The 72,089-nt window shown below is 41.8% G+C and overlaps 1 protein-coding gene across 1 annotated transcript; it reads right to left on the bottom strand.

Moving 5' to 3' along the window:
- Window positions 1-32,458: 32,458 nt before the first annotated feature.
- Window positions 32,459-64,105, bottom strand: PRSS38 (serine protease 38). The gene is made up of 5 exons (XM_025294086.3): window positions 63,925-64,105; window positions 63,578-63,740; window positions 62,767-63,038; window positions 33,186-33,325; window positions 32,459-32,713 (listed from the first exon to the last, which is right to left on the bottom strand). The coding sequence occupies exons 1-5, from the start codon at window positions 64,103-64,105 to the stop codon at window positions 32,459-32,461; spliced, it is 1,011 nt and encodes a 336-aa protein (XP_025149871.2).
- Window positions 64,106-72,089: the final 7,984 nt, after the last annotated feature.

Raw genomic sequence — 72,089 nt, 5'->3', positions numbered from 1 at the left:
GTCTTCTGATGTCTTCAATAGTATCTTCTGATGAAAAGAAAATTTTAATTACAATGTTCAAAATTTCATATTTTCCCTCATGGTTAATGCTTTGTGTGTGTGCATGTGGGTGTGTGTGCTTAGTCACTCAGATGTGTCTAACTCTTTGTGACCCCATGGACTGTATCCTGCCAGATTCCTCTGTCCATGGGATTTCCTAGCCAAGTATACTGGAGTGGGTTGCCATTCCCTTCTCCAGGGGATCTTCCTGACCCAGGGATTGACCTCGGGTCTCCTGCATTGCAGGCAGATCTTCACTGTCTGAGCCGCCAGAGAAGCAGTAGTAGTATAGGAGGAGGAGAAAGCTAAGCCAGGATATGTTCTGCACTGAAGCCCAGAGAGAAGTCCTTTCATGAGAACTGGTGGCAGAGTTGCGGCAACCTTAAGATGAAGGGCTGGCCACCCTGGTCAGATCCTCCATGGTCCCAGGCTCAGGTCAGCCTTGCAGTGGGGGTGGTGCTAGCTTCCCAGACCAGGCACTCCCACTTGGACAAGGATAACCCTCTTGAGAAGAGCAGCTGTTAAGTGCTCCAGCCAACACTCGCAGCAGCTGGCTGTGGGCACACCAGCTGCTACAGAGGACCTGGGAGAAAACCAAGGGAATCTACCACATCCTCACTGCTCTTATTAAATCCGCTCTATCTGGCTAGCTTCCTTGAGATGTTGTTGGTCACACGTTCTTAGGAAATGTTGAAAAGGACAGTTAGTGGGATATACCATGCTCCTGCTGCTGCAGTAGGTCCTAAGCCTGATGATACTCCTCATCCTCGCCCTCCCCATCCGATGTCCTACTGACGTTTGCTGGCCTTTGTGGTTTGCCTGGGGGCAAGGGATAACCCAGATTCTCATCCTTAAAGAGTATGAGACACTCCTCAGGCTATAGTGACTTCATTTGCCACTTACAATCACAGCTAGGCATTTGAAGAGCAAAGGACACCCCTGGGGATTGCCTGGATCTAAAACATTCTTTCTGACCCTGCCTCCATTATGTAGCCCCAGCCCAACTCCTCAGGATGATCAACGTTCATTAGCCCTGTCAGCAGAGGTACTCAATCTGGTGGAAGCTATCACTTGGAATCTAGTGGGACTCTTACTGCACTCCCTGGTGGAATTCTCTCTTTTCAAGACCTAAGATCTCTGCACCATAGAGCAGACATTGATTTAAAGTACATGCCACATGTAAAAGAGTCGGTGGGAATTTGCTGTATGACTCCAGGAACTCAAACTGGGGCTCTATAACAACCTAGAGATGTGGGATGGGGTGGGAGGTGGGAGGGAGTTTCAGGAAGGAGGGGACATATGTACACCAATGGCTGATTCATGTTGATGGATGGCAGAGACCAACACAATACTGTAAAACAATTATCCTTCAATTAAAAATAAATAAATTTTAAAAAATAAAGTACCACATTCTGAGACATAGTGCCCCGTCCTTGCAGAGTTTTTACATCTAAGCTGGTACCTCACCTGCATCTTTCGGAGGCCAGTCAAAGACAGCTTCTGACTGGTGGGAGAGGTGGTGGGTTCTTTGGTCATGTGGTAAAGGGGACCCTTTAGTAAGAGTTTGTGGGATCCTGTGGAGGTAAATCAGACATTGGTGAGCTGAGATTTGTGTTGGCTGAACCACTGCAAGCTGGAAAGGCAAAGTCAGTCCCGGTCAGAATGAAACCTGTCCAGCTGCAGGCAGTGTGGCCCTGAGTTGGCTGGCTGGTTTCTTTCAGAGGCTGTGCAGGGTCTCAGCTTTGGTCTCCCGTCGGCCTCCATGAGCTCCCTGCCCAGCACTTGATGGTGGTTGACTCTTCTGCAGTGGCTGCGCTCAGGCGGCTTCAGCATGTGACAGAAAAATCTCAGTTTTGTGCCCTCTCCCCAGAACTCCTGCTTCCTACACTCCCAATTTGCTCCTTTACCTAACTTAACCATTTGCTGCTCATATTTAGCTGGATTTCCTGCTGCCTCCATGGGTCCCTTATACTTTTATCTTGAGCCGCAAGATAGATGGTCTTAGGAGGAGGTCCATGCATTAGGAGGTACCCATCACCACTGTTTTCAGGGTTTCCTCTGAGCGCAGCAGCCAACCCATCTTGTTTTTCCCTTCTTTGTCAGCTAGTCTTAAGGGCTCCCAGCAGGCCAGGAGGGCTGAGGAAACGCTTCTGTATGACAGCAGGATGTGGCTTAAAGAACCCAGTTAACTGTTCCTTCAGCTTACTGCCCGCTCTGGACCTGCCTGATGGTGATTAGCAGGGCCCACCTAACCTTGTGACCTGGAGGGCTGGCAGTACTCAGCTTGTCATGGACAGGCCGGGCCACGTGGCCACTCAGATTCCACGGTTGGATGCTTGCTTTCTGACAGCATCTGGTGCATGTCAGGAACTGCAAAAACGGTGGATGAGAAGTGTGCCCTGAACCTCCCAACCGGAGCTGATCAGATGTTCCTCACAGTGTCTTTCTGCACCTCATACCTCTCTGGTGCCATGGGATCTAGTGAGCTCCACGATCCAGTTGGTAAACCTGGTCATACTACAGCTGGGACCTGACATAAAACCATTTCCTGTCTGGGCTTCATGTGGTGCAGTCTCCCCAAGTGCAGAGCGTGCTGCCTCCAACAACCAGAGGGGCACTGTGCTTCCTTCTTGGTGGGAGGAGGTGTGGGCTGCAGTGTTTTGCCCTTCAGTTTGGAAGAGAAACACCAGTAAGTCCCAGTGGGGCCTTATATCCCATTCCAATGGGGAAAGTGTCTGAATCTCTTTAGGATTTACTGCCCGCCCCACCCCTGCAGAGTGTCTTTCCAAGGATCCAATATGCTTGGCTTTAGGGAACTTGAAGAGTGACCACCAGGTGGACATGGAGAAGAACCTGACTTGTTATTGGTCCCTGCACACTCCTTCTCCATAGGGAAGGCTATATGACACTTCGGGTCTCTAGCTGCCAGAGTGAACTTGGACCCTGTGTTCCACATCCTTGAAAGATCTGGGTGTTCTCCTTTTCCCAAGATATAACTACTCTGTAAATGGTCACACATCCTGTTGGGAAAGACTGGAGGAGTCACTACTGTACACGCTTGTCAAAGTATGCAAGGGCCTTCATAGGACACAGGTTCTGGGTCTGAACACTGGCTTAGATCTGGAAGCAAGCGCAGAGATTAAGCTTTCTGCTGGGATAGCTGCCTCATCCTTCTTCTCATTCTGATTTTTTTTTTTTTTTTTTTTGGTGTGTAAGCTATCTATACTGCCTCAGAAACACCAAGTTCTTACCAAGTTCATCTCCATAGACACCTGAGGGTCAGAGCCCCTAGGCTGCCATTCTGACCTTGCTGCCCATGATGGTACTTGTTCATCCTGCTTCTGATAGTCATGCATTGCCCTGACCTCCTTTTCCCAGGGCCCAACATCCCCATGGTTACCAGAGAGCCCAGTTTGGCAACAGAATCTCCTACATTTGGCTATGCCCACAGAGGAGGGGGCTTTCTGGGTGGCTTTAGTGGTAAAGAATCCACCTGCCAATGCAGGAGATGCAAGAGATGTGGGTTCGATCCCTGGGTTAAGATCTCCTGGAGGAGGGTATGGCAACCTACCCCAGTGTTCTTGCCTGGAGAAACCCATGGACAGAGGAGCCTGGTGGGCTACAGTCCATGGGGTCGCAAAGAGCTGGACACGAGTGCAGTAATTTAGCATGCACACACGCATGCCACAGTGGAGAGCTCTCTGGGACACATCCTAGGCCCTTGATACATGCCCTGTTTTTGAAGTCCTCCTGTAGAATGTGGCAGCTAGTGGTTTCTCATTTCATATAACTGACATATTCTAACATGCCCACTTCTGTAAAAAGGACATTGGTGTTTTGATGGGCATTTCATTTAATCTGTAGATCACTTTGGGTAGTTTTGGATTCTCCTGGGAATATTTTCTTAATAAGCTGCCTGTGCAACAATTCTCATCTCAGGGTCTACTCCTAGGGAGACTGGCCTAAGACAAGCTATTTCACTGATTTTATTTATTTTTATTGAGGTAGAATTCACATAACATAAAATTAACCAGTAACCATTTTAAAGTATACAATTAGTGGCATTAATGGCAACCCACTCTAGTCCTCTTGCCTGGAAAATCTCATGGGCAGAGGAGCCTGGTAGGCTGCAGTCCATGGGGTCGCTAAGAGTCAGACACGACTGAGCGACTTCATTTTCACTTTTCACTTCCATGCATTGGAGAAGGAAATGGCAACCCACTCCAGTGTTCTTGCCTGGAGAATCCCAGGGACAGGGGAGCCTGGTGGGCTGCCGTCTATGGGGTCGCACAGAGTCGGACACGACTGAAGTGACTTAGCAGCAGCTTAGCAGCAGTACATGCATACAAACTACATCCTTTATACATTTGTGTGCCCATTACAATAGATTTATAATTCGTTTTATGCACATGTCTTTTCAATCACATAGGAAAATAAGAGGAGTCACAGCCGTAAGCCAGTAATGATGGCCTCTATGTTCACCTGTGCGGTTACGATGGACAGTGCCCTTGTTTCCTGCACAGCCTCAAACGACTGTCCAGCATCCTTCCGTTGTGACTTCAAGTGGAGCATTTCTTATAGGCCAAATCTACTCATAACAGACTTCCACACCTTTGGCTAATCTGGGAATATCTTTTTTCCTTCATTTTGAAGGACAGTTTTGCTTCTATGGACTATTTTGTTGACACTATTGGTATTTAAATTTCAGTGATTATGTATTTTTAATTCCCCAAATTATATTTTCTGCCATCTGTGTTTACTTCAGAATATCCTGTGCTTGCACCCTAGGTTGCTTCTCCATCCTCTTATCTCTCTGAATATATTAAATATACTAATGAGACTCCTTCTAGGAACTGCTCTATTAAAAATTTCTACTGGAGTATAGTTGACTTATGATGTTGCACTAGTTTCAGCTGCACAGAAAATGAATCAGTTACATTTACACATGCATTTACACACATCCACTGTGTTTTAGACTCTTTTCTCATATAGGCCATTATAGGATACTGAGTAGAGTTCCCTGTGCTGTAGAGTAGGTCCTTCAGTTCAGTTCAGTTCAGTTCACTCGCTCAGTCGTGTCCGACTCTTTGTGACCCCGTGAATCGCAGCACGCCAGGCCTCCCTGTCCATCACCAACTCCCAGAGTTCACCCAGACTCACGTCCATCGAGTCAGTGATGCCATTCAGCCATCTCATCCTCTGTCGTCCCCTTTTCCTCCTGCCCCCAATCCCTCCCAGCATCAGAGTCTTTTCCAATGAGTCAACTCTTTGCATGAGGTGGCCAAAGTACTGGAGTTTCAGCTTTAGCATCATTCCTTCCAAAGAACACCCAGAGCTGATCTCCTTTAGAATGGACTGGTTGGATCTCCTTGCAGTCCAAAGGAGTAGGTCCTTACTAGCTATATATTTTATATATAGTAGTATGTATATATATCAATCCCAGTCTCCCAATTTACCCTCTCCCCCCCCCCCACCCCCTGGTAATCATAACTTTGTATTTTACATCTGTAATTCTATTTCTGTTTTATAGGCAAGTTAATTTGTAGTCTTTTAAATATTTTACATATAAGTGATATGATATTTGTCTTTCTATGTCTGAGCTCACTTAGTGTAACAATCTCTAGTGCATGCCATGCGTGTGTGCTAAGTTGTTTCAGTCGTGTCCAACTCTGTGTGACCCTATGGACTGTATGTAGCCTGCCAGGCTCCTCTGTCCATGGGATTCTCCAGGCAAGAATACTGGAGTGGGCTGCCGTGTCCCCCAGTGGGCTCCAGGGGATCTTCCCGACCCAGGGATCGAACCCATATCTCTAATATCTCCTGCGTTTGCAGGTGGGTTCTTGACCACTAGCGCCACCTGGGAAGGCCCTAGGCCCATTCATGTTGCTGCAAATGGTGTTATTTTTAAATTTTTTATTGCTGAGTAATATTCCATTGTATATACATACTGTATCTTCTTTACCCAAGGAATTGGTCTATTATTCCTTTTCTTTGAACCTAAGTTCTGTTAGATTTACCTTCTTTATGCTATTTCCCAACTGATTTTTGTTTGCATACATATCGTTTGTTTTTCTTATTATGTCTGTCTCTGTGTGTTGAATAGTAAAGAGTGGTTTCCACCTATACTCTAGCTACCATCTTGAGGCAGAGGGTTCTCCAAGCTCATTCCTCTGCTCTCCCAGAAAGCCACAGTCTGAGTTGTTTAGCTGCCCGCCCATCTTGGTTTCCTCAGGTCTTTCCATTGTGTTCAGTGGAAGCGTTGAATACAAACAGACCCTAAGTAGCAAGGTATGACCAAGGAGCCCAGACTGGTGAACAAAAAAGGGTGGTGGTCAGGCGTCCCCTGGGAGCTGACCGAAGGTGGGATGGGGCAGACCAGGCTGTGGGAGCAGCTCACTGTCCACTGTGCATTCAGCTGCCTACTAACTCACAAGGGCTCCAGAAGCCAGAGTTGAAATCCTCCTACATGCAGGTGTGTGGTATCCCTGACCCTGGTCTGCAGAACAGGGGGCTCCTCAGAGTGTCGCCCTTGAGGGTCCCCTCCCACAACCCTTGCTGGGACAGGCGTGCACACGCACAGGACCCCTACCCAAAGGGGCCGACAGGGAGTGGTCCTGCACCCAGTCTGAGATCTGCACGTGCTGCCGTTCATGGACGCCAGGTACTCTGCTCACCAGTCCTCGTCCCACAAGCACCCCTGCAGCTGCTCCTGCAGGGCCTGTCTGGGCATGAAGCTGTGCCCTGGAGTCCATAGAGCCAGGCCTTCTAGGCCCCTGTGACCTGTGCACACTTGGACTCCCTCTGAAAGCTTCCCATGCTCAAACAAGTGAAATGTTGGAAACTGCAGGATTCAATGTTTTTGCTACTGGAATTCAGCAACTCCAAGTCAGGTGTTGCTCACTTCGTAACTGCCTGCAGAAGGTCCTTCTCACACAGACAAATTGAGAGGTAGGAGCTTACTCCCAGGCTGACTGTGAAAGGCCCCCTGGGCAGTGGGATTGCTCAGTGGGTTGTGACCAAGAAAGCAGCCTCTTATCTTACACTGTTGGTTCTTGGAGGAACCTGAGCTGGCAGAGGACTGACTGGTGCTGGGCCGATGCCCAGCCTCTGCAGCTAGGCCTCCCTGAGTGCATGGTGTGGTTTAGGTGGATGCACTGTGATGTCTGAATCATGATTTCATGTTAAAGTTTATCAAAGGTGTTCAAAATGCTCCTACGTCTTTTCTTTTTGTTCTTTTGATGTTAATTAATAGTTATGGTTTTTCTACTGTACAACTATCATTGCCTTTGAAGAAGTAATAACAAAATGAACGGCAAACAAAGGAAATAAAGTCCCTTTATTTTCAGAGAATTGATGACCTAACTCAGAAACCTAAGAAGAATCTACAGACAAATATTGCAACAGTTGGAGTTAATCAGATTTCATGGTTTGGAGATCAATATACAGAGTAATTGGGACTTCCCAGGTGGTGCTAGTGGTAAGAAACCCATCTGCCAATGCAGGAGAGCTAAGTGACATGGATTTGATCCCTGGGTCAGGAAGGTCCTCTAGAGGGCATGGCAACCCACTCCAGTATTCTTGCCTGGAGAATCTCATGGACAGAGGAGCCTAGAGGGCTGCAGTCCATAGGGTCGCAAAGAGTCGGACACGACTGAAGAGACTTAGCATGCATGCATACATACAGAATAATTACACTTCTCTCTTAAATAGCAAGCAGCTAGCTGAGATTTTCAAAGGCAGCCACTGAAGGACTTTGTGCTCTTCAGAGGCCTTGTCAGACCAGGGGTCAAAAGTTGATTCAAAGCCCACTGAAGGATGGCCCTACTTGGGTAGGGGGTGTGCCTGGCAACTGCACGCCCAGGAGCTGGTGGCAGTGTGGTGCCATGGCATCACTGTGAGCGCAGGAGGCAGGAGCACAAAAAAGCCACAGCCCATGTGCCTGCCTTCCCCGCACTCTCATTTGTAAGAAAATTGCATGATCAGTACCTAACGTGGCCTATAACAATTAAAAATGGCCTGTCCTGGAACAGACTCACAGGCAAGCTGACATGAGACTACACACCAAGACAGGCACCCAGGGAACAGCAGAAATTTAGGGTAGATGCAGGGAGGAAGCTGCTGGCCCACGCCACCATGGCCCCTGCCCGTTAATGGTGAGAAGCAGCAGAGCTCTGGATGGACGCGTTGGGCCTGAATACCACTGAGACCAAGGAGGTCTCCACAGGAGGGAGTCTCCCTCCCAGGCCTCTCAGGACTGCAGCTGTGCAGGCAGCAGGCTTAGTGGACAGCTGAGATGCTCTGCAAACAGAATAAATGTTTCACAGTCCTTTAGTGTTGGGGAAACAAAGGCCAGTCAGTGGAAGGGGTACTGGAGAGAGCCCTGGTGGGGTGAGTTGAGGACCAGGAAGAACTTTCCAAGGGCCTTTGCCAGTTCTGGGCACCCTATCAGCCAGGCTGTGGCTTGGCTGCAAGTGGCTGGAAAAGAGGGCCCAGCAGAGTCCTGGCAATTTGTTGGGTTGGGTGAGAAGCTAGAAGAGCTGCGAAGACAGTTCCCTGAATAGGAGAAATTCTGAAACTTCAGACAGCAGATTAAGGTCCAAGACAAAAATCTCAAGAGACTAACTAATTTTCCAGCTGTCTTTGATGCAGAGACCTGAGTAGGCCTTTGGGGGAACATAGGACTTCTCTGAAGTTCCTGGAGCTGTGACCAGACTGCACAGAGCCTTGATCCCGGTAGCTCCCCATGGTCGTCAGACCATGCCTGCTGTTGCCCAGCAGAGGGGACCAAGAGACCTGTAGCTTCCAACGTGCTTATGCAGAGGAATCTGGCATTCAAGCAAAACTTACTAGGCAGTGAGAGAGAGGATCAAGTACCCTCACTTCAGAGGGAAAACAGACAGTGGATAGTCTTGCCTTTGCAAAGCATCCCAGAGTGTGAGGAAGAAGCCTGTGTTGCTAGCAGCCTCTCATTTCTCCTGCCCCCGAGGTCTGGGTGTCTCTTTTGCCTGAGTGCTTCCCAGAGCCCTCTAGTGCCAGGGAATGTGTCCATTTATGGGGGGCTGTGCTTAGAGGTCCAGTTGCCAAAGACTGGGAGACTCAGACATCAGCCATCCCCTTGAACACTGGGAGGATGTCCCTGCTTCATTCCTTTTCTCTTTAGGACCTCTGTCCTGTTGGGTGGGCAGGCCCACCTCATCTTGGTTATTTATCTATGCATTTCTTTATGGCCATTTATTGCCTCACCAGTCCCCTTAACCCACTCCACCTGAAGCAATTATTTTCATGTTTTCAAGGTACATTTTTCTTGAAATGTAACAATGTGTAAATTGTTATTCTGTGATGATGGTAAAGTTAGATGTGATTCACATATAAAATGAACCATTAACCATTTAAAAGTGAACAACTCAGGGGCATTAAGTACATTCGCACTATTGTGCAAAACCCATCTAATTGCAGATGTTTTCATCACTCCAAAAGCAAAACCATACCCATCACCAGTGGCACTAGGACGCTGCCTCATCCCCACCCTTAGCAACCACTAATTTGCCTTGTCTATTTGGATTTAGCTCATGTGGCCATTTCACATAAAAGATATCACACAGTATCTGTCCTCTTGCGATTGTCTTCTCTCACTTCACATGATTTTATTTTAAATTTATTTTTAATTGAAGGATTATTGCTTTACAGTATTGTGTTGGTTTCTACCACACATCAACATGAATCAGTCATAGGTATCTATCAGTTCAGTTCAGTTCAGTCGCTCAGTCATGTCTGACACTTTGCGACCCCATGAATTGCAGCACGCCAGGCCTCCCTGTCCATCACCAACTCCCGGAGTACACTCAAACTCATGTCCATCGAGTCAGTGATGCCATCCAGCCATCTCATCCTCTGTCATCCTCTTCTCCTCCTGCCCCCAATCCCTCCCAGCATCAGGGTCTTTTCCAATGAGTCAATTCTTCACATGAGTTGGCCAAAGTATTGGAGTTTCAACTTTAGCATCAGTCCTTCCAAAGAACTCCCAGGACAGATCGCCTTTAGAATGGACTGGTTGGATCTCCTTGCAGTCCAAGGGACTCTCAAGAGTCTTCTCCAACACCACAGTTCAAAAGCATCAATTCTTTGGCGCTCAGCCTTCTTCACAGTCCAGCTCTCACATACATACATGACCACTGGAAAAACTATAGCCTTGACTAGACAGACCTTTGTTGGCAAAGTAATGTCTCTGCTTTTGAATATGCTATCTAGGTTGGTCATAACTTTCCTTCCAAGGAGTAAGCGTCTTTTAATTTCATGGCTGCAATCACCATCTGCAATGATTTTGGAGCCCCCCAAAATAAAGTCTGGCACTGTTTCCACTCTTTCCCCATCTATTTACCACGAAGTGATGGGACCAGATGCCATGATCTTAGTTTTCTGAATGTTGAGCTTTAGGGCAACTTTTTCACTCTCCTCTTTCACCTTCATCAAGAGGGTCTTTAGTTCCTCTTCACTTTCTGCCATAAGGGTGGTGTCATCTGCATATCTGAGGTTATTGATATTTCTCCCGGCAATCTTGATTCCAGCTTGTGCTTCTTCCAGCCCAGCGTTTCTCATGATGTACTCTGCATAGAAGTTAAATAAGCAGGGTGACAATACACAGCCTTGACATACTCCTTTTCCTATTTGGAACCAGTCTATGTTCCATGTCCAGTTCTAACTGTTGCTTCCTGACCTGCATATAGGTTTCTCAAGAGGCAGGTCAGGTGGTCTGGTATTCCCATCTCTTTCAGAATTTTCCACAGTTTATTGTGATCCACACAGTCAAAGGCTTTGGCATAGTCAATAAAGCAGAAATAGATGTTTTTCTGGAACACTCTTTCTTTTTTGATGATCCAGTGGATGTTGGCAATTTGATCTCCAGTTCCTCTGCCTTTTCTAAAACCATCTTGAATCTGGAGTTCACGGTTCATGTATTGCTGAAGCTTGGCTTGGAGAATTTTGAGCATTACTTTACTAGCATGTGAGATGAGTGCAATTGTGCAGTAGTTTGAGCATTCTTTGGCATTGCCTTTCTTTGGGATTGGAATGAAAACTGACCTTTTCCAGTCCTGTGGCCACTGCTGAGTTTTCCAGATTTGCTGGCATACTGAGTGCAGCACTTTCACAGCATCTTTCAGGATTTGAAATAGCTCAACTGGAATTCCATCACCTCGACTAGCTTTGTTCATAGTGATGCTTTCTAAGGCCCACTTGACTTCACATTCCAGGATGTCTGTCTCTAGGTGAGTGATCACACCATGATTATCTGAGTCATGAAGATCTTTTTTGTACAGTTCTTTTGTGTATTCTTGCCACCTCTTCTTAATATCTTCTGCTTCTGTTAGGTCCATACCATTTCTGTCCTTTATCAAGCCCGTCTTTGCATGAAATGTTCCCTTGGTATCTCTAATTTTCTTGAAGAGATCTCTAGTCTTTCCCATTCTGTTGTTTCCCTCTACTTCTTTGCATTGATCACTGAGGAAAGCTTTTTTATCTCTCCTTGCTATTCTTTGGAACTCTGCATTCAGATGCTTATATCTTTCCTTTTCTCCTTTGCTTTTCGCTTCTCTTCTTTTCACAGCTATCTGTAAGGCCTCCTCAGACAGCCATTTTGCTTTTTTGCATTTCTTTTTCTTGGGGATGGTCTTGATCCCTGTCTCCTGTACAATGTCACAAACCTCTGTCTGTAGTTCATCAGGCACTCTATCCATCAGATCTAGTCCCTTAAATCTATATCTCACTTCCACTGTATAATCATAAGGGATTTGATTAAGGTCATACCTGAATGGTCTAGTGGTTTTCCCTACTTTCTTCAATTTAAGTCTAAAGTTGTCAATAAGGAGTTCATGATCTGAGCCACAGTCAGCTCCTGGTCTTGTTTTTGCTGACTATATAGAGCTTCTCCATCTTTGGCTGCAAAGAATATAATCAGTCTGATTTCAGTGTTGACCATCTGGTGATGTCCATGTGTAGAGTCTTCTCTTGTGTTGTTGGAAGAGGGTGTTTGCTATGGCCAGTCCGTTCTCTTGGCAAAACCCTATTAGCCTTTGCCCTGCTTCATTCCATACTCCAAGGCCAAATTTGCCTGCTACTCCAGGTGTTTCTTGACTTCCTACTTTTGCATTCCAGTCCCCTATAATGAAAAGGACATCTTTTTTGGGTGTTAGTTCTAAAATGTCTTGTAGGTCTTCATAGAACCGTTCAACTTCAGCTTCTTCAGTGTTACTGGTTGGGGCATAGACTTGGATTACTGTGATATTGAATGGTTTGCCTTGGAAACGAACAGTTACGATTGCATCCAAGTACTGCATTTCAGACTCTTTTGTTGACCATGATGGCTACTCCATTTCTTCTAAGAGATTCCTGCCTGTAGTAATAGATATAATGGTTATCTGAGTTAAATTCACCCATTCCAGTCCTTTTTAGTTCGCTGATTCCTAGAATGTTGAGTAATCTTGCCATCTCCAGTTTGACTACTTCTAATTTGCCTTGATTCATGGACCTAACATTCCAGGTTCCTATGCAATATTGCTCTTTACAGCAAGCATTTATACCTTGCTTCTATCACCAGTCACATCCACGACTGGGTATTGTTTTTGCTTTGGCTCCATCCCTTGACTCTTTCTGGAGTTATTTCTCCACTGATCTCCAGTAGCACATTGTGCACTTACTGACCTGGGGAGTTCCTCTTTCAGTATCCTTTCATTTTGCCTTTTCATACTGTTCATGGGGTTCTCAAGGCAAGAATACTGAAGTGATTTGCTATTCCCTTCTCCAGTGGACCACATTCTGTCAGACCTCTCCACCATGACCCACTCATCTTGGGTGGCCCCACGGGCATGGCTTAGTTTCATTGAGTTAGACAAGGCTGTGGTCCGTGTGATCAGATTGGCTAGTTTTCTGTGATTATGGTCAGTGTGTCTGCCCTCTGATGCCCTCTAGCAACACCTACTGTCTTACTTGGGTTTCTCTTACCTTGGTCGTGGGGTATCTCTTCATGGCTGTTACAGCAGCGTGCAGCTGCTGCTCCTTACCTTGGACGAGGTGTATCTCCTCACTGCCGCCCCTCCTTTTTTTTTTAATTAATTAATTAATTTATTTTTTGGAGGCTAGTTACTTTATAATATTGTCTTGGTTTTGCCATACATTGACATGAATCCACCACAAGTGTACATGTGTTCCCCATCCTGAACCCTCCTCCCACCTCCCTCCCCATCCCATCTCTCTGGGTCATCCCAGTGCACCAGCCCCAAGTACCCTGTATCATGCATTGAACCTGGACTGGCAATCCGTTTCACATATGATAATATACATGTTTCAATGCCATTCTCCCAAATCATCTCACCCTCGCCCTCTCCCACAGAGTCCAAAAGACTGTTCTATACATCTGTGTCTCTTTTGCTGTCTCTCATACAGGGTTATTGTTACCATCTTTCTAAATTCCATATATATATGTGTTAGTATACTATTGGTGTTTTTCTTTCTGGCTTACTTCACTCTGTATAATAGGCTCCAGTTTCATCCACCTCATTAGAACTGATTCAAATGTATTCTTTTTAATGGCTGAGTAATATTCCACTGTGTGTATGTACCACCGCTTTCTTATCTATTTGTCTGCTGATGGACATCTAGGTTGCTTCCAAGTCCTGGCTATTATGAACAGTGCTGTGATGAACATTGTGGTACACGTGTCTCTTTCAATTCTGGTTTCCCTGGTGTGTATGCCCAGCAGTGGGATTGGTGGGTCATATGACGGCCACCCCTCCTGACCTTGAATGTGGAGTAGCTCCTCTCAGGCCTCCTGCGCCTGTGCAGCTGCCACTCCTTGGATGTGGGGTAGCTCCTCTTGGCCACCACCCCAACCTCGGATGTGGGGTAGGTGGCTCAGACGGTAAAGCGTCTGCCTACAATGCAGGAGACCTGGGTTCGATCCCTGTGTAGGGAAGATCCCCTGGAGAAGGAAATGGCAACCCACTCCAGCATTCTTGCCTCGAAAATCCCGCGGGAAGAGGAGCCTAGTAGGCTACAGTCCACTGGGTCACAAAGAGTTGGACACGACTGAGTGACTTCACTTCACTTTTAAATTCAGACACTTGTTTTTCTCTCTGATGTGCATTCTGGTGTGATATACTCTTTTTTTTTTTCCAGACAAATTCTTTACTATGAAATAGATTTCATTTTCCATGTTTTCCTTAACATGACACAACATAGCATATTTATGGGAAACTGCCTTTGAATCCAAGATATCTGTGCTCTATTTTATTGTTTTATAAGGTGTTTCACTATCCTACAGGCAGGCTCTGTGAGACCAGATATATCTACTTAAAATTTTACCAGATAGTCTCAACTTTAAGATGAGGGGAATTGGCCTCATCCTATATATCATCCAAATTCTTCCTGCTCGGTGAAAATTTTCCTAGTAATGGTATTCAAAACTAACATTTCTGTCCTTTGTTTTTACCAGAGTCTTTATTGTAATTAATACACATTAAAACTTACCTATAATTGGGTTAGTTACATGAACATATATTTTCCTTCAGCAATTTATGAAGTTTGGGCATCTCATACTCCCAATATGTAGCATTAGAGTTATGCAACACATATTTGATAAATCTGTGGAATAAATCATTCATTCTGGGTATGAATGCACTATGTAAAAATAAAATTACAATTAAACATATGTTTAAAGAAGAATTTAACATTCAAATGATTGACAAGTTTTCAAAAATATTTGTTGTTTTGTTGTTTAGTCGCTAAATCTGGAGAAGGTAATGGCACCCCACTCCAGTACTCTTGCCTGGAAAATCCCATGGACAGAGGAGCCTGGTAGGCTGCAGTCCATGGGGTCGCTAAGAGTCGGACACGACTGAGTGACTTCACTTTCACTTTTCACTTTCATGCATTGGAGAAGGAAATGGCAACCCACTCCAGTGTTCTTGACTGGAGAATACCAGGGACGGGGGAGCCTGGTGGGCTGCCATCCATTGGGTTGCACAGAGTCGGACACGACTGAAGTGACTTAGCAGCAGCAGCAGTCGCTAAATCATGTCTGATTCTTTTTCGACTCCATGGCCTATAGCCTGAGAGGTTTCTCTGTCCATAGAATTTCCCAGGCAAGAATACTGCAGTGGGTTGCCATTTCCTTCTCCATGGTGTGATATACTCTTAAGAGCTGCCTTATGCTTTCAATTTTTCACCATTGAGTATAATGTTTGCTGTGGGTTTGTCATATATAGCTTTTATTATGTTGAGGTATGTTCCTTCTATTCCTGCTTTCTGGAGGGTTTTTATAAAATTGAAAGCATTTTGCCTGAAGTCAGGAACAAGAAAAGGGTGCCCATTCTCACCACTACTATTCAACATAGTTTTGGAAGTTTTGGCCACAGCAGTCAGAGCAGAAAAATAAATAAAAGGAATCCAGATTGGAAAAGAAGAAGCAAAACTCTCACTGTTTGCAAATGACATGATCCTCTACATAGAAAGCCCTAAAGACTCCACCAGAAGATTACTAGAGCTAATCAATGAATATGGTAAAGTTGCAGGAAATAAAATTAACACAGAGAAATCCCTTGCATTCCTATACACTAACAATGAGAAGACAGAAAGAGAAATTAAGGAAACAAGCCCATTCATCATTGCAACAAAAAGAATAAAATACTTAGGAATACATCTACCTAAAGAAACTAAAGACCTATATATAGAAAACTATAAAACATAGGTGAAAGAAATCAAATAGGACACAAATAGATGGAGAAATATACCATGTTCATGGATTGGAAGAATCAATATAGTGAAAATGAGTATACTACCCAAAGCAATCTATAGATTCAATGCAATCCCTATCAAGCTACCAACAGTATTTTTCACAGAACTAGAACAAATAATTTCACAATTTGTATGGAAGTACAAAAAACCTCAAATAGCCAAAGCAATCTTGAGAAAGAAGAATGGAACTGGAGGAATCAACCTGCCTGACTTCAGGCTCTACTACAAAGCCACAGTCATCAAGATAGTATGGTACTGGCACAAAGACAGAAATATAGATCAATGGAACAAAATAGAAAGCCCAGAGATAAATACACACACCTATGGACACCTTATCTTTGACAAAGGAGACAAGAATATACAATGGATTAAAGACAATCTCTTTAACAAGTGGTGCTGGGAAAACTGGTCAACCACTGGTAAAAGAATGAAACTAGAACACTTTGTAACACCATACACAAAAATAAACTCAAAATGGATTAAAGATCTAAATGTAAGACCAGAAACTATAAAACTCCTAGAGGAGAACATAGGCAAAATACTCTCCGACATAAATCACAGCAGGATCCTCTATGACCCACCTCCCAGTATATTGGAAATAAAAGCAAAAATAAACAAATAGGACCTAATTAAAATTAAAAGCTTTTGCACAACAAAGGAAACTATAAGCAAGATGAAAATACAGCCTTCAGAATGGGAGAAAATAATAGCAAATTAAGCAATGGACAAAGAATTAATCTAAAAAATATATAAGCAACTCCTGCAGCTCAATTCCAGAAAAATAAACGACACAATCAAAAAATGGGCCAAAGAACTAAGCAGACATTTATCCAAAGAAGACATACAGATGGCTAACAAACACATGAAAAGATGCTCAACATCACTCATTATCAGAGAATGCAAATCAAAACCACAATGAGGTACCATTTCACGCCAGTCAGAATAGCTGTGATCCAAAAGTCTACAAGCAATAAATGCTGGAGAGGGTGTGGAGAAAAAGGAACCCTCTTACACTGTTGGTGGGAATGCAAACTAGTACAGCCACTATGGAGAACAGTGTGAAGATTCCTTAAAAAAACTGGAAATAGAACTGCCGTATGACCCAGCAATCCCACTGCTGGGCATACACACCGAGGAAAACAGAACTGAAAGAGACACAGGTACCCCAGTGTTCATCACAGCACTGTTTATAATAGCCAGGACATGGAAGCAACCTAGATGTTCATCAGCAGACGAATGGATAAGAAAGTGGTGGTACATATACACAATGGAATATTATTCAGCCATTAAAAAGAATACATTTGAATCAGTTCTAAAGAGGTGGATGAAACTAGAGCCTATTATACAGAGTGAAGTAAGCCAGAGAGAAAAACACCAATACAGTATACTAATGCATATATATGGAATTTAGAAAGATGGTGATGATAGGCCTATATGCGAGACAGCAAAAGAGACACAGATGTAAAGAACAGTCTTTTGGACTCTATGGGAGAGGGCGAGGGTGGGATGGTTTGGGAGAATGGCATTGAAACATGTATATTATCATATGTGAAACGAATCACCAGTCCAGGTTTGATGCAGGAGACAGGGTGCTCGGAGCTGGTGCACTGGAATGACCCAGAGGGATGGGATGAGGATGGAGGTGGGAGGGGGGTTCAGGATGGAGAGCACATGTATACCCGTGGTGGATTCATGTCAATGTATGGCAAAACCACTACAATATTGTAAAGTAATTAGCCTCCAATTAAAAGAAATAAATTTATATATATTTTTAAAAAGCTGCTTTATGGACAAAGGTTTTTCCACATTCATAATATTCATAGGGTCTCTCCCCTGTATGAATTCTCAGGTATACTCTAAGAGTTGAATTTTGGGCAAAAGCCTTCCCAGATTGATTACATTCATTGGGTTTCTCTTCTGTGTGAATTCTCTGGTGTGCACTAAAGTGTGATTTCTTGGAGATAGTCTTCCCACACTCACTACATTTGTAGGATTTTACACCTGTGTGAATTCTCTGATGTAATCTGAGAGTTGGATTATGTGCAAAAGTTTTCCTCCATGCTGCTGCTGCTGCTGCTGCATCGCTTCAGTCGTGTCCGACTCTGTGCGACCCCATAGACGGCAGCCCACCAGGTTCCCCCGTCCCTGGGATTCTCCAGGCAAGAACACTGGAGTGGGTTGCCATTTCCTTCTCCAATGCATGAAAGTGAAAAGTGAAAGTGAAGCTGCTCAGTCGTGTCCGACTCTTAGCGACCCCATGGACTACACCCTACCAGGCTCCTCCGTCCATGGGATTTTCCAGGCAAGAGTACTGGAGTGGGGGTGCCACTGCCTTTTCCTCTGTATATTACATTAATAAGATTTCTCCCCATGTGAATTCTCTGATGTGCACTAACATATGACTTCTGGAAAAAGTTTTGCCACATTCATTACATTCATAAGATTTCTCCTCTGTATGATTCCTCAGATGTACTCTGAGGTGGATGTCTTGCAGAAAGTTTTCCAAATATATTACATTCATACAGTTACTGCATTTTGTGAGTTCTCTGATGTGCCCTGAGGGCTTAATTATCTGCAAAGTTTTCTCACATTCCTCACATTTATAAGGTTTCTTTCCTGTGTGAGTTTTCTGATGTGTGCAGAGGTGTATCTTCTGGGACAAAGTCTTCCCACATTCATGACACTCATAAGGTTTTCGACCTTGTGAATTCTCTCATGTCCACTGAGGTATGATTTCTGAGAGAAGGTTTACCCACATTCACAACATTCATAGGGCTTCTCACCTGTGTGAATCCTCTGATGCATACTGAGGTGTGTCTTCTGGGCAAAAGTTTTCTGAAATTCATTACATTTGTAGAGTTTCACCTCAGTGTGAATTTTCTGAAGTGCTCTTATTAGGGGAAGCACACTGACTGAAGGGCTTCCCTGGTGGCTCAGATGGTAAAGAATCTGCCTGCAATGCAGGAGACCCGGGTTTGATCCCTGGGTTGGGAAGATCCCCTGGAGGAGGGTATGGCTACCCACTCTGATATTCTTGAATGGAGAATCCCATGGACAGAGTAGCCTGAAGGGCTACAATCCATAGGGTTGCATAGAGTTGGACAAGACTGAAGTGCCTTAGCACAGCACAGCACTGACTGAAACCACCCACCCTGGCCAGACACCATAGTAACCATTCGTGTGAGTTATTTTATGACAGGAGGTCCTAGTAAGGAACATGGAACTAACAAGCCACCACCAACCAGAAAAATTTGGGAAAGGTCAAAAGGAGATGCCACGTGTCCTACCACCTCCCAGAATCCTTCTCGTTGGCATCCATCTTGGCTGCACAATACATGTGCCACCAGGAAGGACTCTGAGTCAGAGTGATTGGCCAAAGAAAGCCAAGAAACTAATCCCATCACCATAGAACCTGAGACTGTGAGCCATGTGCAGAGCAGTTCTCCTGAGTTCCTTACCCTCCTGCTCTCTGCCTGGCCGCCCCTTTCCAATAAAGTCTCTTGCTTTGTCTGCACGTGTGTCTCCTCGGACAATTCATTTCTGAGTGTTAGGAAAGAGCCCATCCTTGGCCCCTGGAAGGGGGTCTCTCCTCCTGCAACACTCTGAAGTTTGAATTATGGGCAAAAGTTTTCTTGTATTCACTACATTCATATGGTTTCTCACCTGTGTGAATTGTCTGATGTGCTCTGAGGATTGAATTATCAGCAAAAGTTTTTACCACATTCATTACATTTATAGAGATTGACCCCCATATGGGTTCTGGAATAATGAATAGGATATGAATTTGAACAAAAGGATTTCCCACATTTTTGACATTCAGAAGGTTTCACACCTGAGTGGGTCCTCTGATGTTGAATGAGGTGTGCTTTCTGATAAAAGGATTTCCCACATTAGATAAGTTCAAATGACTTCTCTCCTATGGCACATTGCTGATGTACACTGAGGATGAGTTTTGATGGGAGGATTTCTCATATTTATCACATTGGTAGACTTTCTCTTCTTTGTGAGTTCTCCGATGTATTATAGGGTCTAATTTCTGGTAGAAGGCATTTGTAAATCCATTATAAACACAGAATTTATCTTTAGTTTGTGTCTTCTGATGTACTGTATGGGCTGAGCTCTGGCTCAAGTTCTTCACGCTTAGTGCTTTCAAAAGCACCTTGTTGTATAACAGTTCTCTGAGGGTGAGTGAGGGGTAAATTCCTACTGAAGTTATTCCCATTTTCATTACATTCATAGTGTGTCATAGCCATGTGATCTTCATTGTATTCCACAATGGAGGTTTTGTCATAGGATTTACTACATTCGTTAAGATCAAAACATTTCTCCTTTGTGCCAGTTCTCATGCAGTTAAAAAGAGTTGCTGTACCATTCCTCTGTGACAACCTAGAGAGGTGGGAAGGGAAGGTATGTGGGAGGGGGATTAAAAAGGGATGTGACATACATATATACCTAATGCTAATTCATGTTGATGTATGGTAAAAACCATCACAATATTGTAAAGTAATTATCCTCTAATTTTTAAAAGAGTTGCTTTATCACAGTTGCCCCTAAATTCAATTATCCTTACAGGATTCCTCTTCTGTTAGCAGCCTCTTAGCTGTAACACAGACAATCTTATTATGTAAAACTTTTCCATATTCATTACATTCAAAAGATTGCTTCAGGGTTTGAAATTTATGATCATCTTTCACATATCTGAGAGCTTTCACATTTTTATCATATTTGTAAGAGCTCACCCATATGAGTTTTCTCATGCTGAATATCCAGCTGCAAATTTTCACATACATTTATGTTATCAGTCTTCTGTCATGAATAGTTCCTATTACCAATAACTCAGAAACAACTGGAAAATGCATATTACATGTGTCACTTTTTTGTTGTTGTTCAGTTTCTTAGCCATGTCCAGCTGTTTGCAACCCCATGGACTGCAGCACACCAGACTTCCCTGTCCTTCACTATCTCACGGAGTGTGCTCAAACTCAAGTCTTTTGAGTCGATGATGCCATCCAACCATCTCATCCTCTGTTATCTCCTTCTCCTGCACTCAATTGTCACCAGCATCAGTGTTTTCCAAAGAGTCGGCTCTTCACATCAGATGGCCAAAGTATTGGAGCATGTTTTAGCATCAGTCCTTCCAATGAATGTTCAGGGTTGATTTCCTTTAGGATTGACTGCTTTGATCTCTTTGCAGTCCAAGGGACTCTCAAGAGTCTTCTCCAGCACCACAATTCAAAGGCATTCATTCTTCAGCATTCAGCCTTCTTAATTGTCCAACTCTCACGCCCATACATGACTACTGGAAAAACCATAGCTTGGACTATACAGACCTTTGTCAGCAAAATGATGTCTCTGATTCTTAATACACTGTCGAGGTTTGTCATAGCTTTTCTTCCATGGAGCAAGCATATTTTAATTTCATGGCTGCAGTCACTGTCTGTAGTGATTTTGGAGCCTAAGAAAATAAAATCTATCACTGTTTCCATCTTTTCCCATCTATTTGCCATAAAGTGATGAAACTGGATGCCATGATCTTAGCTTTTTGAATGTTGAGTTTTAAGCCAGCTTTTCCACTCTCCTCTTTCATCTTCATCAAGAGGCTCTTTAGTTACTCTTGGATTTCTGCCATTAGGGTAGTATTATCTACCAACCTAGATAGTGTTTTGAAAAGCAGAGATATTACTTTGCCAACGAAGGTCCATCTAGTCAAGGCTATGGTTTTTCCAGTGGTCATGTATGGATGTGAGAGTTGGACTGTGAAGAAAGCTGAGTTTCAAAGAATTGATGCTTTTGAACTGTGGTGTTGGAGAAGACTCTTGAGAGTCCCTTGGACTGCAAGGAGATCCAACCAATCCATACTAAAGGAGATCAGTCCTCGGTGTTCATTGGAAGGACTGATGCTGAAGCTGAAACTCCAATACTTTGGCCACCTCATGCAAAGACCTGGCTCATTGGAAAAGACCCTGATGCTGGGAGGTATTGGGGGCAGGAGGAGAAGGGGACGACAGAGGATGAGATGGCTGGCTGGCATCACCGACTCGATGGACATGAGTTTGAGTGAACTGCAGGAGTTGGTGATGGACAGGGAGGCCTGACATGTTGTGATTCATGGGGTCGCAAGGAGTTGGAGACGACTGAGCAACTGAACTGAACTGAACTGATTTGCTTATTTACATACTTTGGCCACCTGATGCAAAGAGCTGACTCATTAGAAAATACCCTGATGCTGGCAAAGATTGAAGGCAGGAGGAGAAAGAGATGACAGAGGATGAGATGATTGGATGGCATCACTGACTCAATGGATGTGAATTTGAGCAAGCTCTGGGAGATGGTGGAGGACAGGGAAGCCTGACGTGCTGCCATCTATGAGGTTGCAAAGAGTTGGACATGACTGAGCGACTGAACAATAAAACCTTAATACCTGAGGTTACTGATATTTCTCCTGGCAATCTTGATTCCAGCTTGTGTTTCACCCAGCCTGACATTTCACATGATATATATTGCATATATGTTAAATAAGCAGCGTGATAATTATATAGCCTTGATGTACTCCTTTCCAAATTTTGAAGTAGTCCATTGTTCCATGTACGGTTTTGACTATTGCTTTTTTGACCTGCATGCAGGTTTCTCAGGGGGCAGGCAAGGTGGTCTGGTATTCTCATCTCTTTAAAAATTTTCTGACCCAGAGGGATGGTACGGGGAGGGAGGAGGGAGGGCAGTTCGGGATGGGGAACAAGTGTATACCTGTGGCAGATTCATGTTGATGTATGGCAAAACCAATACAATATTGTAAAGTAATTAACCTCCAATTAAAATAAATAAATTTATTAAAAAATTTTTTTTCCACAGTTTGTTTTGATCCACACAGTCAAAGGCTTCAGTGTAGTCAATGAAGCAGAAATATATATATTTTTGGAATTCCTTTGATTTTTTTATGATCCAGTGGATGTTAGTAATTTGATCTTTGGTTCCTCTGCCTTTTCTAAACCCAGCTGTACATCTGGAAGTTCTTGGTTTACATACTGTTGAAGCCTAGCTTGAAGGATTTTGAGCATTACCTTGCTAGTATGGAAATGAGCACAATTGTACGGTAGTTTCAACATTATTTGCCATTGCCCTTCTTTGGACTTGGAATGAAACTGACCTTTCCCAGTCCTCTGGCCACTGCTGAGTTTTCCAAATTTGCTGGCATGTTGAGTGCAGCACTTTCATAGCATCATCTTTTAGGGTTTGAAATAGCTCAGCTGAAATTCCATAACCTTCAAGAATTGTTGGTTGTAATGCTTCCTAAGGCCCACCTGACTTCACACTCCAGGATGTCTGGCTGTAAGTGACTGATCACATCATTGTGGTTATCTGGGTCATTAAGATCTTTTTTGTATAGTTTTTCTGTGTATTCTTGATACCTGTTTTTAATATCTGCTTCTGTTAGATACTGCTTCTTTAATACTGTTTCTGTCCTTTATTGTGCCCACCTTTGCATGAAATGTTCCCTTGGTATCTCTAATTTTCTTGAAGAGATTTCTAGTCTTTCCTATTCTATTGTTTTCCTCTGTTTCTTTCCATTGTACACTTAAGAAGGCATTCTTATCTCTCCTTGCTATTCTTTGGAACTCTGCATTCAAATGGGTATATCTTTTCTTTTCTCCTTCGCCTTTAGCTTCTCTTCTTTTCTCAGCTATTTGTAAGGCTTCATAAGACAACCATTTTGCCTTTTTTTTCCATTGGGGATGGTCTTGATCCCTGCCTCCTGTACAATGTCACAAACCTCTGTCCATAGTTCTTCAGACATTCTGTCTATCAGGTCTAATACCTTGAATCTATTTGTCATTTCCACTGTATAATCGTAAGGGATTTGATTTAGGTCATACCTGAATGGTCTAGTGGTTTTCCCTACTTTCTTCAATTTAAGTCTGAATTTGGCAATAAGGAGCCTATGATCTGAGCCACAGTCAGTGCCAGGTCTTGTTTTTGCTGACTGTATAGAGCTTCTCCATCTTTGGCTGCAAAGAATATAATCAGTCTGATTTTGGTATTGACCATCTGGTGATGCCCGTGTGTAGAATCATCTCCTGTGTTGTTGGAAGATGGTGTTTGGTATGATCAGTGGGTTCATTGGCAAAACTCTGTAGCCTTTGCTCTGCTTCATTTTGTAATCCAAGGCCAGACTTGCCTGTTACGCCAAGTATATCTTGACTTTCTACTTTTGCCTTCCAGTCCCCTATGATGAAAAGGACATCTTTTCTTTTTTCCTTTTGGTGTTGTTTCTAGAAGGTCTTGTAGGTCTTCATAGAACCATTCAACTTCATCTTCTTCAGCATTAGAGATTGGGGCATAGACTTGGATTACTGTGATATTGAATGGTTTGCCTTGGAAACAAACCGAGATCATTCTGTTGTTTTTGAGATTGCACCCAAGTACTGCATTTTGGACTCTTATTGACTATGAGGGCTATTCTGTTTCTTTAAGGGATTCTTGCCCACAGTAATAGATACAATTATCTACTAATATCTATATAATTATCTACTACTGTGGGCAAGAATCCCTTAAAGAAATGGTCATCTGAATTAAATTCACCCACTCCTCTCTAATTTTAGTTCACTGATTCCTAAAGTGTCGATGTTCACTCTTGCCATCCCCTGTTTGACGACTTTCAATTTACCTTGATTCATGGACCTACCATTTCAGGTTCCTACGCAATATTCTTCTTTACAGCATTGGACTTTACTTTCACCACTAGACACATCTGGGCATCATTTCTGCTTTGGCTCAGCCTCTTCATTCCTTCTGGAGCTATTTCTCTGCTCTTCTCCAGTAGCATAACCTACTGACCTGGGGAGGTTCATATTTCAATGTCATATCTTTTTGCCTTTTCATACAGTTCATGGCATTCTCAAGGCAAGAATGCTAAAGTGGTTTTCCATTCCCTTCTCCAGTGAACCACATTTTGTTAGAACTCTTCACCATGACCCATCTGTCTTGGGTGGCCCTACATGGCATGGCTCATAGCCTTACACAAGGCTGTGATCCATGTGATCATTTGGGTTAGTTTTCTATAAATGTGGTTTTCATTCTGTCTGCCCTCTGATTGATGAGGATAAGAGGCTTGTGCAAGCTTCCAGATGGGAGGGACTGGCTGTGGGAAAACTGGGTCTTACTCTGGAGGGCAGAACCATGCTCAGTAAATCTTTAATCCAATTAAAGCTTTTAGCAGCTAGTTGCAATTTTAGTGTTCTTGCAGGAGAAGATGAGCGCATATCCTTCTACGCCACCATCTTGCTGGTAGTATGGAGCTCCCTAAAGCCATTTTTAAACATGGGTTGAAACTTCTAGATGTATGTTCTGTTTGATTCTCTGTAAATATTATTGAGATCATGTCTGAAAAACAAATTCTCTCACATTAACTGTGTTGATGAACTTGTACTCACAGTGTAAGAACGTGGGGCTTACCCAAGGTCAACAAACTCATCAAAGCAGCCTGCTGCGCCCACCCTGCCGGCCCTTTCACTACGTGTCGTCACTTTCACTTCCGCTTCTTCAGTTGGTTATTAGAGTGTCCTGGCTCTCATAAACTGCTTCATCTTTTCTGTTGTTATTTGCATTCTTTTTCAATTGGTTCTCATAACTGTTACCCTTATTTCCTTCATGATTTTGACATGAGTTTTGTTTTCATTTGGATATAGTAAGACAAGTTTTGTCTCCAAGAACTTTTTTGTGTGTGTGATTTGCAGTTTTGGCTTCTTTGTTTCTTGGTTATTGTTTGACTGGGTTACTCCCTGCTGTCATTATTTGAATTTTAGTTTGATCAATAATACTGAGAAATGTACAAATTAATCTGATATTAAGGCCCCCATAAGAGCAATTCAAAATGCAGCGTAAGGTGCCACTTTGTTCTCCTGAGTGCTGGTCTCTGCTGCACTGATATATGTGTGCGGGAGTCGTGTCATTGGAGCACTTACTTTTCCAGGCAGTGTGGTTGCATCTGCAGCCATCATGTGTGTTGTTTCACCAGGAACCAGAAAACTTTGCTAAGGCAGATTAGGAAGAGGAACTGAGGCATGAAGGTCAGCTGGGATGCATGAAGCACTCAGCTTCCATTGGTCACTTTACCATGTAAGCTTTCTGCCTGATTGACACAGAGACTTGGGTAAGTTGTATTTCATCAATTTCCATTCCAACAGAAGATGTTTGGTATGTTTACTTCTGCACATGCTGCGTTATTAACTCTATTCCTGACAGGACAGAGCTTCCATCTTGACCTGTGTAGTGAAAACGTAACTCTCACTTGCAGACTAGCTTGTGTCATACATACAGGGCCTGAGTATTCCTGGCAGCGTTGCTGTACCCAGGTGGCTAGCAATTACTTACCTCTTTACAGAAGGATGTATACAATGTAAATAAGAATACATCCTTAGCTGAATCCCCAGTGGCCCCGGATGAGAATGAAGGAGACCCAGGGAAAGATATCAAATAAAGTTAAGAGTTTATCTTAACCTATTGCTGTTAAAATACTCGTGTTACAGATCATAATGATGGGAATGCATCACTCTGGCCCTGAGCGCAGCTTTGTCTCAGCTTTATGCCAAAACACAAGGCCAATGACAGTAGAGACTAATTGCTCTGGTGCCTCTTGTCACTCCAAGGCCCTGACAGTGCTTGGTTCACAGCAGTGCCCAACAAATACTTTGTGACTGCTACCTGGAATGAATACGGGTATGTTTTGTACTAAAGAATTCTGGTGTTCAGCTGTGTGAAGAGAGCAAACTGGTCAAGATGGAGTGTTCAGGCTCTCTTGCCCCACGTTTTGTAAATAATGACTATGTAACAGCTGAGATCATTTGTAGCACTGCACATCCATGTCAGGAGGTGCTCACTAGATCACGAGCTACTTTGTGTTGTAGGGATATATGAGCTTCACTTAGAAAGTGGCGGCACCTTATTGCTGCCTCACGGCTGTGTCTGCTGGATTAGCCGCAAGAGGAGAGAATATAGCACGTATACTGTTATGGCTGCTGCATCAGCCAGGAGAGAATAAACACGTCTGCAGTTCCTATGGCTCCTCGACTCTTCTTCCTGCCTCTTAGCTAGCGCCTTGCCTACCCTAGCTTCAGTGAACAGTGCAAACTGGATGATCAGCAATGTAATTGGTGTAGTGGGCAGGATACCCAGCAGGTAGGGGAGCCTGAGGCTCCACTCGATGGAGGAAGCCAGTGGCCACCATATAGCATGTGGTACCATGTGGCTGCGATTCTCTCAGCCTGGGCTCTGGTGGAAGACTGGGAGGTGGTGGACGGTTCACTGGACAGCATTGAAAAGGCATTACAGGCGGTGAGTTCCCATTTGCCAAACAAGGCTGCACAGACTGCCTGGCACTGTGGGGTGGATTTTCCTGACCGCCCTGAAGGCGAATATGGACAGTGCTCTCAGTGATGCTGTGCTGGTGCGTGATGTGCAGAGATGCTTGGCAGGACTAGAGCAACGTATATTGGTGTTAGAGCAAGAACCCCGTGGCTCTGATGAATCCAGCATCTCTGACAGCGAGGCGGTAAGTGACGCTGATGATGAAAGTTAATGAGACTGTGGGTTCCCACTTGGCAGTGAGACCCATTCATGTACAGCAGAAAGTGAAGCATGAGCACCTCATGTGGCCTGGGGGAGGCATCCTCAAGGGACCCCCAGGGTGACTGAGTTCACGACAGTTCAACCATATACTCAGGCGGAGTTGGTCGACTTGGATAAGCAGTTTTGACAAGAGCCAGGGGAACTTTGGCAGCTTGGCTTTTGTGACTCTGGGACAGAGGGGTGGGCCCGGCACCTGTGGGGGTTTTGCGGGTCCTTACTGAGAGAAGTAGAGGGATGGCATGCAAGATGCCATTTTGAAAATGTAAAGACCCTGAAGGGGTCCTGAGCTGGCAGGGGTCCCATATGGGTTATGCAGATGCAAATATGGGCTGATTTGCGCGAAGGCATAGTGTAAAGGCTGTGTCCTGTGATGTAGGTTTAGTAGAACAGTGTACTCTAAAGGCTGTGTCCTGGGATGTAGGTTTAGAACAGTGTACTGTAACAGCTGTGTCCTGGGATGTAGATTTAGTAGAACAGTACACTGTAAAGGCTGTGTTCTAAGATGTGGTCCTAATTCTGATTCTCTTGCAGATTTAGAACAGTGTGAAAACATTTGGAATCATGTGGGTGGGCTGTGATTGCCACAAAGATCCCCTCCTTGCAGGGGTGGGCCCAGTGCCTGTGGGCGATTTTGCGGGTCCTTAATATAAAAGCTCCACAGAGGCAGAGTTGTCCCTGTGGAGGCTTTCCTGAAGTCTCACGTAGACAGACAGTGGACTGGACTTGGCCGTGGAAGATAAAGGCACTGCACATGTGGTGGGTGGCTCTTCTAGCCCCGTGAGGGCAAGAGCTGCAGCACGAGTCCCAGGTGATACCTGGCGTTGGGTTTGCTATGTCTTGGGGATGCAACTGATTGTTGTTGTAGCTACTGCTGTTGCCAGATATAAATCCAAGGGTCAGTGTTACCCTGCAAGGGAGTGTCACAGAAGATGGGCTGCGCACTGAATGTGAAGCAAGAGAGCCTGAGGGGGTTGAGTGTGGGGAGACAGCAAATTGGCGTGTTCAGGCTCTCTCACCCCATGTTTTGTAACTAATGACTATGTAACAGCTGAGATGATTTTTAGCGCCGCGCATGCGCGTCAGGAGGTGCTAACTTGGTCATGAGCCACTTTGTGTTGTAGGGATATATGGGCTTCACTTAGAAAGTGGCGGCACTTTACTGCTGTCTCACGGCTGTCTGCTGGGTCAGCCACGACAGGAGAGAATATAGTGTGTATACTGTTATGACTGCTGCATCAGCCAGGAGAGAATACATGTGTCTACAGTTCTGTGGCTCCTTGAGTCCTCTTCCTGCCTCTTAGCTTGTGCCTTACCTACCCTGGGTTCAATGAACAGTGTGTACACTGAGATACAGTGAGACAACTGGCATCACCAGCAGAATCAGCAATACATCAGCCCTTCCAAAATTGCTGGGAAAAAAGTCTACTTGGTCAGGCTGTATACTGTTTCTAAGACCAACTTTATATGACCATGTCAAATCGCACTTTTGAAAATTTAAACATCTTCAGTGATTTAAAGTGACACATTTCCCATACACTGATTTTCCAACATGTTATTGTTGTTTAGTCACTAAGTCGTGTCCAGCTCTTTGCGACCCCATGGATGGCAGCAGCATATATTTGGGCTCAATTCTGAGTGTTTTATCCACTGTGTGTACGCACAGACACAAATTGTCAAGTGTATGGAATGTTATTATTGTAGCATCTTTTCAGTTCAGTTCAGTTGCTCAGTCGTGTCTGACTCTTTGTGACCCCATGAATTGCAGCACGCCAGGCCTCCCTGTCCATCACCAACTCCTGCAGTTCACTCAAACTCACGTCCATTGAGTCGGTGATGCCATCTAGCCATCTCATCCTCTGTCATCCCCTTCTCCTCCTGCCCCCAATCCCTCCCAGCATCAGGGTCTTTTCTAATGAGTCAACTCTTCACATGAGGTGGCCAAAGTACTGGAGTTTCAGCTTTAGCATCAGTCCTTCCAAAGAACACCCAGGGCTGATCTCCTTCAGAATGGACTGGTTGGATCTCCTTGCAGTCCAAGGGACTCTCAAGAGTCTTCTCCAACACCACAGTTCAAAAGCATCAATTCTTCAGCGCTCAGCTTTCTTCACAGTCCAACTCTCACATCCATACATGACTACTGGAAAAACCATAGCCTTGACTAGATGGACCTTTGTTGGCAAAGTAATGTCTCTGCTTTTGAATATGCTATCTAGGTTGGTCATAACTTTTCTTCCAAGGAGTAAGCATCTTTTAATTTCATGGCTGCAGTCACCATCTGCAGTGATTTTGGAGCCCAAAAAAATAAAGTCTGACTGTTTCCACTGTTTCCCCATCTATTTCCCATGAAGTGATGGGACCAGATGCCATGATCTTAGTTTTCCAAATGTTGAGCTTTAAGCCAACTTTTTCACTCTCCTCTTCCACTTTCATCAACAGGCTTTTTAGTTCCTCTTCATTTTCTGCCATAAGGGTGGTGTCATCTGCATATCTGAGCATCTTTGGGGGATAGTTCAATTTCTGCTGGCTTAGTCCCCACCATGACTTGAATTTAGTTTTATTCCTGGGTTTTCTCACCTATCTATGTTTTGCTATAAACTTTGAAATCAATTTATCTAACTCCAGAAAAGAAAAACACATTTTGAGTTGTCTGTTCAAGAATCTAGGATATCTTATCATTCATCCAAATCTACTTTTTATTTTTGTGTATGATATTTTGGTTTTTATTCCCCCCCCCAGGAATATTTTAAGGATTTCCTCATATGAATTTTCACGTTTTTTGTTAAGGTCATAGTTATCTTATCTCTTTCATTGTTATTATAATTGGTGTTTTGTCTTTCATCATGTATCTTAAAATGGGAATATAGACTGATTTTGTCATGTTTTATCTAATGACCTTACTGAACTTTCTATTTGTGGTAGTTTCATAGTTTTCTCTTGGGTGTTCCAGATATCCTCTAAGTCTTCTTTTTAAAGAAATTCAGTTTTATATCATTTTTAATTTTTATTTATTTTTTAAAAATGTATTTATTTTTGCTGCACGGCATGTGGAATCTTTGTTCCCAACCAAAGACTGAACTCCCGCCCCCTGCATTGAAAGCACAGAGTCTTAACCACTGGACCACCAGGGAAGTCCTTCTAAGTTTTAAAATAGGAGATAGATTAAAAGGCCCTTTTCCATTTCCCTGGATGATTCTCTAGTGTGGCTGCAGTGGCCAGTCTTCCAATATGGTATTAAGGAGCAAGGGATAAAGGAACAACCTTTCTGTGACCCTAATTTCAGCATAAAAAGGCACTCATTCCCTCACTAAGGAAAGTGCTAGCTTTTAGGCTGACGTGTATATATACAAATATATATATATGTGTGTGTGTGTGTATATCTTACTGATGGAGAAGGCTATGGCACCCCACTCCAGTACTCTTGCCTGGAAACTTCACTTCCCTGGTGGCTCAGACACTAAACAATCTGCTTGTAATGCAGGAGACCTGTGTTCAATCCCTGGGTCAGGATGATCCCCTGGAGTAGGAAATGGCGACCTACTCCAGTATTCCTGCCTGGAAAATTCCATGGACATAGAAGCTTGTTGGGCTACAGTCCATGGGGGTGCAAAGAGTTAGACACGACTGAGCGACTAATACACTATATATCTTATTATCCATTGGTTCCTTTTTTAAAAGTTGGAAATGGATTTTGAATGTGTTAAACATTTTTTCATTAATTTTATTCTCCTTAGAAAAGCAATAATATTGTGAATTACATCTATGGGTTTTCTAATAATTATCTTTGCATTACTGGAATAATTCCTACATGATTATAGTGAATTACGTAAAAAATAATGTTGACTTCTGTTAATATTTCATCAGGATTTTTGTTAATTGATAGGTTGGACTGTCTTAGTTTTTTGTGTGTGATTAGTTTTTGTCTTCACAACACTCTCCTCTTTTGTCTGTGTCTGGAACAGAATGGACGGCACTGGGACAATCCTGTGGTTAAAGGCCTGATGTGATTCCCAAGGGGCCATCTCAGCGAAGGCCTTTCACTAGGATAGAGTTGGTTTTTTTTCTTAAATTTCCCCATTTCTTCTTTGGAATTTGATCTCTAGCCTTCTGTCTCTACTGGGATCAGTTTCAGTAAATTAGTTATTTCCTAAAACATGATACCTTTCATTTGACTTTATTTACATAGAGTTGTATAATATCTCTTAGGATTTCTTAAATTCTTTATGTTCAGTGGATATAGCCCCCTTGTCATTTCTTGTTTTGTGTATTTTTAGTCTCACATCATATCTTGATTAAATTCATGATGTCCTTTCCTACTTTTTGATTTTTTGTTAAAATTGGTATTTCTAAAATGTTAGTTTTAGTGTTTTCTGTTGTTTGGCTTTTTCTGTTGTTTGGCTTTTGATTTCTGCTTTTACCTTTTTAAGTTTCCTTTGCGTGCCTACTCTCAGCTCATGTTTTCCATTTTCCAAATTAGATGTTTAAGTATTTAATACTCTGATATTGATGGGTCTGTTTTCAAGATGATGATTTTCCCTCTGCCCCAGCTTTGGTCACACCCTGGATTCTATATCCAGACACCAGTGTTTACATGGTTGTCCTTTCTAGACATGCTGTAGTTTGGTTTATCCTTCTCTCATCCTTCTGCCCATCATTCTGACAGGGCAGGGTGATGAACATACTCTGCATGTGAAAGGGAGGCTGTACTCTGTGTAGAAAGATAAATATAGGATTTCTGGGACACTTGCTTTGTAAACATTTAATATCTTCTCAAGTCTTAGGTGCCCAGAGCACTCAACAAATGTACTCTGCCCTCCCATGAACCGCCACCCTTCTTTGATGAGACCAGCCTCTGCCTTCCTGGGCGTGGCCCTCGTCGGTCTCCTCGCGGACCTTGCATGTGAGCTTGGCTGATGGCCCTCAGTTCGCTCAGGTGGGTGAGGGCTTGAGGGGCTGGAGCTGGGCAGGGATGGAGGCATGCAGCCGTGAGGAAGCTGGGTGAGGGTTTTGGTTCTTACAGCATTGACAGGGCAGCCAATGAGGTCATAAGGACACTGAGGATGGCCCCCAGAGCAGAGGAGAGGGCAGGGAGTGGCTGAAGAGGTAGGGGTATGTTTTCTATGTGATGATGAATCCATTTTGAGAAAAAGGAGACTCGGGCAAAAACTGTCGGATACATAGGGTATGCGCAACCCTGCCCCCAGCTCACTACTCCAATTTGCACCCAGGTGCGGTTGAATTCACAGACAAGTGGGCCCCCAGAATCACCCTGGAAAAAAGAGGAGTTTCTTGTGAACTGGGAGTTTGGGGCCTCCTGCATGAAGGTGGCCCAGTGCCAACACTGTGGGATGGACCCAGGCTCCCACCACTCACGCAGCCCCACCTCATCAGTGGGAAGGCCCTGCTGCAGGCAAGCAGTGTTCTCTACACTGCCCTGCAAGTAGAGGGTAGGTGCTGTGGGATGACAGTCAGCGTGGCCCCTGGGAAAACGTGGAGCCCTGGGCTGCTCTGGCCAGCACTGGGGTTCACAGGGCCTGACTGCGGCCTGCGTTGCATTTGCACATAAGCCACCTTGTGGTCTCCCGCTCAACCCATGGCTGGATGGAGATGTACTTCTGAGCCCCATAGGAACAAGGCTGTTGGGGACCATTGACCCACCCGGTAGAAGTGCTCCTGGCTTAAAGCATGTATAACATCTGAAATCCCTGGGCTTAGCCTCCCATTCCCACAGTGGGTCGCACCTCACATGCAGTCTTCATGTCCTTGAAGTTTCCGGCACACAGCATGTCCGGCAGAATGTCTGTTTGTCCATAGAGCAGTCGGCACAGGTGGAATGGGACCAGAGGCAGCTGCACCTCCTGCAGCTTGTTTGAAGTGTCTCCTGTCAAAAGCAGTGCAGGCCCAGTGAACGGTCTTCTCACTCCTTTTCCCCAGGGCACACACTGGAGCTCCCCCAAGGCTTAGTGGGCTCACACCAGAGCTCCTTCTCTTGCTCCCACCCTCCATGTGGCTCCCTTCTCTGCAATGGAGACCCAGGCTTTTGTCAGTAGAGTTTAAATATGTGCCACGTGACACTTCCTGGGAGAGATGTAAGAGCCAAGACTTGGTTCATCCCATTACATCCCCATTGTCGCAGCTCAAGTGCAAACAGCTCCATCGGCTGAGAGTGAATGGATGACAGAATGTGTGCAAGAAGTGAAGTGAAGTCACTCAGTCGTGCCCGACTCTTTGCGACCCCATGGATAGTAGCCTGCCCCAGGCTCCTCCATCCATGGGATTTTCAAGGCAAGAGTACTGGAATGGGTTGCTATTTCCTTCTCCAGGGAATCTTCCCAACCCAGGGATCGAACCCAGGTCTCTCACATTGTAGACAGACGCTTTACCATCTGAGTCACCAGGGAAGTAAGTTTTGTGGGTTGTTATTCCATGTGTCCTTGTCTATGCCAATGCATATGGTAATTGGTCCTAGGAAACCTGTACTTGCCTGACCAATGCATAAGTGATCCAGTTCTGCCTAGAAAGGGGTCATTCTCACAGGTTAAAGACAGGTCTGAGTGGGTATTGGCGGGGGGAGGGGCATCTATTTGGGGATAGTGTAGTCTGTGCCAGAGGGGAATTAGTTTTAGAGTAAACAAATGTGTACCTCAAAGGAAGATGATGGGAAGCAGAATGTCAGCAGTGTTTGTGGTTTCTATTGAGTGCACTGGCAAGGCAGTATCAGGAGAGAAGCCATGGAAGAATTAGATGGTTAATAGAAGGAATAAAAAAACTCAAGGTTGGTGATCCTGGAGAAGCAATGTAGTAAAATACAGTTGGAAAATACTTTTAACTACTGAGCCAGCTAAAAATCTGAGGCCTTTTGCTGTGCCCACATTGGGGTAACTGGGAGTGAACTTGCCTCTACCATCAGCTAGCAGTAAACATATTTACCTAGGAGGCAACTATTTCCCATTCAACATGAGGCAGGGCACAGCTGTGGCCCCTGAGAAAAGAGAACAGATGAGGTAAGGTCTGTAAGGGCCTCATCGTCCTTCTTGGAGCACATTCCAGGCTGTGAAGAGGTGCACAGGCAGCTGGAGTCTGCAAAGGTGGATGCCAGAATCAGGGTACGCCAGAGTGAAAGACCCCTGAGGGAGCACAGGAGGCCTTAGTGCCTGCAGTCTGCCATTGGACCCTGAGCCATGGGTACACAGTATACAATTCCACAGGAAGGGCAGAGTAGCCAGATGAGACTTCATAGTTCCCAGAGCTCACACAGGTCTAGAAGGCTGAGTTGTAACCAGTTAAGAGTGAAAAGCCTTGTGGAGCACCTGAGACATTGAATAAAGACAGTGTAGAGGTAGAAGAAAATATCCCAGCCATGTTTACACAGACGGCAAGGCCCACGTGGAACCAGGTGGACAGAGATCCAGAATGATGAGCTCTGAAAATGGTACAGAGGAAGAGGTGCAACACAAAGTGGAAGGGAGAAGTCAGCTAGCTATAATTTCAATGAGCTATTCAACTGTGGGCCAGGATGCCAGTTCAGAACAATGAGAAATCAGACAAGAGGAGGATTGCACTCACTGGTGGGTCTTTCTCCTAGGCCTTCACTAGCAGCTCATGCAATATACTTGGGGCAGAGCAAGGGACGACAGAGAGAACATCTCAGTGTAGGTGTTTAGAAGATTACCACCTACCACTGGGGACCTGAAAGAACACATTTTGCTTACCTCTCACATATGGAGCAAAAGCCTCCTACCAGTAGTGTGTGGCGGGAGGCACCACATACCCCTGTCCTCAGGGCCTGGTACAGGTGCACTATTGTGGAGGAAGAGCAGAACAGTCCCACATCCCTGGAAAATCCCAGATGCCAAGACCAACAGCAAAAGCCACAACCCAGTTCAAGTTCTCACTGGCCTGAATCAGACCTTCCCCATCTTAATGGTTTAGCAGAAGAAGAGGAATGCCTGTTTTGGGGTACAGAGACTTTAGTCTTAAGTGTTCTTCTTTAATATCTGGCATTCAACCAAAAATGAAAGGATACACACACACACACACACGTATGGGGGGAGGGGAAATAAAACACTGGACCCACTGTCAAGAGATGTAACATTGAACAAAATCAGACCCAGAGATGACTGAAACATTGAAAGTATCTGAAAGGAACTTTAAAGTAGCTATGATTAATATGTTAAAGAAATTAAGAAGTACTCAAGCATGAAAAAAATGAAGAATTTTAAAGCAGAGATATGGAAACTATTAAAAAACAATCAGTTGGGAATGCCAGAAATACACACTATCAGAAATTTTAAAATTTCTTCAACAGGTGTTTCAGCAGAGTGGACACAAATGAGGAAAGAATCAGCAAATGTGAAGATAGGTCAATAGCTATTAACCATGCTAAAATACAAAAGAAAAAGTGGGGAATAAAGCAAAACCTTAAGAGATGTAGGAAAATAGCAGTGTAACATATGTGGAATTAGTCCCAGAAGAAGAGAGTGTAGGGCATAAGAAATACGTGGAGATATAAAGGACAAGAATTTTCCAAGATTAAAGACTATAATAATCACAGATTCAAGAATTTCAGAGAACCCCACACCAGAATTAAACAAGCAAACATCATAGTCAGTGGCATTCCCTGAAGGTCCAGTGGTTGAGACACTTCCACTGCAGGGGGCATGGGTTCATCCTTGGTTAGAAAACTAGGATCCCGCTGGCCACATAGTGCAGCAAAAGAAAAGGCAGGAAGGAGGAAAGATCACAGTCAAATGGCTGCAAAATGAAGTCAAGGAAAATCCTAAGGCAGTGAGAGTGGGAAATATTTAACACAGAGGATCAAGGATAAGAGTTACAAGTTTTTCATTAAAAACTATGCAAGTCAGCGACCCAGAGGGATGGTGTGGGGAGGGAGGAGGGAGGAGGGTTCAGGATGGGGAGCCCATGTATACCTGTGGCGGATTCATTTTGATGTTTGGCGAAACTAATACAGTGTTTCAGGTTTAAAAATAAAATAAAATAAAAGAAGACAATGAATCAGACTATTGCAAAACAAAATTAAACTAGAAAACTGTCTACCCAGAAGTCTATATCTAGGGAAATTATCTGTAAAAATGAAGGTAAAATAAAGACTTGTAGTCCAACAAACAGACCTGTAGCTCATAGTCGTGCTGAAGACAGTGTAAAATTGTACACACACTTTGGAAAATCCTTTGCAGTTTCTCAAAACTACATGAATAAGTAATCTCATTGTCATGTAAGCACCCAAGAGCAATGAGAGCACATGTGCAGAGAGACAGTTGTAAAAGAATGTTCATAAGAGTTTTATTCACAGGACCCCAAAACTGAAACAACACAAATGTCAGTCAACAGAAGAATAGACAAATAAACTTTGGTATTTATGTGATGAAAAGGCAAAAAGATATGACACTGAAAATGAACTCCCCAGGTCGATAAGGTGCCCAATATGCTACTGGAGAACAGTGGACAAATAGCTCCAGAAAGAATGAAGAGGCTGAGCCAAAGTGAAAACAGTGCCCAGCTGTAGATATGACTGGTGAGGGAAGTAAAGTCTGATGCTGTAAAGAACAATATTGCATAGGAACCCGGAATGTTAGGTCCATGAATCAAGGTAAGTTGGAAGTGGTAAAACAGGAGATGGCAAGAGTGAACATCGACATTTTTAGGAATCAGTGAAATAAAATCGACTGGAATGAGTGAATTTAATTCAGATGACCATTATATCTATTACTGTGGGTAAGAATCCCTTAGAAGAAATAGAGTAGCCCTCATAGTCAACAAAAGAGTTCAAAATGCAGTTCTTGGGTGCAATCTCAAAAACAAAAGAATGGCCTCTGTTTGTCTCCAAGGCAACCCATTCAATATCACAGTAATCGAAGTCTATGCCCCAGCCACTAATGCCAATGAAGGTGAAGTTGAACGGTTCTATGATGACCTACAAGACCTCCTAGAACTAACAACAAAAGGGGTGAGATGGGGAGGGAGATAGGAGGGAGGTTCAAAAGGGAGAGGATATATGTATACCTATGGCTGATTCATGTTGAGGTTTGACAGAAAACAGCAGAATTTTGTAAAGCAATTAATCTTCAATAAAATAATAAATTTTATTTTTTATTTTATTTTATTTTTAAACTTTACATAACTGTATTAGTTTTGCCAAATATCAAAATGAATCTGCCACAGGTAATTTTAAAAAAGATTTCCTTTTCATCATAGGGAACTGGAATGCAAAAGTACAAAGTCAAGGTAAATTTGGAGTAACAGCCAAACCTTGGAGAACAAAATGAAGCAGAGCAAAGGCTAACAGAGTATTGCCAAGAGAACATGCTGGTCACAGCAAAAACCCTCTTCCAACAACACAAGAGATGACTCTACACATGGATATCACCAGATGGTCAATACCAAAATCAGATGGATTACATCCTTTGCAGCCAAAGATAGAGAAGCTCTATACAGACAGCAAAAACAAGACCAGGAGCTGACTGTGGCTCAGATCATGAACTCCTTATTGCAAATTTCAGGCAAAATTGAAGAAAGTAGGGAAAACCACTAAGCCATTCAGGTATGAACTAAATCAAATGCTTTACAATTATACAGGGGAAATGACAAATAGATTCAAGGGATTAGATCTGATAGACAGAGTGCCTGAAGAACTATGGACAGGGGTTTGTAAATTTATACAGGAGGTGATGATCAAACGATCCTGAGGAAAAGAAATGCAAAAAAGCCAAAATGGTTGGCTGAGGAGACCATACAAATAGTTGAGAAAAGAAGAAAAGCTAAAGGCAAAGGAGAAAAAGAAATATATACCCATTTGAATACAGAATTCCAAAGAATAGCAAGGAGAGATAAAGCCTTCTCAGTGATCAATGCAAAGAAATAGAGAAAAACAATAGAATGGGAAGACGAGAGCTCTCTTCAAGAAAATTAGAGATACCAAGGGAATATTTCACGCAAAGATGGGCACAATAAAGGACAGAAATGGTATAGACCTAAGAATCAGAAGATATTAAGAAGAGGTGGCAAGAATACACAGAAGAACTGTACAAAAAAGATCTTCATGACCCAGATAACCATGATGGTGTGATCACTCACCTAGAGCCAGACATCCTGGAATGTGAAGTCAAGTGGGCCTTAGGAAGCATCACTATGAACAAAGCTAGTGGAGGTGATGGAATTCCAGTTGAGCTATTTCAAATCCTAAAAGATGATACTGTGAAGGTGCTGCACTCATTATGCCAGCAAATTTGGAAAACTCAGCAGTGGCCACAGGACTGGAAAAGGTCAGTTTTCATTCCAATCCCAAAGAAAGGCAATGCCAAAGAATGCTCAAACTACCGCACAATTGCACTCATCTCACACACTAGTGAAGTAATGCTCAAATTCTTGAAGCTAGGCTTCAACAGTATGTGAACTTCCAGATGTTCAAGCTGGTTTTAGAAAAGGCAGAAGAACCAGAGATCAAATTGCCAAGATTCATTGGATCATTGAAAAAGCAAGAGAATTCCAGAAAAACATCTGCTTCATTGACTAGCAAAAGCCTTTGACTGTGAATCACAACAAACTGGAAAATTCTTAAAGAGATGGGAATACCAGACCACCTTACCTGCCTCCTGAGAAATTTGTATGCAAGTCAAGAAGCAATAGTTAGAACTGGACATGGAACAATGGACTGGTTCCAAATTGGAAAGGAGTATGTCAAGGCTATATATTGTCACTCTGCTTATTTAACTTATATGCATAGTACATCATGCAAAATGCTGGGCTGTTATGATCCAGCAACCCCACTGCTAGGCGTAACACTGAGGAAACCAGAATTGAAAGAGACACGTGTACCCCAATGTTCATCGCAGCACTGTTTATAATAGCCAGGACATGGAAGCAACCTAGGTGTCCATCAGCAGATGAATGGATAAGAAAGCTATGGTACATATACACAATGGAGTATTACTCAGCCATTAAAAAGAATACATGTGAATCAGTTCTAATGAGGTGGATGAAACTGGAGCCTATTATACAGAGTGAAGTAAGCCAAAAAGAAAAACACCAATACAGTATACTAACGCATATATATGGAATTTAGAAAGATGGTAACAATAACCCTGTATACGAGACAGCGAAAGAGACACTGATGTATTGAACAGTCCTTTGGACTCTGTGGGAGAGGGAGAGGGTGGGATGATTTGGGAGAATGGCATTGAAACATGTATAATATCATATATGAAATGAGTCACCAGTCCAGGTTCGATGCACGATACTGGGTGCTTGGGGCTGGTGCATTGGGACGACCCAGAGGGATAGTATGGGGAGGGAGGAGGGAGGAGGGTTCAGGATGGGGAACACATGTATACCTGTGGCGGATTCATGTTGATATATGGCAAAACCAATACAATATTGTAAAGTTAAAAAATAAAAAAATGCCAGGCTGGATGAAACACAAGCTGGAATCAAGATTTCCGGGAGAGATATAATTAACTTTAGATATTCAGATGACACCACCCTCATGGCAGAAAGCAAAAAGGAGATAAAGAGCCTCTTCATGAAAGTGAAAGAAGAGAGTGAAAAAGTTGGCTTAAAACTAAACATTCAAAAAACTATGATCATGGCATCCAGTCCCATCACTTCATGGCAAATAGATGAGGAAACAATGGAAATAATGACTTAATTTATTTTCTTGGGCTCCAAAATCACTTCAGATGGTGACTGCAGCCATGAAATTAAAAGATGCTTGCTCCTTGGAAGAAAAACTATGACAAACACACTATATTAAAAACAGGAACATTACTTTGCTGAGAAAGGTCTGTCTAGTCAAAGCTATGGTTTTTCCAGTAGTCATGCATGGATGTGAGAGTTGGACTATAAAGAAAGCTAAGCACTGAAGAATTGATGCTTTTGAACTGTGGTGTTGGACAAGACTCTTGAGAATCCCTTGGACTGCAAGGAGATCAAACCAGTCAATCCTAAAGGAAATCAATCCTGAATATTCATTGGAAGGACTGATGCTGAAGTTGAAGTTCCAATACTTTGGCCACCTGATGGGAAGAACTGACTCACTGGAAAAGACCCTGATGCTGGGAAAGATTGAAGGCAGGAGGAGAAGGGGATGACAGAGGACAAGATGGTTGGTTGGTATCTCTGACTAAATGGACACAAGTTTGAGCAAGCTCTGGGAGATGGTGAAGGACACGGAAGCCTGGCATGCTGCAGTCCACGGGGTTGCAAATAGTTGGACATGACTAAGTGACTGAACTGAACTGAATATTCTTCAAAATAAAAAGGAACTGAAGATACAAGCAAAACATGAATAATTCTTACAGACTATATTAAGTAAAAGAGTATTCCATTTATATATAAAGTCCAAAAACATAAAACTAATGGGTAAATCCCTAGAAGAAAGAGCTTGGCTGCAAAACAGTAAGAGAGCTTTTTGAGGTGATAAAAATGTTAAATGTATTGATTTGAGTGTTTCAAGAATGTTTTATATAGAAACAGAAATAATTTTAAAAGTTAGAAAAATGATCAGAGAAGCTCTCAGAAGAATATTCAGTGATGAGCTGAGTAAGTGGAAACAGTGTGGTCTTATGAGCTGAGTGTCAGAGACATCTTTCTTGGGTAATGTTCAGGAATTTGCTGGTGTGGAAGAGAAGAGGGAAATAACTAAGAAATATGCTCAAACTACCGCACAATTACACTCATCTCACATGCTAGTAAAGTAATACTCAAAATTATCCAAGCCAGGCTTTAGTAATACATGAACTGTGAACTTCCAGATGTTCAAGCTGGTTTTAGAAAAGGCAGAGGAACCAGAAACCAAATTGCCAACATCCTCTGGATCATCAAAAAAGCAAGAGAGTTCCAGAAAAACATCTATTTCTGCTTTATTGACTATGCCAAAGCCTTTGACTGTGTGGATCACAATAAACTGTGGAAAATTCTGAAAGAGATGGGAATACCTGACTACCTGACTTGCCTCTTGAGAAACCTATATGCAGGTCAGGAAGCAACAGTTAGAACTGGACATGGAACAACAGACTGATTCCAAATAGGAAAAGGAGTATGTCAAGGCTGTATATTGCACCCTGCTTATTTAACTTCTATGCAGAGTACATCATGAGAAACACTGGGCTGGAAGAAGCACAAGCTGGAATCAAGATTGCCGGGAGAAATATCAATAACCTCAGATATGCATATGACACTACCCTTATGGCAGAAAGTGAAGAGGAACTAAAGAGCCTCTTGATGAAAGTGAAAGAGGAGAATGAAAAAGTTGGCTTAAAGCTCACCATTCAGAAAACTAAGATCATGGCATCTGGTCCCATCACTTCATGGGAAATAGATGGGGAAACAGTGTCAGACTTTATTTTTGGGGGCTCCAAAATCACTGCAGATGGTGATTGCAGCCATGAAATTAAAAGACGCTTAGTCCTTGGAAGGAAAGTTATGACCAACCTAGATAGCATATTCAAAAGCAGAGACATTACTTTGCCAACAAAGGTCTGTCTCGTCAAGGCTATGGTTTTTCCAGTAGTCATGTATGGATGTGAGAGTTGGACTGTGAAGAAGGCTGAGCACTGAAGAATTGACGCTTTTGAACTGTGGTGTTGGAGAAGACTCTTGAGAGTCCCTTGTACTGCAAGGAGATCCAATTAGTCCATTCTAAATGAGATCAGTCCTGAGTGTTCTTTGGAAGGACTGATGCTAAAGCTGAAACTCCAATACTTTGGCCACCTCATGCGAAGAGTTGACTCATTAGAAAAGACTCTGATGCTGGGAGGGTTTGGGGGCAGGAGGAAAAGGGAACGACAGAGGATGAGATGGCTGCATGGCATCACCGTCTCTATGGGCGTGAGTCTGGGTGAACTCCGGGAGTTGGTGATGGACAGGGAGGCCTGGCGTGCTGCGATTCATGGGGTCACAAAGAGTCGGACAGAACTGAGTGACTGAACTGAACTGATCTGAATGGAGTTGTACTATGTTAAGTGTTTATCTGCTTAACAATAAAGTATAAATTGAAGGGAAATGAATTGAATTAATGAATTCAATTTTCCATATCTCCCTCATATACATCCTTTGCTCTGTGTCTTTGCAGTTACTCCCATCAAGAGGTGTAATGTATATTCTCAGTCCTTGGATCTGAATTTTGCCACATGACATGCTTTGTCAATGGGATTCGAGCAGACTTGCTGCAAGCAGAGACTTCAAAATATGTGTTTCTCCACCACTGCCTGTGAATGCTTCCTGGTCAACCTGCTGGACAGTGAAAGATGCATGAATCAGAGTTCAGCACTCCAGCTCAATCTGTCACAGGTCAGCCCACAGAGACAGTTATCAGATACACAGGCATGCTCAGCAACAACCAGCAGGACCACACAGCTCAAGACTTGTACTTGTGAAAGTGTTGCCAGTCTGGACTAAAAGGTAGCATGATGTTCAAAATGTCAAAGACTCTGGGCCCCAGAAGAGACTGGTAAATTTGCTCAATGTGGCATTTTTCAAGGCCCTTTTAAGAAGTAGCCAAGGTGGAGTAGGATGTCTCAGAGAACAGTTTCAAAGAATAGTGCCATGGAAATTCAAAATCTTAGCAGTTTTATTGTAGAAGTTTAGCAGAATTTAGAAGTTGTAGCAGTTTTATTGTAGAAGTCAGGGAGCTAATTCTAAAATTCATATGAAAGTGCAAAGGACTCAGCATTCCCATGATAATTTTGAAGAAGAGAAACACTGTGGAGGATGTGTAAGACAAGACTCATCATAAAGCTCTGGTAAGTAAGGCTGTTGTACTGGAGAGATCCAACTGGCAGAAGAGTAAGTCTGGAAGTAGGCCCCACACATGGTCACAAGATGTTTGACAAAGGTGCCAATATGGGTCAGTGGGGAAAGGAGATGATTCTTTACAAATTGTGCTAGAGCAAGATGCAGAAGCAGAAGATATTAAGAAGAGGTGGCAAGAATACACAGAAGGACTATACAAAAAAGATCTTAGTGACCCAAATAACCACGATGCTGTGATCATTGACCTAGAGCCAGACATCCTGGAGTGCAAAGTCAAGTGGGCCTTAGGAAGCATCACTAAGAACAAAGCTAGTAGAGATAAAGGAATTCCAGCTGAGCTATTTCAAATCCTAAAAGATGATGCTGTGAAAGTGCTGCACTCAATATGCCAGCAAATTTGGAAAACTCAGCAGTGACCAGGCCACAGGACTGGAAGAGATCAGTTTTCATTCCAATCCCAAAGAAAGGCAATGCCAAAGAATTTTGAAACTACCATGCAACTGCACTCATTTCACATGCTAGCAAAGTAACGCTCAAAATTCTCCAAGCTAGGCTTCAGCAGTCCATAAATTGAGAACTTTCAGATGTATAAGCTGGATATAGAAAAGGAAGAGGATCCAGAGATCAAATTACCAACATCTGTTGGATCATCAACAAAGCATGAGAGTCCAGAAAAACATCTACTTCTGCTTTATTGACTATGCCAAAGCCTTTGACTGTGTGGATCACAACAAACTGGAAAATTCTTCAAGAGATGGGAATACCAGACCACCTGACCTGCCTCCTGAGAAATCTGTATACAGGTCAAGAACCAACAGTTAGAACTGGACATGGTACAACAGACTGGTTCCAAATTGGGAAAGGAGTATGTCGAGGCTGTACATTGTCATCCTGCTTATTTAACTTATATGCAGAGTACATCATGAGAAATGCTGGGCTGGATGAAACACAAGCTGGAACCAAGTTGCTGGGAGAAATATCAGTAACTTCAGATATGCAGATGACACCACCCTTATGGCAGAAAGTGAAGAGGAACTGAAGAGCCTCTTGAAAGTGAAAGAAGAGTGAAAATGCTGGCTTAAAACTCAGCATTCAAAAAACTAAGATCATGGCATCTGGTCCCATCACTTCATGGCAAATAGATGGGGAAACGATGGAAACAGTGACAGACTTTATTTTCTTGGGTTCCAAAATCACTGCAGATGATGACTGCAGTCATGAAATTAAAAAACGCATGCTCTGTGGAAAAAAGCTGTGACCAACCTAGACAACATATTAAAAAGCAGAGATATTACTTTGTTGACAAAGGTCTGTCTAGTCAAAGCTATAGTTTTTCCAGTAGTCATGTATGGATGTGAGAATAGGACTATAAAGAAAGCTGAGCACCAAAGAATTGATACTTTTGAACTGTGGTGTTTTAGAAGACTTTTGAGAGACCCTTGGATTACAAGGAAATCAAACTAGTCAGTCCTAAAGGAAATCAGTCATGAATATTCATTGGAAGGACTGATGCTGAAGCTGAAGCTCCAATACTTTGACCACCTGATGGGAAGAACTAATTCATTGGAAGATACACTGGGAAATATTTTTGGCAGGAGGAGAAGGGGACGACAGAGGATGAGATGGTTGGATGGCATCACCGACTCAATGGACATGAGTTTGAGCAAGCTTCGGGAGTTGGTGATAGACAGGGAAGCCTGGCATGCTGCAATCCATAGGGTCTCAAAGAGTCTGACACCACTGAGCAACTGAACTGAACTGAATCCTAGATGACTTCACTAATGAATTATATCAAACATTTAAAGAAGAAACAATAGGAATACTACAAAACCCAATATTACCCCAATACCACAGGCAGACAAAAATCACAGTACAGCCAATATCTTTCATAAATATACATGTAAAAATCTTAAACAAATTATTGGCAAGTTGATTCTGCTGCTGCTAAGTCACTTCAGTCGTGTCCGACTGTGTGTGACCCCACAGATGGCAGCCCACCAGGCTCCCCCGTCCCTGGGATTCTCTAGGCAAGAACACCAGAGTGGGTTGCCATTTCCTTCTCCAGTGCATGAAAGTGAAAAGTGAAAGTGAAGTCGCTTAGTCGTGTCTGACTTTTAGCGACCCCATGGACTGCAGCCTACCAGGCTCCTCCATCCATGGGATTTTCCAGGCAAGAGTACCGGAGTGGGGTGCCATTGCCTTCTCCAAGTTGATTCTAATGACCTATAAAAATGATTATACACAATGACCAAAAGGAATTAATCATAGGAATGCAAAGTTCATTTAACATCCCCAAATTAATACATACAGTTACGTTATTAATAAAAGGCAAAAGCCACATGAGCATAGATAATAAAAGGCATTTAAAAAAATCTGACATCTGTTCATGATAAACTCTCAACAAACCAGAATAAAAGGAACTTTACTCATTGGTAAAGAGCATCTACAAAAATTCCACATCTAATACCATTCTTAATGATAAAAGACTAAATAAATATTTTCCCCCTTAAGATCAGAAACAAGGCAAAGATGGTCACTTTCACTACATGTTTAACATTGTACTGCAGGTTGTAGCCAGTGCGATGAGTAAAAAATTCTTACTTTCTTCTGGAAAGTTAGAATTAAAACATCTTTGTTGAAGACAAAATAACAATTGTATGAAGGAACTAATAATGTCTAAAAACTATTAAAACTAGTTTTCAGAATACAAGATAAATATACAAATGTCAAGTATATTTCAATATATTAATAATAGCAATGAACAATTTAAAACAAAATTACTAAAACAGTTCCATTCACAATAGTTTCAAAAAGAATGAAAATTTTAAGAATAAATTTATCAAAGAATGGGTAACATCTATACAACCAAACACTGTAAAATAGTACAAAGCTTAAGACAATCTAAATCAATAGTGATCCACTCAATGTTCATGGATTAGAGGACTCAATATTATTAAAATGGAATTAGTTCCCAAATTTATTTATAGATTTAATGTCATCCCTGTCAAATTCTCAGGAGGTGAGAAACATTGAAAAACAAGCAGAAAGAGTCAGAACCAACTTTATCAGAAATATGGGAAAACAAAAGTTCACAGCAATCAAGCAAACACTGATGCAAGAGAAAGACAACTTCAGACTGATTGGAAAGTTTTGTGGCATTTTTACTTGTCCTTTTCCTACCCCCTTCCCAGTACAGTGGCACCTTTTTACAAAAATTCATTTTATCTTTTTAAAACATTTTTAGAGCATATTATTGTCTTGGTTTCTTCTGTACAATAATGTGAATAAGCTACAAAACTATATATATGTCTATAGTTTATAGTATAGTTTATATGTATAGTTCTACATATAGTTATAAGCTATACGTATAGCTTATAACTATAAGCTATATGTATAGCTTATAACTATATGTATAAACTATATATATATAAACTATGTATATATAAACTCCCAGAGTTTGCTCAAATTCATATCATTGAGTCAGTGTTGCTATCTAATCATTCATCCTCTGCCACCCCTTCTCCTTTTGCCTTCAATCTGCCCCAGCATTAGGTCTTTTCCAATGAGTTGGTGCCTCACATCAGGTGGCCAAAATATTGGAGCTTCATGTATACTATAAAATGAAAAAGAACCCCAAAAAACAAATAAAAGAAGACACAGAACAACAGAAAGCCAAAGTAGAAGAAGCAATACATAAAAGAAATTAAAAATATGATTTGAAAATCCCCAAAGCCTAAACAGAAATAATAACAAAAACAGTAACCACAACAACAGGGAAAAAAGAAGAAAGCAAACAAAATAGAACAAAAACCCCCAGAACCAACAATGAATTAATCAAAACATAAAAATAATAAATGTTTTCTTAGGGTCTCGGCTGTCACTGTCTTTGGCCACATTGTGATTCACAATCCACCTCAGCATCCCTAGGAGGCACTGCAGTACTGAGGAAGGCTGGTCTCAGTGTCTTTGTCCTGGAATTGCTCTCCAATCCCCACACTCCAGCTCCCAGCCCTCGTGCACACCAGTGGACATGCGTCCCAGCCTGGGGTACAGGGTACAGGGCCATGGCATGGATTATCTATGTGTTTCTCAGTCTGTTCAGACTGTCATAGATCAGCTGGTTCACCCTATGATAGCCTCAAATGCTTCCCTTCTGTCCCAACCAATTTCTCTGGATGCGGGAGTCTCTTCTTTGCTTCAGCTCCCCCACCCCTGGGTGCTGGTCCTGTCCTGCTTGCCCTCCTCCTCCTTCTCCCTTCTTCCTTTCATCCCTACCAAATCATGCATGGATCCACATAATCCTTTCTGGTTGTCAAGGACTCCTTCTGGTATTCAGTCAGCGTTCTGTGACAGTTGTTCTATCTGTAGATGTATTCCTGATGCATCTGTGGAGAGAGATGCATTCCATGTTCACCTACTTCTCCACCATCTTGGTTCCTCCACAGTGGCACCTTTGAGTAGGGAAACCCACATTCCAAGTACAGGACCCTGGTACTTGATTCCAGAAGGAGCAAAGCAGATCTTTCTTACAAATTATTGTCTGTCTGTCTGAATCTGTCTGAGGGCTACCTGAAGAACTGACATAGACACTCATCCCTGTTTCACCTAGTTCAGAATGCAGGCTGTAAAAGTGGTGGGCACTGCTCAAATACTCTGTAAGCCAAGCAAAACAGTCTATGGAGGTCCAGGGGGAAAGATTATTGTCAAAATATCCAATAAACTGACTAAAATTTGGGAGTAACAGCTCAGGAGAATTTCTTAGAGAAATTAAGACATTCAAAAGCATCCCTGAAGACAAATATATTTATTATTGGAGGCTTGTGGCAAGTTCAAACAGAATGACCTCAATAGAAAGAAAAACTATAGATTTATGAGGTAATATGCCATGAAAAGCTATAGATGTGAGTTTGTATGTGAAGAAGCAAAGGAGAGACTGAATTTGCAGCAGATGACAATGAGCAAATCATTCATGATGTGAGCACCTGAGAGACCAACTGTCCACAAAGATTCAGGGCTCTTCTTTAGACAGCTGAGGGCAAACTCAAAGAGATTTCCAGAGGAAACAGGGCAGCGTGCTCTATAAGACACGAACTATGAGAAAACACGTAAACTTATATGGTAGATTTTTAAGTGATAACTTCTGGTATAAGAAAAAAAATACGTATAGTACCCATCTTGGACTGACTAAACAATGCTCTGGACTTGGGCCCTGCCAGCCAGACTCAGCTTGCCCAAAGTGTGGGGTTTGGAATGGCCTCACCCTGATTCCCCTGTGTCTTCACACAGTTTGCCAATTAGGAAAACACCATTCTTTTCCTTTGAGCCTATATACCTGTTTACAAATATACTATTATATAAAATAATTTTAGAGGGCAAATATTACATCCTTTTTAAAAAATTGCTGTGATGTTGCTGTTCTTTATTTTCTTCTTTTTGCCATCCTTATCAAGATATAATTGACAAATCATATATATCTTTTTTTCATGATGAGACGTCAACAGAAAGTCTTTTTTTTTAATTTATTTATTTTAATTGGAGGCTAATTACTTTACAATATTTTAGTGGTTTGGCCATACATTGACATGAATCAGCCATGGGTGTACATATATATCTTAAAGTGTAAAATGTGATAAAATAAAAACATCCCTGTATTTGATGGAATTTACAAGGCCACACACACACCCAGGGTAAGGCATATGCTAAGAAAAGACATGAGACAGGCCCTTGGGTTTCACAATGAGCTGATCTCTATGTTCAGTGCAAGCCCGTCTAAGTGTTGAAAAAGTACCATAGTAGAGAGCAAAAACAAGAAGAAGAGATTTGTCTGCTTTATTGGTTTGTTTTAATTACTGGCATTGAGTAAAACATCTGTCACAGAAGTAGCTGCACAGATTCTAAGGAATGGATACCTTAGTGAAGATACATGACAAGGAATACAGCCTTAGCAAAAATTTGGGAAAATCATTAAACAAGCTACTACAGCCTTTGACAGTTAAAAGAAGAAAGAAAGGAAAAGGAAAGCCTTGAGGACAGAGAGAATTTTATCTTCAGAGTTACATTAAAATACTCAATACCCAACCACATATAATATTTATTATATACTCAAAAGTATAAAACTCAATATTCCAGTTTTCAGCAACAACAAAAATCATACAAAGAAACAGAAATGTATAGCTTATTCAAGGAAACAAAACAAATGGAGAAACTGTCCCTGAGGGCTTAAAACTTTGTTAAAAATTCTCAAAGAACTAATGGAAAACATACAAAAAGAATTAAAGTAAATCAGGAAAATGACCAATAAACAAAATGAAACTATCAAAACCATACATTATTGAAAGGTGCCAAACAGAAAAGTTGGCACTGAAAAGTCTAACAATTTAAATAAAACTTCACTAGAAGTAGAAAACAGCAAATCTTAGCAAGCAGAAGAGAAAATTAGTTAACCTAAATATAGGACAATTGAAATTATTAAAAAATTTGAGGAACAGAAGAAAAAAAACTGAATAGATGCTAAAGGACCTGTGGAACAGTATAAAATCCATCACTACATGTTATTATTGGATACACAGAAGGAGAAGACAGAGAGAAAAAGGCAGAAAGGTAATAGCCTGAAACTTCCCAACTTGGTAGAAGATTTGAATCTACTAATCCAAGAAGTTTAACAAACTCCAAGTAGAATAAAATCAAAGAGGGCCCTTCTGTAGACATACTATAATTAAACTTCCAAAAACTAAGAGAAACAGAATTTTGAAAGGAGCAAAACAGAAGCAACTTGTCCTCAATAAGAACAGTAGATGCTTCTCATTAAAAACAAGAACTACTAAGACTAACTCAGAGGACAATGGGATAACACAAAGTGCTAAAATAAAAAACTGTCCACTGAGACTTCTATCTATGGCAGCAATGTCCTTAAAAAATGAGAACTTAGATATTCTCAGATAATTAAGAGATAACAGTTTGATACTATTAAGTCTTCCCTAAGAGAAATGCTATAAGGAGTTCTGGTGAAAATGAAAGTACAAAGACAGTAACTCAAAACCACATGAAGAAATTTTTAAAAATCCTTGTAAAGGCAAATATTTGGGCAAGTATAAAAATCCTACTGTCATCTTTTTGGTTTGTAATTCCACTTTTTATTTTCTACAGAATTTTAAAGACAAATTCATAAAGTAATTTAAAATACATGTTTGAGGCACACAGTTTACAAAGTTGTGACTTGTACAGTTTCTGTATGCTATTGGGGTTAAACTGGTATCAGTTCAAACTAGCTTGTTATAAATGTGGAATATTAAATGTAATCTCCATGGTAAAAACAAACAAAAATGTCTGAAAATATACACATTAAATGTGAAGGGTTTAAAACAGCTCACTATAAAAAATTAATTAAGCACAAAAGAAATCAGTATTGGAGGAAATAAGGGACAAAAAGATTTAAAACTGAAAAGAAATAGCAAATGATGGAAGTAAGTTCTTACTATAAGTAATTAGTTTAAATGTAAATGAGTTAAGCTCTCCGAAGGACAGAGAGTGGCAGACTTAGTTTTGAAAAATCCAGCTATATGCTGTCTATGAGACTCATTTTAGAGTCAAGGATACAAAAGGATGGAAAATGAAAGGATTAAAAAAAGGATATTTTACACAAATACTAATACCAAAGAAAGTGGGAAGGCTATACTACTTTCAGACAAAATAGACTTCAAGTCAAAACTGTTATAAGAAACAAATAAAGGCATTATATATTGATAAAAGAATCATTTCATTAAGTTTTCTTTATAATTAATATAGTCATCAAACAAAATATGAAGCAAACATTGGCAGAATTGAAGTGGGGGAACAGACAGTTCCATAGTAGTAATTGTAGATCCAATTCCACACTTTCAATAACATTTGGAACAAGAACATTATAAGGAAATAGAGGACTTGAACAACATTATAAACCAATTAGACCTGACAGACATTTATATAATGCTTCACCCAACAACAGTGGAATATACATTCTTCTCAAGTAGCCATGGGACAAAGTCCAGAGCAGAATATATGTTAGTCATGAAACAAGTCAATACATTTTAAAATATTAAAATCATGTAAACTGTGTTATCTGAACACAATGGAATGAAGCTAGAAATCAATAACAGAAAGATAACTTTTTAAAAATTGATATTAAACAATACATTCTGGAAAAACCAATAAGTCAAAGAAATCACAAGAGTAAACGCTTAGAGAAGAATGAATGAAAACACAGCATATGAAACTTACAAGATTCAACAAACACAGTGCTCAGAGAGGAATTTAAAAATATAACTCTTCTATTACAAAAGAAGAAACATCTTCTATCAATAACCTAACCTTGCCCCCTTGTGAAGCCGAGAGAAAGAAAGGCATGATGAACTCAAAGCTAGCAGAGGAAAGAAGTAAAAAATAGAAAGAAAAAAAGTACAATCAATCAAACTGAAGTTTCACTGAAAATATAAACAAAACTGGCAAGCCTTTAGCTAGAGTGATAAAGAAAAGAAGAGAAGATACAAATCACCTAAATCAGAAGTCTAAGTGGAGGAATTTACTATTGGTCTCAGAAAAATAAAAATGAATTATAAGAGAATACTATGAGGAATTATACTCCAACAAATAAGATAACTTCAATGAAAGACAATTCCTAGAACCATGCAAATAGTCTTATCTGACAGAAGAAAAAATAGGAAATTTCAGCAGATTCTTAACAGAAAGATTAGTTCAGTAAAAATGTTTAACAATGAAAATCTAGTACCATATGGATTCATTGGTGAATTCTATCTAACATTTAAAGAATTAACACCCTTCTTCTCAAACTTCACAAAAAGTGCAAGATAAGGGAACACTTTTTAACTCATCCTATAAAGCTGGCATTACCCTGATACCAAATCCAAAGACATTATAAGAAAGAAAAAAAAAGATCATATACTTGAAAGTACAGATTCCTGGGCACTGACTCCAGCTCCTCTTACTCTAGTGCTGCTTTCCGCTAATATAGTGCTGTGACTGTCAAAGAAATGCACACACAAGGAATGGAGCCATCTTGGACCCAACCTCCAGGCTCTGCTCCAGCACCTTGGGCCCTGCCCCTGGGTTAATGACTGCCACTGAGGTCAGGAGAATTCCAGGCTCACACCTGGCTCTGGTTTGAGCCCCTCCGTCTCCAGCCATACTCCCAGCAAGGTGGTAGCCACCAGCACACCCTGCGTGACTCATGCTTAATTCAGATCCAGATCTCCTACCAAAGACACTGGACACGTGCAAACTGAATAGGGATGATCTTATAAGAGGATCCCCTTTAAGACTAGAACAGATAACTGTTTTCACCTAATTTCATAGAAACAAAAAAGTTAAAATGAGAAACACAGGAATAGGTTTCAAATGAAAAACCGAGGACTAAGACCCTAGAAAAATGCTAATGAGACAGAGATAAATAATTCATTAAATGAGCTCAAAGTAACAGTAATAAGCTAAGTGAACTTGGGAAAAAATAAACAGAGTGAGAATTTTAACAAGGAACTAGAAAATTTAAAAAGGACCAGTTAGAGCTGAAGAAAACAATAACTAAAATGCAAAATATATGAGAAGGGAATAACATCAGACTAGGTAATACAGTGGAGAAGGCAATGGCACCCCACTCCAGTACTCTTGCCTGGAAAATCCCATGGATGGAGGAGCCTGGTAGGCTGCAGTCCATGGTGTTGCTAAGAGTTGGACATGACTGAGTGACTTCACTTTCACTTTTCACTTTCATGCATTGGAGAAGGAAATGGCAATCCACTCCAGTGTTCTTGCCTGGAGAATCCCAGGGACAGGGGAGCCTGATGGCTGCCGTCTATGGGGTCACACAGAGTCAGACACGACTGAAGTGACTTAGCAGCAGCAGCAGGTAATACAGAAGAATGTAAGATAGAACTAATGAAATCATCCAATCAGAACAGAAAAAGGTTTTAATGCCATTCTCCCAAATCATCCCACCCTATCCCTCTCATAAATTTTAGTGAGGATACTTTAAAGGACCTCTAAAATAATGTCAAGTACACTAATATTTGCATTTAGGGGTTCCAAAACAAGAAGAGAGAGAAAAGGGTAGAAAGTGAAGTTGATGAAATTAGAGCTGAAAAATTCCTGAGGCTGAAGAAGGAAACATTTTTCAGGTATAGGAAGCACAGAGTCCCCTATAAGATGAACCCAAAGAGATTCACACTAAGACATACCATAACTAAACTGGCAAAAGTTAAAGATAATGAGAGAATCTTAAAGGCAGCAAAAGAAATACAAATACTCACATATAAAGGAATTCCCTATAAGGCTAAATGCGGTTGTCTCACACAAATTTTGCAAACCAGAAGGGAGTGGCATGATATATTTAAAGTACTGAAAGTAAGACTTCCCTGGTGGTCCAGTGGCTAAGATTCCACACTCTGAATGCAGGGGGCTCAGGTTCAGTCCCTGGTCAGGGAACTAGATCCCACGTGCTGCAACCAAGACTTCACATGCTACAACTAAGAGTTAGCATACCACAACTAAAAGATTCCACATGCCACAACCGAAGATCCCACATGCCGCAACTAAGACCTGGCACAGTCAAGTGAAAAAGTAAATTAAAATAAATATTCAAAAAAGTACTGAAAGGGAAAAACTTACAACCTAGGATACTCTACCCATCAAGGTTATCCCTCAGAACTAAAGAAGAGCTGAAGACTTTTTCAGACAAGCAAAAAGTAGAAGAGTTCATCGATACTAAACTGATCTTACAAGAAATGCTAAAGGGTATTTAAATGGAAAAGACTACAAGAAGTAAGAATTTATATGAAAGGGGAAAATATCCCACTAGTAAAGGCAAATATATATTAATAGCAAAGGCTGTGATCAACCACTTAAGCTAATAGGAAGGTTTAGAAATGAAATTTTTTAAATCAACTATAACGACAGAGCATGAGATGGTTGGATGGCATCACTGACTCGATGGGCATGAGTTTGAGCAAGCTCCTGGAGTTGGTGATGGACAAGGAAGCCTGGCACGCCTCAGTCCATGCAGTCACAAAGAGTTGGACACAACTGAGTGACTGAACTGAACTGATAACTATAATAAACAAGGAATAGACATGAAGATGTGAAAAACACAAAACACAGGTGAAAGTAGTAAAAAAAAAAAAAAAAGTAGATCTTTTAGAATGTGCTTGAACTGAATTGACTATGAGTTTGAACCAGCAAATATAGTCATAGGTCAAAATAAACAGTAACCACAAATCAAAAACCTACAATAGACACACAAAAACTAAAGAGAAAAGAATACTAAAGAAAACCGTCAAACCACAAGGGAAGAGACAAAAAAATAATAACAGAGAAGAACTAAAAAACAAGAAAACAAGTAAGAAAATGACAGAAAGTACATACCTATCAATAATCACTTTAAATATCAATACACTAATGTTCCCATCAAAAGACAGAAAGGGGCTAATTGGATGAAAAACAAGACTCATCTATATTTAGCCTACAAGAAACTCACTTCAGAGCTAAAGACGTGCAGAGACTGAAAGTGAGGGGATGCAAAAAGTTTTTCCACACAAACGGAACCAAAAAGAATCTGGGGTGGCAGTACTGACAACAGAAAAAGAAGACTAAATAAAAGTCTATGAAAAAGACCAAGAAGTCTTTGACAGGAAGGCCATTATACAATAAAGGGATCAATACAAGAAGAGGATATACTGTTTGTTAACATTCATGCACCTAATATGTGTGCATATCAGTTGCTCAATTGTGTCTAACTCTGTGACCCCATAGACTGTAGCCCCTCAGGCTCTTCTGTCCACGGAATTCTCCAGGCAAGAAAATTGGAGTGGGTAACCATTCTCTTCTCCAGGGGATCTTCCCAACCCAGGAATTGAACCTGGGTCTCCGGCATCACAGGTGGACTCTACTGTCTGAGCCACCAGGAAAGCCCATGCACCCAATATAGTACTGTGCTGTTTCTGGATGGAATGTTCTATAGATAGCCATTATGTCCATCTGGTCTAATGTGTCATTTAAAGGCCATTGTTTCTTTATTGATATCTGTCTGATTGTAACTGGGGTGTTATAGTCCCCTACTATTATTTTATCATTGCCAATTTCTCCCTTTCAGTCTGTTAGTATTTGTTTTATAGATTTAGTTTAACAAATTTAAGAGGATATAAATTATATCAAACCTCTTTTCTGACCATAAAGGTATGAAACTAGAAATCAATTACAGGAATAAAAATAGTAAACACATGAATGCATGGAGACTAAACAACATGCAATTAAAAAGCAATGGGTAAATGAAGAAAGCAAAGATGAAATCAGAAAATACTTCAAAACAACTAAAAATAAAAACAGTTTTTCAAGATCTATGGTATGCAGCAGAAGTAAATATAAGAGGAAAATTTATACCTGTAGAAACAAGAAAAATCTCAAACTACATATCATCTAAAGGAATTAGAAAAAGAAGAAAAACAAAACCCAAAGTCATCAGAAGAAAGGAAATAATAAAGGCCAGAATAGAAAATAATAAAATATAGACAAAAATAGAAAAGATCAATGAAACCAAGAGCTATTTCTTTGAAATGATAAAGAAAATTAGTAAGTGTTTAACCAGGTTCAACAGGGAAAAAAAGAAAGAGGACCCAAATAAACAAAATGAAAGAGGAAAAATTACAAATGCTATCACAGAGATACAAAAAAATTAAAACAGAACACTATGAAAGTTATATGCCAACAAATTGGACACCCTAGGAAAAAATGGACAATTTGCAAAACACATGCAACCTTCCAAGACTGAATAAGGAAGAAATAGAAAATCTGAAGAGACTGATCACTAGTAGTGAAACTGAATCAGTAATGCAAAACTCCCAGGAGACAAAAGTCAAAGACTGAACAGTTTCACAGCTGAAAAGTTAATACCTATTGTTCTCCAACTATTCAAAAAAATTGAAGAGGAGGAAATACTACTGAATTCATTCTACAAGGCCACCATTTTCCTTATATCAAAACCAAAGACATTATAAAAATGAAAATTACTGGACAATATCCTGATGAATATAGATACAAAAATCCTCAGTGTGTTAGCCAACTGAATTTAATAGTATATAAAACATGTCAAACCATGATCAAAAGAAATTAATTACAGGGATGCAAGGATGGTTCAATATCTGCAGACGGTTCAATATCAATGTGATATACCACATTAACAAGTGCTAAGTCACTTTAGTCATGTCCGACTGTTTGCAACCCCATGGACTGTAGCCTGCCAGGTTCCTCTGTCCATGGGAATTCTCCAGGCAAGAATACTGGAGTAGGTTGCCATGCCCTCCTACCACATTAACAAAAGGAAGGATAAAAATCACAAGATCATCTCAATAGACACAGAAAAAGCATTTTACAAAATTCAAATTTCATTTATGATAAAAACTCCCTTCAAAGTTAGTATATAGAGGACATATCTCAATAAAATAAAGGCTAGTTGTGAGAAACCAACAGCTAATGCCATGCTCAATGCTGAAAAGCTGAAAGTTTTACCTCTAAAATCAGGAATAGTCTTATGGATGCCCAATCTTTCCTCTTTTGTTTGACATAGTATAGGAAGTCCTATGGGAAAGATTTAAGGCAGGAGGAGAAGGGGATGACAGAGGATGAGATGGTTGGATGGCATCACCAACTCGATGGACATGAGTTTGAGCAAGCTCGGGGAGTTGGTGATGGACAGGGAAGCCTGGCATGCTGCAGTCCACGGGGTCGCAAAGAGTCTGATGCGACTGAACTGACTGACTGGAAGTCCTAGTCACAGAGGCCAACAAGAAAAAGAAATAAAAAGTATCCAAACTGGAAGGGAAGAAGGGAAATCACTATTTCAGATGACATGATATATACAAAACCAAACTGGAAGGGAAGAAGGGAAATCACTATTTCAGATGACATGATATATACAAAACCCTAATGTCTCTGGGGAAACAGTGTCAGACTTTATTTTGGGGGGCTCCAAAATCACTGTAGATGGTGATTGCAGCCATGAAATTAAAAGACCCTTACTCCTTGGAAGGAAAGTTATGACCAACCTAGATAGCATATTCAAAAGCAGAGACACTACTTTGCCAACAAAGGTCTGTCTAGTCAAGGCTATGCTTTTGCCAGTGGTCATGTATGGATGTGAGAGTTGGACTGTGAAGAAAGCTGAGTGCCGAAGAATTGATGCTTTTGAACTGTGGTGTTGAAGAAGACTCTTGAGAGTCCCTTGGACTGCAAGGAGATCCAACCAGTCCATTCTAAAGGAGATAAGTCCTGGGTGTTCATTGGAAGTACTGATGTTGAAGCTGAATCTCCAATCCTCTGGCCACCTCATGCGAACGGTTGACTCATTGGAAAAGACCCTGATGCTGGGAAAGATTGAAGGCAGGAGGAGAAGGGGATGACAGAGAATGAGATGGTTGTATGGCATCACCAACACAATGGACATGGGTTTGGGTGAAAACCAGGAGTTGGTGATGGACAGGGAGGCCTGGCATGCTGCAATTCATGGGGTTGCAAAGAGTTGGACATGACTGAGAGACTGAATTGAACTGAAGTGAACTGAATGTAAGTTTCCATGTTACTCTCTCCATACATCTCACCCTCTCCTCCCCTCTAAAAGAATTCAGAATAATGATAGTAACGATGATCAAAAACCTTGAAAATAGAATGGAGAAAATGTAAGAATCAATTAACAAAGACCTAGTGGACAGAGGAGCCTGGAAGGCTGCAGTCCATGGGGTCGCTGAGGGTCAGACACGACTGAGCAACTTCACTTTCACTTTTCACTGTCATGCATTGGAGAAGAAAGTGGCAACTCACTCCAGTGTTCTTGCCTGGAGAATCCTAGGGACAGGGGAACCTGGTGGGCTGCCGTCCATTGGGTCGCACAGAGTCGGACATTACTGAAGCGACTTAGCAGCAGCAGCAGAAGAATTAAAGAATAAACATACAAACAACACAATTACTGAAATTAAAAACACTCTAGAAGGAATCAACAGCAGAATATCTGAAGCAGAAGAATGGATCAGTGAGCTGGAAGATAAAATGGTGGAAATAATGCTGAAGAGCATAATAAAGTAAAAAGAATGAAAAGAACTGAGGATAGCCTCAGAGATCCCTGGGACAAGATTAAACGCACCAGCATGACAGGGAACCCACAATGAGAAGAGATAGAAAAGGGGGCAGAGAACATATCTGAAGATACAATCACTGAAAAATTTCCTAACCTGGGAAAGGAAACAGACATCAAGTCCAGGGGGCACAGAGAGTTGGCCCACACAGGATCAACCAAAAAGGACCACACCAAGACACACTGTGATTAAAATGGCAAAAAATAAAGATAAAGAGAGAATATTGAAAGCATCAAGGGAAAAGCAACAAGGTACATACAGGGAACTCCCATAAGGTTATCAGTTGACTTTTCAGCAGAAACTCTGCAGGCCAGAAGGGAATGGCATGATTAACTTAAAGGGATGCAAGGGAAAAACCTACAACCAAGAATAATCTACCTAGCAAGGTTTTCATTCAGATTTGATGGAGAGATTGAAAGTTTTACAGATGAGAAAAAAAAAAAAAATTCAGCACCACCAAACCAGCTTTACAAGAAATATTAAAGGGACTTCTCTAAGTGAAAAAAAGCCACAACTAGAACATGAGAATTATGAAAGGAAGAAGCTCATTGGTAAAAGCAAATACATAGTGAAGATAGTAAATCAAACACATACAAAGCCAATAAGAAGGTTAAAAGACAAAATGCCAAAACTATATCCACAATAAGTAGTTAAGAAATACACGATCAAAAAGAAGTAAAATATATAAAAACAATAATCTTGAAGAAAGGGGAGTAAATATGCAGTGTTGTTAAAATACATTTGAAAATAAAAGATCAGCAATGTAAAATAATCATGGGTATTATAGAAGAATTATATAAACCTCATGGTAACCACAAAGAAAATCTATAATAGATAGATATACACACAGAAAAAGAAAGGAATCCAAGCATAATGCTACATATAGTCATCAAATCATGAGGAAATAGAACAAAGGAAGAAGAAAGGAACAAAAAAGAGCTATAAAAGCAATCCCAAACCAATGAACAAAACAGCAGTAGTTAATACCTACTTTAGATATAAATGAACTTAATTATCCAATCAAATGACATAAAATGGATGCAAATATAAGACCCATATATATGTTGCTTACAAGAGACTCACTTCAGATCTAAACTAACCTAAATGCCCATTAATACATGAGTGATTGAAGATGTAAGATGCATATATAATGGAATATTAACCAGCCGCAAAAAAGAATGGAATCTTACCATTTGCAACAACATGGATGGATCTAGAGGATATTGTGCTAAATGAAATAAGTCAGACAGAAAGAGACAAATATTGTGTGTGTGTGTGTGTGTTAGTCGCTTAGTCATGTCTGACTCTTTGCAACTCCATGGACTGTATCCCGCCAGGCTCCTCTGTCCATGGAATTCTCCAGGCAAGAATACTGGAGTGGGGTGCCATTTCCTTCTCCAGGGAATCTTCCCAACCCAGTGACTGAACCCAGGTCTCCCGCATTGCAGGCAGATTCTTTACCATCTGAGCCACCAAGGAAGCCCAAATATTGTATGATTTCACTTATGTGTGGAATCTAAAGAAAACAAATGAATAGAACAGAGTTATAGATACAGAGAAAAAACAGGTGGTTGCCAGAGGTGAGGGGTTTGGGTAAGGAAAGTAAGGAAAGAAATGGGTGAGGAAGATTAAGAGGTACAAACTTCCAGTTGTAAAATAAATGAGTCACAGGTATGAAATGTACAGTGTGTGGAATAAAATAAAAAATTATGTAATATATTTGTATGGTGACATGTTGTAATTAGACTTATTATGGTGATAATTTTGAGGTGTAGAGAAATACCAAATCACTATGTCATGTAACCAGAACTAACATATCAATTAGACTTCAAAGACAAACTCATAGAAAAAGAAATTAGTTTTGTGATTACCAGTGGCAGGGGAGTGTTGAGGGAGGATGGAATTGGTTGAAGGTGGTCAAAAGTTATAAACTTCCAGCAGTTACAAGATAAATAAGTACTAGGGATGTAATGTGGGCTTCCCAGGTGGGTCAGTGGTGAACTGAGTCATGTCCGACTCTTTGCAATCCCACAGACCGTCAGGCTCCTCTGTCCATGGAATTCTCCAGGCAAGAATACTGGAGTGGTAATCATTCCCTTCCCCAGGGGATCTTCCTGACCTAGGGATTGAACCTGGGTCTCCTACATTGCAGGCAAATCCTTTACACTGCAAATCCTTCACTTTACACTGAAGTGAAGATCCATCACTTCAGTCATGTCCAACTCTGTGCAACCCCATAGACGGCAGCCCACCAGGCTCCCCCGTCCCTAGGATTCTCCAGGCAAGAACACTGGAGTGGGTTGCAATTTCCTTCTCCAATGCATGAAAGTGAAAAGTGAAAGTGAAGTCTCTCAGTTGTGTCCAACTCTTAGCGATCCCATGGACTGCAGCCTACCAGGCTCCTCCATCCATGGGATTCTCCAGGCAAGAGTACTGGAGTGGGGTGCCATTGCCTTCTCTGTCCTTTACACTAGGGAAGCCCAATAAACTAGATAGAGGATTTTAAAATAGTGCTTGTCAACACCAGTGTCCATGTGATAGAATGAGCTCCCTTAAATGGTCGTGTCTGACTCTTTGCAACCCCATGGACTGTAGCCTACCAGGCTCCTCCGTCCATGGGATTTTTCAGGCAAGAGTACTGGAGTGGGTTGCCATTTCCTTCTCCAGGGATCTTCCCAAACCAGGGATCAAATCCAGGTCTCCCACATTGTAGGCAGACACTTTACCATCTGAAGCACCAGGGAAGTCCTCTCTAAATGGTGCCACCAGTGTCTAGGTCTGTGGGGTGAGCTCCAGTTGCTTCCTACCTCTCAGGGAGACTCTCCAAGATAAGTAAGTGGATCTGACCCAGGCTCCTTTTAAATTACTACTCTGCTCTAGATCCTGGAGTATGTGAGATTTTATATGGGCCTTTTAAGGGTGGAGTCTTTATTTCTCACATCTTTCTGGGTGTCCCAAAAGTAAGGCCTGTTGGCCTCCAAAACCAAATATTCCTGGTATAGGACCCCAGGACAGGGGAGCCCAATGTGAGGTTCAGACCCTTTATTCCTTGGGGAGAAGCTCCATATTTGTAATTATCCTCCTATTTGTGGGTCATCCACCCAAGTGTATAGGTCTTAACTATACTATGATTTTGCCCTTCCTACCCATCTCTTTATGGTTCCCATCTTTAGTTGTAGAAAATCTTCCCTGGTGGATTCCAGTCTTTCTCATCAGTATTTGTTTTATCAATGACTGTAATTTATATGTTCCAGTGAGAGGAGGTGTACTCCACCATCTTGACTTTATCTCCTTAATTCCAGTCTCTGTCTTTTGATTTGAAAGTTCAACCATTTACATTCAAAGTAATTATTGGTAAGGAGCAACTTGCTTCTGTCATTTTACTACTTACTTTCTACATGCCTTATAGCTTCCTCCTTGCCTCATTTTCTTGCATTCCTGTCTTCTTTGCATTTAGTTGATTTTTTGCAGTGAAATATTTAAATTCCCTTTTAATTTCCTTTCATGTTTACCATGGGGATTACATTTAACATTCTAAAGTTTTAACATTCTAATTTGAATTTATATCAGTTTAACTTCAATAAGAGTTTTTTTAATTAAGTAAAGCAGATGTTAAACTTTCTTAAACTGATAAGATATCAACTTGAAATCTCCAAATCAAGTCACAGATGCAATAGTAAGCTATTAGAAGCATTTCAATTAAAATAAAAAACAAGAAAAAGAGACCTAGCAACATTTCTACTAGAGGTTCTAGTCATTGCAATAAGACAAGAAAAATTAATTAAGGATAAGATATAGAAAAGGAAGTGATTAAACAAGCTTTATCTGAAGAAAATATATTAAAAAATCTAGAACAATTAAATAATCAACTGACAAACTATTAAAAATTAGTCCTATATGGTGGGTGGAAATATTATCAATACACAGAAATCAACAGCTGTGCCTGATTAGCAAATGCAATTAAAAATAATCTTTTATATAACTGTAGAAATCCTGAAATACAAAGATTTGAACTGAGAAAGAAAGTACAAGGCCTTTATAGATAACTAGAATAACTACTATGTTTTTTCATAGGTTAAAAAAGATTATAAATTGAATTTAAAATTTTAAGAACAACTATGCTGGAAATTTGTGCTCTTGGTATACAAAATATAAGTTTCACACTCAAAGTAGATGTAACTACTTCTCTGTATACAACAAAGCCAGCCAGGAATAAAGCACAACTCCACATTGACAGAAACATATAGTGATTGATGTATAAAGATTCCAGTCCTCAGATACTTGCAACCCCTTAATTGACAGAACATTCTCTCCGGTAATGTTATAAAGCCATCATCCCTTCCACAAGCCCCAATAAAGGGATCCACCCTGCACTTTGTTTTCTTACCTCTTCGGGAGATGGATCCCCATCCTGTAGCCCAGCAAGAAAGGTTCCAAAGAGTCAAGTCTGGGGGTGCAATACAGATGGGAAGCACAGAGTCGGAAAAAACAATGCGGGTTTTCAGCTGCACCAGAGCGATGTCGCCTCCAACAGGGTGATACAATTCATATGTGGGGTGTATGATCACCCTATTCACCTCAAACCACTGTGTGTGATTGCCTGCAACATTGAGGTCCACAAGACCCACATACATATCAAATGCCTCAGTGTTCCTATTCCTGTAGAGACAGAGAACAAAGGTACAGTGGTTCAAGCACCTGACCCATGGGAAGAGGAGCTTCCATGAGCTCACAGGCCCATGCAGTCCTGGAACATGGGGGCCTGGGTATCCAAGCTCTCAGCCAGGATGTGGGAAGTGAGCCGTTCCAGCACAGTAGGGACCTGACTGGCAGAATTGCTCCCAAAGAAGTCCTGGCCTGAGTACATGGAGGATTCAAGGACTCACCAGTATCTGCTGGATGGTGAATTTGTCAGATGTACAGTGAGCTGCCAATGAGGATAAGTCTTTCATCACTTCTCACCTTATCATCCTAAGATATGACTCCTCACCTCACCTCTCATCTATTATTTTGTTCCACACCTATCTGGAAGAGCTGATGGCCCTAAAGGAGTCCTCAGTCCTGTGCAAGAAGCTGTAGTGAATGGAGCTGTGTGCTGGGTCCAACTCTCTCCCTAACTCCAAGAAGTCCCAGTCCTATGTGGTTCATCTTGCAGCCCTAGGCCTCCATGGGAAGGGTATCCATCACCGCCCACTCACCTGTCAAAGCAGTGGGCAGCCGACAGGATCCAGTACTCATCAATGATGGACCCACCGCAGATGTGGAAACCTACAAAGTGCACACTGGCCTGCCATGGCCACTTTCCCTCAAGGGCATCCACGCCTCCCAGTATCTTCCCTTGCACATGACGCTGGCCACAGGCTGAAGGAAGAATGGCAAAGGGTGTGAGTAGCAGCAGCACCAGGGTGGGCCTGGCCACGTGCAAAGTGAAGGCAGGGAGAGTGGGAGGCCTGGAAAAAGCAAAGGAACGAGGAAAGCTGGGTCTCCACCCTTGGGAGTCGGAAGCCCGGGATTCACCGGATTCACCGCCAGGACCACCACCAACCTGGGCTTGGAGAGGTCCTACCCACATCACGGCTAAACGCGACCTCCTCACTGGCAGGGTGCCTGTGGGCTGTGGCTTCAACCTGGGTGGGAGGCAGGAGAAACAGGAGCAGGAGGAGGCTCGGGGTCGTGGGCCAGGACTCTCCAGGCCCAGTGCGAGGGCCAGTCAGTGCGGCGGCCATGTGGGCGTGTCTCAAGGACGTCAGGGCTGGCGCGCACAAGCTGTGACGCCATAAACACGCGACAGTGCCCAGGCACAGGATAGTACGAAGCCGCTGCAGCACGAACACCAGCTGTCTAGCTCCTCAGCCGGGAGCCAGCTCTCAGTGGTCCCCCCTCCACACCCCACCTCCCCCATCCCCACCATGGCTGGCTCTCTGTGGTTTCACTCCCTGGAGGGTGCTCAGTTAGACTCTGGGTGGTCTTGCTCCCTGGATGGTGGTGGTCTCTCTCCCTACTTAGCTGCCTGGCTGTTGGTTGATGCAATGGGAATAGTTCCATCCTGAGTCTCCCAACATCCAGCCAGCAAGCTTAGATTTGGTCATGTCTCAGTTGCAGCATTTCAGAAATGTACAAGCACTTTTCACACCTCTACTTGATCGTATTTGCTAATGTACCATTGAATAAAGCAAGTTATACAGATGTTGGGGGAAAAAAGGGTTGGAAAAATGCACTATAGTACTTAAGCCCCCTCTCTGGAAACTTCAGAACTCTGTTGTTGTGACAGTACATACACAAATGAACAGGACTATATTCCAACAAACTGTATTTACAGACACTGAAATTGCAATTTTATTTAATTTTTGCATCTCATAAAATATTTTCTTGTTTTAACCCCAAGCAATAAAAGTGTATAAACTGTTCTTAGTTAAGAATGTACAAATGTACATTAGTTCAGATGTGCAGAAGTAGGTAGTTTGCCAACCTCTGCTCTGTTTCTTATATTTCTTTTTTCATTTTTTATAGCAGTTTTAGGTTCACAGCCAAAGTAGACAGAAGGTACAGAGGTTGTTAATGGGGAGTCAATGCATGTATCAGCATATGAGGTATTGGGAAATCTCTGTACACTCTATTTCTTGATATTAATCCCTTGTCTTTATATGTATTGCCAGAAATTTCTATTTTTTCAATGTTTCTTGTTCTTTAATATGTTTCGAGTGTGTTCATAATTGTTCAATGGAGAACTTTTATAATGTCTTCCTTAAAATCCTTGCCCAGTAATTCAATAGCTATGTGAGCTTGATGTTGGTGCTCATTAATAGTCTTTTCTTTTTTTAATTTATTTATTTTAATTGGACACTAATTACTTTACAATATTGTAATGGTTTTTTGCCATACATTGACATGAATCAGCCATGGGTGTACACATGTTCCGCATCCTGACCCCTCCTCCCACATCCCTCCCCATCCCATCTCCCTGGGTCATCCCAGTGCACCAGCCCTGAGTACCCTGTCTCATGCATTGAACCTGGACTGGCGATCTGTTTCACATATGATAATATACATGTTTCAATGCTATTCTCTCAAATCATCCCACCCTTGCCTTCTCCCACAGAGTCCAAAAGACAGTTCTTTACATCTGTGTCTCTTTTGCTGTCTGGCCTATAGGGCTATCATTACCATCTTTCTAAATTCCATATATATCCATTAATATACTGTATTGGTGGTTTTCTTTCTGGCTTACTTCACTCTGTATAATAGGCTCCAGTTTCATCCACCTCATTAAAACTGATTCAAACGCATTCTTTTTAATGGCTGAGTAATATTCCATTGTCTATATGTACCACAGCTTTCTTATCCATTCATCTGCCGATGGACGTCAAGGTTGCTTCCATGTCCTGGCTATTATAAACAGTGCTGCAATGAACATTGGGGTACACGTGTCTCTTTCAATTCTGGTTTCCTTGGTGTGTATGCCCAGCAGTGGGATTGCTGGGTCATATGGCAGTTCTATTTCCAGTTTTTTTAAGGAATCTCCACACTGTTCTCCATAGTGGCTATACTAGTTTGCATTCCCACCAACAGTGTAAGAGGGTTCCCTTTTCTCCACACCCTCTCCAGCATTTATTGTTTGTAGACTTTGGATAGTAGCCATTCTGACTGGCTAATAGTCTTTTCTTATTGGAATTGAGAGTTTACTAGTTATTAGTGTGACAAGGGCTTCCCTGGTGGCACAGATGGTAAAGTGTCTGCCTGCAATGCGGGAGACCTGGGTTCAATCCCTGGGTCAGGAAGATCCCCTGGAGAAGGAAATGGCAACCCACTCCAGTACTCTTTCCTGGAAAATCCAATGGAGAGAGGAGCCCTGTAGGCTACAGTCCATGGGGTTGCAGAGAGTCGGACACAACTGAGTGACTTCAATAGTGTGACAAGTAATTTTGGACTGTGTCCTATGCATTTTGAGTATTACTCATGAGATGCTGGTTTCCACTTAAATCTTCTATTTTAGCAGGTTGAAAATCTGTTTAGGTCCAGAATGCACATCCTGGCTCACTCTGGTGAACTGTGGTTCCAACAGCAGTATATCAAGTTTCTGCAGGGCTATTCTTGTTTGTCCACTTGCATGCTTCCAAGATGATGGGATCCCACCTCATAGTCTTCTCAGTGCTGGCTTGAGATGGGGAAGGGTGTTACCTCCTACTGCAGGTGAGGAGTGAAGACAGGCTCTACAATGTGTCTGACTTGCATGTCCTATCCTTCCTGCAAGGGGTTGTGAAGTCAGAGATCATTAATTCTCAATCAGAGGTGATATTCCAAGAGCACATTTGGTAATATCTGGATATATTTTTGATTATAGGAATTGGGGGAGTGTGCTATTGGCGTCTGGTGAGTTATACAGGGATACTGCTGTACATCCTATAGTGCATAGTATATCCTTCCAGAGAAAAGGCTTTCCAGCCCCAACTGTCAATAATGCTGGGTATGAGATATCTTGGCTCACAGGTTTCATGAGGACCACCTTACTAAAAGGAAAAGAGGTTGGAACATGGCCTCTTACCAATGAATTCAGTGTCTGCAATGCCTGTTTGGGAATTGCAGCTCTCCTCTTGTTTGCCACAAGAACAGAGTGGTAAAAAGGTTTTTGTCATGGTAGGCAAAACTTTTCTGGACCTTTGGCTTTTCTTAAGGAATGTGTATGTGTGTGATTTCCAGGTTGGTATTTCCAGATTCCAGACTTCCCCAACCTCAAGTTGGATGCATGGGAGGAAACAAAACCCCAGGAAACTCCCCACTGGGTTGTTATTTGAGTCCTGAGGTCCCTAGCTAATTTGCCTCCTTTTGTCCACCTTTCAGAATCTAATGGTAAGTGGCCTGTGGCATTGTGGTCACTGGGAGGAATAAAGTGAAATGTATTCATTTTTTCTAAATTTTAAAGAACTTGAAATCCTTAATGACTTTTGTTTTCTTCTCCCAGCTGCGTTTGTTTCCTACAAATTGCTGTTTTCAACTTGATTGATTTGATGCTTATTTTCTGTGTTTAGAGACTTTCCTTGGATGTCTGGTCTTCTATTTGAAATTATGAGTGTTGGAATAAAAAATGATTGGAAACTCTGGGATGTGGACCTAGCTTGTTTACTTTGAATTTCCTAGGGAGAGAACTGGATGAGTCATAGGAGAGATGCTGATGTCAGTATCTTTAGGACATCTTTCTTGGGCTTGTTAGCTTCTCCAGAGGACCCCAAACTCCTTCTTGAATGGTGGGAGTCTTACTTTAGGGTTCTGGCAGCTCAGGTCAAAGGTGGCATACTCTTCATTAAGTAAGCCATCTCCTAATCCTCCAATTTTGGCATCTAAGGGCCCTGAACTGCCCTGAGACACCTCAATGTGAATTACTTGTTTTACTCCCAGCAGAAAACAAAACCAGATTTTTGCAATAGTCAGTAAGGTATACTAGCCTAGAGATATGGAATAGGGAGATTTAGGGATACAACTGTCTAAAACAGCTTTCCCTCCAATATTATTTCCTTCCTAGTCAGGTCTAGACACACTGTTTCTTTTTGAGAATTATGTGTTATAGATCATTATGTTTTTGCCTTTCTTCATAGCCCACTCAATACTTTAAGGTAAATTACTAGGTATAGATCCGCCATCCACTTGTCAAAACCTTTTTGATTAAGATATAATATAGAAATAGTAAATTGTATCCAATCATGCAAGTCTTGACAAATAAATACAATCCTGTTACCACCACCACCAAGTTATAAATTCCTTTGTACCCCTCATCCCTACCACCAGTTTCCCTGTGCACCTTTATTGTCAAGCCTTCCTTTCCCCCCCAGCCCCTCTAAACCACTAAGCTACTTTTCCATCCACATAGTTTGGCCTTTTCTGGAATATCATATATGTAGTCTTTCAAGTCTGACTTCCTCTACTTAACATAATGCATTCGAGATTTATCTGTATGATGGCTAGTAAAATCACTGAATCTAGAATTTTCTTTTCTGAAGGGTTTTTAACTGTGAATTCAATTTCTGTAATACATGTAGGACTATTCAGGTGGTTTGTTTCTTCTTGAATGAGTTTTGGTACTTTTTATCTTTTAAGGAAGCTGTCCCTTTCACTTGAATTATTGAATTTATGGCTGTAAAGTTAGTAAACATTTCCTTATTATTCTTTCAATGCCCAAAGTAGTCACTCATCTTTGTTCCTGATATTGGTATCTTCTAACACATTTTTATTTTATTTTATTTATTTGGCTCTGCTGCACAGCTTGTGGGATCTTAGTTTCCTGACCAGGGATTGAACCCGGGCTTCATCAGTGAAAGTGCCTAGTCCTAACAACTGGAGCACCGGGAAATTCCTTAATGTTATTATATGCAGGCTATTGGGTTTTTGTATTCTACTTTACTGAATATTCTTTCAGTTTGTGATAGTTTCACATTGGTACTTTTTTTGTTATTGAGTTGCAAGAGTGCTTTATAAATTCTTGATACAAGTCTCATCAGATATATGGTTTGCAAATATCTTCTCACAGTAGGTGGGCTGTGTTTTCACTGTCTTGAACATGCTTTATGACACACTAAGATTTTAGTTTTAAAGAAGTCCAAATTCTCTATTTTCTTTTCCCATTTGTGCTTTTTGTGTCATATCTAAGAAACCATTGCTTAAACTAAGGTCATAAAGATTTATTCCTATGTTTTCTTCAGTCAGTTCAGTTCAGTTGCTCAGTCATGTCCAACTCTTTGCAACCTCATGAACCACAGCATGCCCGGCCTCCCTGTCCATCACCAACTGCAGGAGTTGACTCAAACTCATGTCCATTGAGTTGGTGATGCCATCCAACCATCTCATCCTTTGTCGTCCCCTTCTCCTCCTGCCTTCAATCTTTCCCAACATCAGAGTCTTTTCAAATGAGTCAGCTCTTTGCATCAGGTGGCCAAAATATTGGAGTTTCAGTGTCAACATCAGTCCTTCCAATGAACACCCAGGACTGATTTCCTTTATGATGGACTGGTTGGATCTCCTTGCAGTCCAAGGGACTCTCGAGAGTCTTCTCCAGCACCACAGTTCAAAAGCATCAATTCTTCAGCACTCAACTTTCTTTATAGTCCAATTCTCACATCCATACATGACCACAGGAAAAACCATAGCCTTGACTAGATGGACCTCTGTTGGCAAAGTAGTGTCTCTGCTTTTTAATATGCTATCTAGGTTGGTCATAACTTTTCTTCCAAGGAGTAAGCGTCTTTTAATTTCATGGCTGCGATCAGCATCTGCAGTGATTTTGGAGCCCAAAAGATAAAGTCTGACACTGTTTCCACTGTTTCCTCATCTATTTCCCATGAAGTGATGGGACCAGATGCCATGATCTTCTTTTCTGAATGCTGAGTTTTAAGCCAACTTTTTCATTCTGCTCTTTCACCTTCATCAAGAGGCTTTTTAGTTCCTCTTCACTTTCTGCCATAAGGGTGGTGTCATCTGCATATCTGAGGTTATTGATATTTCTCCCGGCAATCTTGATTCCAGCTTGTGCTTCTTCCAGTCCAGAGTTTCTCATGATGTACTCTGCATAGAAGTTAAATAAGCAGGGTGACAATAAACATCCTTGACGTACTCCTTTTCCTATTTGGAACCAGTCTGTTGTTCCATGTCCAGTTCTAACTGTTGCTTCCTGACCTGCATACAAATTTCTCAAGAGGCAGGTCAGGTGGTCTGGTATTCCCATCTCTTTCAGAATTTTCCACAGTTTATTGTGATCCACACAGTCAAAGGCATTGGCATAGTCAATAAATCAGAAATAGATGTTTTTTCTGGAACTCTCTTGCTTTTTCAATGATCCAGCGGATGCTGGCAATTTGGTCTCTGGTTCCTCTGCCTTTTCTAAAACCAGCTTGAACAACTGGAAGTTCACGGTTCACGTATTGCTGAAGCCTGGCTTGCAGAATTTTGAGCATTACTTTACTAACTATAGTCTAGAATAAAATAAAAATTAAATTAAAAAATAAAATGGCAATAAATTATTTTATTAAATGTCTGGAAATTGGTGATATGTTACAAATTTTAAAAATACAAAATGAAATGTGAAGTAAGTCATTAATAATGGAATAGTCTGTTATATATCTGTCATCAGAATTAATAGTAAAGGCTATTTCATGTTCCTATAAATATAAAAATCAATATTAAAATCAGTTCCAGTTCAAGATGGCACAGTAGAAGGATGTGAACTCGTCTCCTCCTGTGAGAGCACCAAAATTGCAACTAGCTGTTGAACAACCATCTACAGGAGGTTGTTCAGAGGACACGGGAACCCACCAAAAAAAGATACTCCATGTCCAAAGACAAAGAAGAAATCACAGTGAGATGGGAGGAGCGGCACAATCACAGTAAAATCAAATCCCATACCTGCCAGCTGGATGACCCACAAACTGGAGAACAATAATACCAAAGAACTTCTTGCACTGTTGTGAAGGTTCTGAACCCTACATCAGGCTTCCCAGCCTGGTGATCTGACAAAGGGATTGGGAATCCCCAGGAAATCTGGCCTTGAGAGCCAGTGGGATTTGATTATAGGACGTCTAGAGGACTGGGGGAGACATAGACTCATCTTGGAGGGCACAAACCAAATTTTGTGTGCACAAAGACCCAGAAGAAATGATCAATGACCCTACAGGAGACTGAACCAAAAGTAACTGCGCGTTGGAGGGCCTCCTATGGAGGCATGGGTCAGCAGGGGCTCAACACAGGGATGGGGGCACTGGCAGCATCAGGCCAGGAAGGTCCCCCTTGGCATAAACTCTCTTGGGGGTCACATTAACCTTACTATAGAGCCCATAGGCCCCAGAGCTGGGTCACCTCAGGCCAAACAAGTATCAGGGAGGGAGTGCAACCCCACCCATCAGCAGATGTGAAAGTGTTAGTCACTTAGTCATGTCCGACTCTTTGTTATCCCATGGACTATAGCCCACCAGGCTCCTCTGTCCGTGGGATTCTCCAGGAAAGAATAGTAGAATGGGTTGCCATTCCTTTCTCAAAGGGGCTCTTCCTGACCCAGGGATAGAACCCAGGTCTCCCATATTGCAGGCAGATTCTTTACCATCTGAGCCACCAGGGAAGCCCTCATCAGCAGGTAATTGGATTAAATCTTTACTGTGCAAGGCCCTGCCCACCAGAGAAAGACCCAGTTTTTCTTGTCACCAGTCCCTCCCATCAACAAGCTTACACAGCCTCTTGGCCTCATCCATCAGAGGGCAGATAGAAGAAGTATAGTCTCACAGTGGCTAAAACAAAAACCATATTACAGTGAATTATGATGAAAAAGCAGGTAGTTATGTCCCAGATGGAGGGACAAGATTAGAACGCCAGAGGAACAACTAAATGAAGTGGATATAGGCAACCTTCCAGAAAAAAGAATTCAGAATAATGATAGTGAAAATGATTCAGGATCTCAGAAAAAAGAGTGGAGGCAAAGATTGAGAAGATACAAGAAATGTTTACCAAAGACCTAGAAGAACTAGAGGACAAACAAACAGATGAACAATACACTAGAAGGAATCAATAGAAGAATAACTAAGGCAGAAAAACAGATAAATGACCTGGAGGACAGAATGGTGGAAATGACTGCCACAGAACAGAATATAGAAAAAAAAAGAATGAAAAGAAATGAAGACAGTCTAAGGGACCTTTGGGACAACATTAAACACACCAACATTCACATTATATAGGGGA

The sequence above is a fragment of the Bubalus bubalis genome, chromosome 9 (assembly GCF_019923935.1).
Source record: "Bubalus bubalis isolate 160015118507 breed Murrah chromosome 9, NDDB_SH_1, whole genome shotgun sequence".
NCBI lineage: Eukaryota > Metazoa > Chordata > Mammalia > Artiodactyla > Bovidae > Bubalus > Bubalus bubalis.
This window is presented reverse-complemented; position numbering and strand designations above follow the sequence as displayed.

Coding starts and splice junctions, on each gene's coding strand:
- PRSS38 (XM_025294086.3), bottom strand. CDS start 64,105: ATGGCCGCCGCACTGACTGGCCCTCGCACTGGGCCTGGAGAGTCCTGG. Junction 63,741..63,924: donor TAGGACCTCTCCAAGCCCAG/GTTGGTGGTGGT, acceptor TTCTTCCTTCAG/CCTGTGGCCAGCGTCATGTG. Junction 33,326..62,766: donor GGGATCCATCTCCCGAAGAG/GTAAGAAAACAA, acceptor TGCTTTTGACAG/GAGACACTTCAAACAAGCTG.